Here is a 72,089-nt window from a genome sequence, read left to right as displayed (position 1 = left end):
TGAAGCAACTGTCCAGTCAGCACTGTGTTGATATCCAAAGTCGATATCCAAAGAGAGAGAATATCTTCGTAGTACAACATTGTTATACTATCTATCCACTTGATAACACAGTTGGGAAGATGGATACTGACATATACTAGAGCTTCACCAGCTCTGGTAATAGTGCACTTTTTAAATACACATACAGATGTTCAGTTGCTCTTCTTTAATCAACATTTTCTTGTAAAATAAAACACATTAAAACCACAAATAAAAAAAAACATAAACAAGGGTTAATAGACACTTGTAGTAAACTACAGAAAACTGAGACGAATGTTCATACATTTGGTATATGCTAATGAAAGCAGCTGAACAATCCATGCTCTCCCCTAGTCCTGCCTCTCCACTCTGTGATTCACCCTTCAATTACGACTTTTTCTTTAGGTAATACAATTTAGAAATAAAACATGGATAGTGTATGAGAGCCATAGAAACACCCCTTATAATTTGCTGCACCCTAAATCCTGCAGCCCTAAGCACAGGTCTAGTTGGCGTAGGCTGAAATATGCACCTGAATGTAATAAACAACCATCCTGATGTATCAGCAACAATATTAAATGGACTTTTGCCTCCTAATAGAGACATATCAGGACGAGTAAATATTAAACTTAACAATTGAGCCTTTTCTCATTTTTGGGCAGTAGGCAGCAGGATTTTAGGTTTCATGATGCCTTGCAGTTCTGCACTCCAAGGAGATAGAAATGGATTATAGCTGGTGCATGCTTTTCTGTGTGTCTTGCAGGAATAAAGGAATAGTTGACTGTGCAGTACATTTTTGAGAAACATACAGGGCTCAAACACAAGTGGTACGCGAAATATCGCTTGCGCACAAGCAATATTAGCGCTCCACTTTGTAATACCAGTGCATGCTAATATGTGCTGGTATTACAAGTTAAGCGCAATGGGAACGCAACCTCGCGTTCACATTGCTAGGAAGCATTGAGATCACAAGAGCACACTTCCATAGGCTCCAATGGGAACCTCGTTCTGATGCCGTCGGACGGCACACAACCTAAGTGCAGCGAAGGGGGGTAAATTATGCAGCGATTGCAGCATTTTTAATTATATATGTATATGATTACATACATATATATTTACTTGGAACACACAGTTCCCATAGACCACAATGTATAGACACTTTTCAGTGCCGTTTTTTTTCTAACACCCCACACCCGCCAACTTTATAGCAACAAAAATGCTTAGTGCAGTTGTTTTTTATTTTTAAAAAAATTCTACTTTTTTTAATAAAACTATAATGCCCTCTATTTTGAGGGCATTTGGGGCACTTTTAGAAAATTAACCAGAGATCTAATCTCTGGCTAATTTTCTGAGCACTAATTGCTAGCACAAGCTTGCAGTAGCAATAACCATCCACTTGTAATGTGGTGTAATGGTTATTTATCGCTCGCCCGCAAACGGGCAAATAATTTAGTGCTCCACTTGTAATCTAGCCCACATAGATAAATATAAGATTAAATGGGTGAATCAAGATGACCAGGGGGTTGTAGATTTTTTAGTCCCTATGACAGCACGAAACCTAAATATACCCCTGAATCTTGTGCAAATAATGTATGCATACAATTTGGCACAAGATATATACTTTTCTAAATATAATTTCTCCTGCTCCTACAAATATAAGAAAATGGTTACTTGTCAGAACCAGTAGTGCTATGATTTCTTTAATACTGCTCTCTGCTTGACAAGGAATTTGCAGTTGTCTCCATGTGCAGCATATTATTGGAAACCTTCTCTTTCTTCCAGCTGGTTAACAGAGCAAGACACATAGCAGGTGCTGTGCATGCTTTCTACTTAAACAGATCACCATCTGTCATCCGCAGCCTCACTGCATTTTATTAACAAATTAAATTGTGGTTTATATTCCAGAAGCTCAGCAAGTCACACTAGAAATACAGATTTACTGTATATAGCAGAATGGCTCCAAACAGAATGTTTCTTCCACTGATGTAATATCAAATGATGCAAATGTTTATCAGTATTGATGTTTAACTGTCCGGAGACATGCTTCTATTAAAGTATTTTTTATTTACCCTACACTTTCTGCAGTTGGAACATTATATTGCTTCATATAAGATCTTGTATGTGGTAAGCAAAGCATATCCATAAGGCTACAAGACAGCCTGTATCTTGCTCAGTAGGTTCTACTCCTGCAGATTTGTGATTTGGTATTATGTTGTTAAAGGAACAATGTATTCAGGCAAGTAGCTAAAAACATGTTAAAGGTACAGTGCTTAGTCAAATTGTTTTTATCTTAATGTGTTTCCAAGGACTTGTTATACCAGCTTCTTTAGGTTTATTTTATTTTTTGTATATAAAAAAGGATGTTTTTGTTGTTTGAATCCATAGCCCATTAAAATGGGTTGAGCTTGCTGAGGAATCAGTTCTCTTTATTTAACCTTTTAAAGCCGTTATGCCGTTCCATTCCGTCATAATTAGACTGGGCTTTAAAGCCGTTATGACGGAATGGAACGTCATAACTAACGGCTGTCCTGAAGCCTTCTGTGCTTCAGGGATTTAATCGCGGTCTGGAGGGCGTTCCTAGGATTGTAGGGACGCCCCCCAGATGCGATCCAATAATTGAAATCTCGCGATCGTATGCACGATCGCGTAGTTTCAATTTGTCTACATCGGAACAGTTGTTCCGATGTAGGCACTTTAACCCTGTCACGAAAGGGTTAATCACTTAATCACTTTATGTAAACACATATGTTTTTTTATATTAGCTCTGTCTATAAACCAAAGCCCAACACTTAGAGTAACAAATTAAATGTAATATTTTATAGCTTATCTCTCCTACCTCCCACTGGGTGTGTAATGCATTCTGCTGACCATGTTTTCACAGCTTTTCTATAGCCCATACTTAAGTGTAGAAACTTTCAGAATAGTTAGGGATGTCATAGGCAAAATCATCTTTTTCAAATACTGATATAAATGCAATGGAACTGTTCGTAAACACTTTAATACATTCCAGCTAGTAACATAGACAATTGGGAACAAATTAAAGGGGAGAAAAATTAAGCTAAAACTGTCCCTTTAATTATATTTTAAAGCTGGTGCAGGAACACCCTATAAATTGGGCTGAGTTCTATCTCTCTCCTACCTTCCAATGGAAGGAACATTTTGCAGCTATCTCTTGTCTAGAAAGCTTTTTATTTTTTTTAGCCATTACTGCACTACAGATATTTTCAATGTATGTGGCTGTTTCAACAAATGACAAAATAAAGGTAAAGTAGCTATTTTGTAAACAATTTAATATACTCCAGTAGGTGAAATGGATCATTTGAAATACATTAAAGAGAAGAATATAGATTCCTCCGCCCTTAAAGGTACAGTCTATATTAAAATAGTTATTGTTTAAAAATATAGATAATGCCTTTACTACCCATTCCCCAGCTTTGCACAACCAACATTGTTAGATTAATATACTTTATAACATTTAAACCTCTACATTTCTGCTGTTTCAAAGGCTCTATTGACAGTCTCTTAATCACATGCTTTTGTATTTGCTTTTCACAACAGGAGACTGCTAGTTCATGTGGGCCATATAGATCAAATTGTGTTCACGCCCAGGGAGTTATTTAAGAGTTAGCGCAACACAATGCTGAATGCAAGTCAATAGATAATAAATACAAAGTCATGTGATCAGGGGGCTGTCAGAGGATGCTTAGATACAAGGTAATCAAAGAGGTAAAAAGTATATTAATATGACTGTGTTGGTTGTGCAAAACTGGGGAATGGGTAATAAAGGGATTATTTATCTTTTAAAACAATAACAATTCTACTGTAGACTGCCCCATTAAGAATCCATTACATTGAATTAGTTTATAACTGTTTAAATGAAAATCCTTCTGCTTTTTAACATTTTGCACCCAGTTTATGTATATATTTGTGTGTGTACATATGTATTTATCAATTTATATGTGTATTTATGTATTTACAGAGAAATATATGCATATAAACACATAAATGCATATGTATATATATATATATATATATATATATATATATATATATATATATATATATATATATGTGTGTGTGTGCGTGTGTACATTGGAGCCCGTTGCAGTTTTAGTGCCTGGTTTTTAATAAACCTATTAAAAACAAGGGCACTTTAATTCATCAAAATTGACATTTCACTCCTTTTCTTCAAAAACTTTCCTTTTAACCCTGAAAGCCGCTCCAGTGATTCCCCCGGCTGTCGGAGGCCTCTTCTTACATCAGATATGACGAATCCGGCTTCCTCCAATCACAGCTTTCCCCCGGGGGATCATGGCCTGATGCAACGCCATGATTGGAGGAAGCCTGGATTTGTAATTTTGGCCCCACAAAGAGGACTTGCGACGGGGGCGGAGGAAGCGTTGAAGCGGCTGTCAGGATTAAAAGGTAAGTTTTTGAAGAAAAGGAGTGAAATGTCAATTTTGATGAATTAAAGTGTCCTTGTTTTTAATAGGATTATTAAAAACCGGGCACTAAAACTGCAACTGCAAAATTGACCTTCACTTTAAGTAAATAAAAACATGTAAAAACATATTTATGCAATATTTATTTTTAATAAAGTTTTTAACTATGTATTTATTGCAAATATTTTACATTCCTATGTTCTCCACATAGCAGAATATTTTTACCAAAAAAACATCAGATATATATATATCTAGAAATATTTATTTATGAAAAAATAGAACATATTGGAATGTGAAATATTCATATTTTCATGTCGGGTTAGCGCTCATGAGAATATGCAATCGGGTTTGCTCTTGAGTTGAGTATTAGGTTTTCTTCTCGATTGACTTCTATGGAGGAATAGGTTATCATTCTCTCGAGATACTAAGTTCAGCTTTTGCGCAAGTCAGTTAACATGCGTGCGAAAACAGTTTACTTTCAACTCATAATACGAGCATAACCCGGCGCTTGCAAACAGCTTACTTCTAGAGCAGTTAACACTTGAGCAGGAGAGTTAAATAGCACTCCACTTGTAATCTGGCCCATAATGATTATTATTATTATTAATAATAATGAAATACACAGATATATATTGAATCTGGCAGTGTTTGAAAAACTAACAAATCCTTTCTGAAACCCAAACGTCATAAGCATTTTCTACTGTATTCAGGGGCGTATTATGGCCTAGGCCAACACGGCCGGTACCTAGGGCAGCAGATTTGTGAGGGGCAGTACATCTGCCCTATACTCTCTCTAAAAGCAAGCACACAGTGAGCGATAAAGTACAGGCTTTTACAGAGAAGACAAGGCACGTGCACTGATTAAGGTCGCTCTTCACAGGCAGTGCTCCTTTAAACCGTTGCTTCATTTAGAGCTGCCAGCATTTTTGCAGTGTAAGCATTCTTGGTGAGAAACCTGCCCGGGGATATGCTTTCAAGGTGAGGCTGGGGGAGAAGACCTTGTGCTGATATGCTGCCTCCTCTTGTCAGCTGTGGTGGGTCTGCGAGCGCAGTGCTTATTGCGGGTCTTAGTAACTAACAGACTAGATGTGTCTGTGCACTGCTTAGATCAGCTTGTGTTGTCTAATCATAAACTCTCCGCTTTCTCTGCATTCATGAACCCACGGAGTAAATAGAAAAATGGACACTTAAAAAGTTTCATTACTTGAATGATGGTAATTACTGTATGTTGTTGCATGTAAAGGGCAGTGATTGTTTCAAAGTGTATTCTTCTTTCCCTCCCTTCTTCTCTTCCTTCTGTCCCTTTCTCCCTCCCTCAACTCCCTCCCTTGCTCCCTTCTTTCACTCCTTTCTTTCTCTACCTTCTTTCCCTCCACTCTTTTCTCATCTCCCTCCCTTCTTTCCTTTCTCTCTCTTTTCTCCCCTCCCCTTCTTTTCTCTCCCTTATCTCAGTGAGAAAATTGTATGAGATGCACGAAAACCTCAGGATTTAGCTAAGAAGGGGTTAATTCTGTGTAGCTTGAACTCAAAACAGTTATTTGTTTTTCAAGAAGAATTGTGACTTGTGTTTTCTTTGAAGTGCCAGGAGCCTCCTAAATAGCTCCACCAAATGTTATTGTGTATGCATTGAGTCATAAAGCCACTCAAGCTCTTAGTTTCAGAAATACACAGGATAGAGTTTATGGCTTAGGCTGTCAGTAGAATGCATGATGCAAAACAGGACCTCAGTCACAAAAAACTGACCAGGTTACTGAAAGGACATTGGTATATTATGTACATATGTGTGTGAAACTATTATGACATTAAATGAAGGGAAATCTGTCATATCTGGTGTCGAATTGATTCTCCCAATGAAACTAGGAGATTCCTGATAGGTTTATATGGAAGTGGAGTTACTTAGAAGAAATTATAATGGATTGTATAATTTCAGGCAAGAACTTAGTCTATTGAAGGTCATAAAGACAGGGGGTTTCTTAGCCCGCCCAGGAGGGTGTGGTCAGGCAATCTGATCTATGGAAAAGAGGTATTAGAATCTTTTTTCAGCTATAAGATTGTCATTCTTACAAGGGGAGCTGTTTTACAAGAGTAAGAATCCATCGCTTTCTGCCATTCCCCTGGCGCAGATCTTGAGACTAGGAAAGTATTCAATCTGTTTTTCTCCTCTTTTTATTTTAACCTGTTTGCGTGTGTAATTTTATTTGTAACAACTTTTTATTAATAATGCATTGTGCATAATATTTTTGGCATAATAAATAATTCCTTTATTAAGTTTGGCCTTTGTCTAATAATTGAACCACGTTACTGAAAGAGACTGGAATATTAGAACTGTATAAATTAGGTTATTTTCTGCTAAATTGTATTTAGAGAGTTAATGTGTAAAGTCTGGGTTTTTTCTTAGGATTTTCCCTTTAATAAATTTTAAGTTGTGGCAGTATTGGAGCTATAGGATTGTTGGTTTAGTGTGGGTGGCATTAAAAGGGAGTTTTGGGCATTTCTCTTACGTCTAGTACAGACTAGGGAGTATGGTTAACCCTTGCACCCACTAAACTGAATCACAAGCTTGCCTGGTGTGGCTAGATTGTGACCTATTGGTGACAGTAAAAGGGGGCTGATAACCCTTTCTGTGCCAAATAAGTGACTGGCGCAGGGTTGGATAACCTTGGTTCATCCCATTAACCCATTTTCTTTTGAATTGTTATGAAAAAAAAAAAAAAACATTTTACACACTGACCCAAAAAAAATTAAGGGGAAAAATGCCTAAAACATTTGGGTGGGGGGCAGAAGAAATTTGAGTGCCTAGGGCAGCACAAAACCTAAATACGCCACTGACTGTATTGCATACGGTTTATATTCAAGCATAAGGTTTAGCAGCACAGTACTGTTGCACCAATAAATGTTTTGCATATTATGTTTTGAAATAATACCGTGCAAGTGTCATTCCAAGGGACCAATTGATAATTAAATTTGCTTTTGTATGAAGTAGCAATCTGTGTTATATGCCCGTAAGGACTCATGCATGAAAGATGCCAAGAGAGCTAAATATTGATTGGTCTTGTTCAGATTTTCTTACTTGCCTCACAACATATTTTCATAGGGTTTCCTCAATTTAATGTCTATTCCAATTTACCCAAAAGTATATTTATTTTTCCATCAAAATGCTATGTTCAAATGTATTGCAGCTAGATTGACTATCAATATAAGCAGCTTGACTTCATATGCTTTTGTGCAAAATATTTTTTTATGTATTTGTTTCCCTTTAATATGAGTAATAAAAAATAGTTTCATGTTAATTTTATGGGAGGATACCTCATGATTAAAGACATATTAAAGCCATTACTCATTTTTTTGTGTTAATATGTGCATAGAACATATCAGCAATTAAACACTAAATTACAAAAGAACTGCATAAAAATAAATGTTTTATAAGCATTTCAATTGTTATTGTGCTAGCAAAATGTATACTGTTGCTGTTTAGGGACATATGCTTAAATAGCCTGAGTATCTTTATTTATTTGCTTTGCATTGGTCAATTAAAAGCAGATTTAACTTGATTAAACAATGAGGGATAGATTACAAGTGTAGCGTTAAATATCGCATGCGCGCAAGTGATATTAGCGCTCCACTTTGTAATACCAGTGCACGCAAATGTGCGCTGGTATTACAAGTGAGGTGCAATGCGAACGTAACCTCACAGAAGCATTGCAAGGAAGCATTGCACTCACGAGAGTGGGCTTCCATAGGCTCCAATGGGAGCCTTGTTCTAATGCCGTCAGACACGGAATGAGAACTAGCGCAACGAAGGGTGTAAGTCACACAGCAATAGGCAGCTATTTTAAATATATATATATATGTGTATGATTATATACATATATATTTATATGTTTATATGTGTATATGCACATATTCACAGCAAGTAGAAGAAGTGACAGATCCCAATGTAGATAGATAAAATTATGCTTTATTTAAACAAAATGTTTAAAAGTTGCGTTCAGGGGCAACAGTGAAGAAATACAAAAGTAAGACAGGCGAGACACCAAATGGCTTACATGTTTCGGCGCTTAGCCGTAATCATAGCCTGCACATATTAACACGTAAATATATATGTATATAAACATATACATATATATTTACTGGGAACACACAGTTCCCATAGTGCGTTTTTTTTCCAAACACCCCACAGCCGCCAACTTAAGCCCCTTTGTGCAGTTACTTTTTAAAAAAAAAAAAAAAAAATACTAATATATTTATTTTTAAATAAAGAATAACACACTTGTTTGGGGGCAATTGAGGGTCATTTAGAAAATTAACCAGAGATAGCAATAAACAACCACTTCTAAATTTGCCTGTTTGCGGGCGCGCAATAAATTAGTGCTCCACTTGTAATCTAGCCCTTAATTTGCAGAAAGTTGCAGTGTTTTGAAATCTGTAGGATGCACTCCAGCCTCTTGGGGGCAGTGTAAAAATAAAGGAAATTATTATTTACTATGCACGATTAACAATTTTATGGGACATTTCGAGGGACAATAAAGTAAACTAATCCTAAATATTGATCTTTTTAAAGGGCTAAATTGAATAGTATAGTAGGTGGTTCATCCAATTGCAAGCCATCGTGCCTATTCCATTGCCAGAAAGGGGAGATCAATTCCAGCAAACATTATTCTAGTAAATGTTATTACTGTGCTAGTGGGGCTTGTATCATGTCAACAATTAACAAATGTAGTCATTACAAGATGGAACAAGCACCTTAGGCTCTCTCAGCAAATTCTATATTTAAAATGCTGGTGCACAGTGCATATTTAAATACACTTTTGAAAAAGCTATAGCTTTTATTAGAAGTATTTTTGCTAATACATGTATATTACAAAAATGCTTCTATTCAAAACTGAAATGCATCCATGTGTATTCCAATTTTGGCTGGAATGTCCGTGTAATGTCCCTTTAATGTCCCAGTAAGGTGTCCTCCTTGTCCACCTGTTTATCTGGCTTTATTTTGTGTTTTTTACAATTTTTGCTTTCCTGGCATAGTTGAGTGTTTTTTTTTCTTTTGTTTCAGTGGTTCCTTTCTATTGCAAACTATTTTTCTCATATGAAAAATGTACATCATTTACTTTGTCAGGCAAAAATAAAATCCTTACGTCTTTATTTCAAGGACTTCAGTTAACAACCTGTATTTCTATACAGTATCTCCATATTATACAAAAAAGGATATATTTCAGAATGAGGAACTAGAGATCTTGATTGTTTATTTACAATAATTCCCATTCCAAAAATCTGTTACTATTTTTTATATATTTTCTTTGTATTACATACAACTGTTTCTAAAAGCAACACAAAATTTAAAAGAATGGCACATTATAGGCTAGTAAATAGAAATAATTTAGACACAGTTGACCATGTAAAGAATTAATAAAAACTGTGATATTGTTAAACAAAAACAAAAAACAAACAAAAATAAACAACCCTTTAATTCTTTTCCAAGAGTGGTTAAAAATATAAGTGTCAAATATGATCAGGGCAATAGCAAGCTGCTTATTAAAAAGTATTTTGACTCCAGTAGAAAGCTGAAAGAATGTTCATTTATTAAACATTTTGATTTAAATCTAATTATTCAGTTTATTTCAAGGCATCTGGGTCTACATTTAAAAATGAATTGAAAAAAACAAATATTTAAAAGGAAATTACCAATGAAAAGAAATTGGTATTATGATATAAATTATGCAGCAATTATTGAAAGGGACATAAACATTCAAAAATAATAGTATCTAATAATGTTTAGATCATTTTATTATTGCCCTATTGCATTTATATAACTGTGTTTTACCTTTGCAGGGGTTAAACACATAGTTAAAGTCAGCACCAAAGCTGCAATGCTCTGCAGAAAGCTCACTGAACACAGCTGGTGAGCCAATAACAAGTTACATGTGTATGTATCCACCACTCAACCCTAGCTTTCACTAGTGCATTACTTTTCCTGGCCTACCTAGGTATGCTTTTCTACAAAGGATTCCAAGAGAATGAAGTACATTTATTTATAAAAGTAAACTGAAACATCTCTTAAAATTGCAAACACTTCCTGAATCCTGAAAGTTTATTTTCCCTTTTGAGATACAGAAAAATTTGAAAACAAGAACCCTCTTTCATTTAATTAATGCCTGATAATCATTTTCCTTTATGCCAGACATTTATTTTTTTACACAGTAAGGGCTTAGATTACAAGTGGAGCGCTAATTTATCAGACATCAGATCTCTGGTTAATTTTCTAAAAGTGCCCCAAAATAGAGGGTCTTTTACTTTTTTTATGAAAAAAAATACTGCACTAGGCAGTTTTAAGGGGTTAAAGATTGGGGGGTGTGGGATGTTAGAAAAAAAACAGCACTAAAAAGTGCCTTTACATTGCGGTCTATACATATATATATTTATGTATTAATATGTTTATATATAAATATATATGGATATCAGTATATACATATATATTTATATTTGCTGTGCTTAGGTTCTGTGCCGTGTTTGACGGCATCAGAATGAGACTCCCATTGGAGCCTATGGCAGCGTGCTCTCGTGAGCGCAAAGCTTCTGTGCAATTATCACTTTAATGTAAGCAATATTTTGCGCTCAACTCGTAAACTGGTTCTAAATGTTTTTGAAAGGACATCTTTGATGGCTCATCCACTTCTACTATTTCTGTGTTCTAAATGGTCCGTACAGCCTATTAAAATCAGTATCGGTAGCACAATAAGTTTAGGAGCGCTGGTAATTCCCTGATGGGCTGCATCTGAAAGTCTTTAATGGGACATGCAACTCAATGTTTTCCTTTCATGAATTAGACAGAGCGTGTGATTTTAAACAACTTTCCAGTTTACTTCTATTAACTAATTTGTGTTATTCTACTCTTGGTATCCTTTATTAAAAAAGAATATATAGGTGGGCTCAGGAGCTGCTGATTGGTCGCAGCAAATATATGCCTCATGTTATTAGCTCACCAGGTGTGTTCAGCTGACTCCCAGTAGTGCATTGTTGCTTCTTCAACAAATGATACTACCAAGAGAATAAAGCAAATTTGATAACAGAAGTAAATTGGAAAGCGGTTTAAAATTGTATTCTGTAGCTGAATCATGAAAGAAAATGTTTGGGCTGGGTTTTCAATGGCAAAAAAATGTTCTTGTTTTCAATGTTTGCTGTCCATTTAAAGTATTTTTTTTTTTAATTTCTTAACAGGGTACAGAGCCTGCCATTTAGCCCTTAAAGGGACATTAAACCCAAAATGTTTCTTTTATGATTTAGAAAGAGCATACAATTTTAAACAACTTTCTAATTTACTTCTATTATCTAATTTGCTTCATTCTCTTGATATACTTTGCTTAAAAGCATATCTAGATAGGCTCAGTAGCTGCTGATTGGTTGCTGCACATAGATGCCTCGTGTGATTCGCTCACCCATGTGCATTGCTATGTCTTCAATAAAGGATATCTAAAGAATTAAACACATTAGATAATAGAAGTAAATTGGAATGTTGTTTAAAATTGTATTCTCTACTTGGATCATGAAAGAATTTGTTTGGGTTTAGTATCCCTTTAAGGACATGTGCTGTACCCTGTACGATGGCTGTGTCCTGGGCTGTTATTGTGCCGGTCTATCAGCAAGACCTCAGGAGTGATGCATGCTGGTATCAGGCTCTCTGGGCAGTCACTGGATGCCTCAGTAGTGAGGCAATCAGTGATGCCCAAAAAATCTGCTGCATATTCATGTGATTACTGTGCCAGTCACAATGATCACCTGTCAAAAAGGACAAGACATTGCTTGCTAACAATGGCTTGTCTTGGCCCCTCCCCTTCTTTCCCAGCAAACACATACAGTAAAAAAAAATGTTAAATGTATTTTACTAAAGTATTTTTTTGTATTTTTTAATAAATTTTATTTTAATACATATTATTTTAATACATATTATTTTCAGCCCTTGGCAATAAAAGGGTTTAACATAAGGTGTCAAAATACCTCTAGATAAATACCCTGTGGTCTAAATTCTACAAATACTGTCTATACTTTTGTATAGCGGTTTTGAATTGGGTATTGCAAATTTTAGCATTAAACCAATAATTCTATCTTTGTAGTGTTCGGCCTATATTTCTTGAATATTACTTGGAAACCTAGACATATGGGTTATTTCAGGACAGAATAATTAATCTATTGTGAGGTATTTTTCTTTAGCTACACTAGTCTTGTAGAAAAAGATATAAAGAAAATTGCAACAACAAAAAATTGCTTTTTTTAATTTTCTCAATTTTTCAGTATTAAATTCCTATTTATTTTTATTTCATATAGGATACCACTAGAAAGGCCCGTTTGTCTGTTAAAAAATGGTATATAATATGTATGTGGGCACTTAACAAAAGAGCTTATGATTGAGGTGAAACCAATAGTGAGCAAAATTCCCAAAATTGATCATGTCAAGCACAAAACCTAGGAAAAACCTTGGTCATTAAGGGGTTAAATATGTCAGCAATTAAACACTGAACTGCAAAGATTTGTATACATCATTTAATACTGTTATTTTGCATATAAAGACCAATTCAGGGAATCAAAACATGTCCCTGCTCTCCATTGTAAATGAGCTTGTTCTTTGATCCAAATATTCATATTCTACCTAACCATGAAAGGTTCATTTTGACTTGCATGGCCCTTTAAGCATAAATAGTTGACACCTGTGTTGATTATACTCATCAGTCTAGCTATCTGTCTGTTATGTATTTATAGAAATACATACACATTAGTCTTCATTGTTTCTCTTTCTGTAATTAAATTAATTCCGATCACAATAGGGTACAATTTTATTCAGTTTGCAAGATTTTGTTTTTTGTTTTTTTTTTTCTTTAGCATAGGTGGAATATATTTTCTCATTTTAAAACAATATCTACAGAGTCCACAGTATTTTAAAAGTGTGTTTACAAAAATCTAAATTGTTACAATAATTCCAGATAATCAAATACTGATAATCGATCAGTTCTTCTCTGTCTGAGTTAAGGGGTAATTCACAACGTTGACATGAAACATTAAAAAAAATTACTTAGAAATTAGTTCTCTAAATTTTGAACATTTCTGTAGCTGTAGGTTTTGTATAACCATAACCAGGATAATTTGCAAATATAATGTTCTGTTGATGAGTGGAATATGAAAAAAATTAGGTTCCTATTGTAGAAATGGGATTGAGCAAGTAGTCTTATTGGGAATTGACAGAATGTAGAGCTACCTAAAGGTCCATTATTTGATAAATGATTGTCCTGAGGAACGCAAATATGTGTGAATCAAACTCTAGTATGTCTACAGGTTCGTGATGGCCCAGATGCGGCTGCCGCAGAGGTAGATGGAGAGTCTTCATCTGTAGTATCTCCCTGATCTTCTCTTTGGAGGCCAAGGGTGATGTGACTTTGTAGGGCAGCTGGTGTCAGCCATTCCTTGGGAAGGCAGCTCTGAAGGAATGGAATACAAGAACTGAAATAAGCCAGACGATTCACCCATCGTGGGATTTCTCTCCCACACAGCATCTGTAAAGAAAATGTTAGGTGATGAGCACAATTTTTAAAGTAAGAATCTTGTCCACTTTGCTCAAAGCATTTAATAACATATCATTTTGTTAATATATTACCATATACAACTATTGAATGAATTAAAAGGACATGAAACCCCAATTTTGAAGAACTTTCCAATGTACTTCTCTTATCTAATTTGCTTTCTTCTCTTGGTATTCTTTTTTTGAAAAGTATACCTTAGTAGACTTAGAAGCAGCAATGCTATCAGGCCTAAAAGCCTGACAGCAGTCGCCCCCTGGATGAATGACAACCGGCTCAAACTGAACACAGACAAAACTGAAGTCCTCCTCCTCGGACCCAATAAATCCGCATGGGATGACTCCTGGTGGCCCACAGCCCTCGGTCACCCTCCAACCCCAACCGACCACGCACAAAATCTAGGCTTCATCCTGGATTCATCACTCTCCATGAACCGACAAATCAATGCCATCACCTCAACATGCTTTCACATCCTCCACCTGCTACGAAAAATCTTCAAGTGGATCCCTACCGAAACCAGGAAAACAGTCACCCACGCCCTTGTTAGCAGCCGGTTGGACTACGGCAACGCACTCTATGCCGGCTCCACCATCAAACTCCAAAAGACACTCCAACGTATCCAGAATGCCTCAGCCAGACTCATCCTCGACATCCCTCTCCAATGCCACATCACCGAACACCTAAGGAACTTTCACTGGCTCCCCATTAACAAGAGAATCACCTTCAAGCTCCTTACCCATGCATTCAAGGCCCTACACAACATCGGACCCAAATACATAAACCACTGCATACATTTCTACACCCCCGCCAGACAACTACGATCGCCCAACCAAGCACTCGCAGTCATCCCCCGCATCAGCAAATCTACAGTGGGCGGAAGATCCTTCTCCCACATAGCAGCAAAGACATGGAACACCCTCCCGCTGCACCTCAGACAATCCACCTCCCTTACAAAGTTCAGAAAGGACCTCAAAACCTGGCTCTTCGACTGAACGCCCATCCCCTCCCCCCCCCCTCCTATCTGCTTTCCCTTAGCGCCTTGAGACCCTCATGGGTGATTAGTTCGCGCTCTATAAGTACCCAATCGATAGAGATAGATAGAAAGGAAGATCATCAATCCAAATCCTGGCCAGTAGTATTCTTATCCTAGCGTTAGGGGGAAATATAGGCAGAAAATCCTACAGCTGCAAAAAACACTAGGACCCAGATAAGGAGATTGAAGGATGGAAACTAACAGTCTCAGTCAATGGGGTCTTTTTATTATGGTGCGAGCGGACATGATCCAATATAGCGGATCATGTCCACTGCACATTGATAAATGCAGACAGCATACGTTCTCAGCATTTATCATTGCACCAGCAGTTCTTGTAAACTGCTGGTGCAATTCCGCCCCCTGCAGATTTGCGGCCAATCGGCCGCTAGCAGGGGGTGTCAATCAACCAGATCGTATTTGATCGGGTTGATTTCTGTCGATTTCTGTCCGCTGCCTCAGAGCAGGCGGACAGGTTATGGAGCAGCGGTCTTTAGACCGCTGCTTCCTAACTTCTGTTTCCGGTGAGCCTTCCACAGGGCATTAAGCTCCATACGGGGCTTACTAAATATGCCCCTACGCCTTAGGTAGTAAACAAGTAGACAGAAGCTACTCAGTACCAGGGGTTAAAACAACGCCCACGCCAAAAATCAACAGCACATCTATGCTAATGAAAAAACAGAGCACCCTCATAACTATGTATCACAGTGCACCCATGCTAAGTAACATAGCACGCCCACACCGAAAATCAACAGCACATCTGTGCTAATGAAACAACAGTGCACCCGCATAACTATGTATTACCGTGCACCCACAATAAATATCATAGCACACCCACTCTGAAAATCAACAGCACATCTGTGCTAATGAAACAACAGTGCACCCGCATAATTATGTATTACCGTGCACCCACGCTAAGTAACATAGCACGCCCACACCGAAAATCAATAGCACATCTGTGCTAATGAAACAACAATGCACCCACATAACTATGTATTACCGTGCACCCAAACTAAGTAACATAGCACGCCCACACTGAAAATCTACAGCACATCTGTGCTAATGAAACAACAATGAACCCACATAACTATGTATTACTGTGCACCCACGCTAAGTAACATAGCACACCCACTCTGAAAATCAACAGCACATCTGTGCTAATGAAACAACAATGCACCCACATAACTATGTATTACTGTGCACCCACGCTAAGTAACATAGCACACCCACTTTGAAAATCAACAGCACATCTGTGCTAATGAAACAACAATGCACCCACATAACTATGTATTACCGTGCACCCAAACTAAGTATCATAGCACGCCCACACCGAAAATCAATAGCACATCTGTGCTAATGAAACAACAGTGCACCCGCATAACTATGTATTACTGTGCACCCACGCTAAGTAACATAGCACGCCCACACCGAAAATCAATAGCACATCTGTGCTAATGAAACAACAGTGCACCCGCATAACTATGTATTACTGTGCACCCACGCTAAGTAACATAGCACGCCCACACCGAAAATCAATAGCACATCTGTGCTAATGAAACAACAATGCACCCACATAACTATGTATTACTGTGCACCCACGCTAAGTAACATAGCACGCCCACACCGAAAATCAATAGCACATCTGTGCTAATGAAACAACAGTGCACCCGCATAACTATGTATTACCGTGCACCCAAACTAAGTATCATAGCACGCCCACACCGAAAATCAACAGCACATCTGTGCTAATGAAACAACAATGCACCCACATAACTATGTATTACTGTGCACCCACGCTAAGTAACATAGCACACCCACTCTGAAAATCAACAGCACATCTGTGCTAATGAAACAACAATGCACCCACATAACTATGTATCACAGTGCACCCACACTAAATATCATAGCACGCCCACACTGAAAATCAATAGCACATCTGTGCTAATGAAACAACAGTGCACCCACATAACTATGTATAGTGTGACTGTTCTAAAACAGTAGCGCACTCTCACTCAGGTAAAAATATAAGATACACCACTGGGAGCTAGCTGCTGATTGGTGCTGCATAAATATGCCTACTGTCATTGGCTAACCAAATGTGTTCACTTAACTTCCAGTAGGGCATTGCTGCTCCTTCAACAAAGGATACCAATAGAATGAAGCAAATTTGCTAACAGACTGAAATTGGAAAGTTGTTTATAATTTTATGCTTTATCTGACCATCTAAGAAATAATTTGGGTTTCCTGTCCCTTTAACCTGTATTACAAATTACCTATATCCTATATCAACCTTGGCTTAAATAATCTTGGCTTATTCTTTAGTATTTCATGTATTTATGCATTATATATATGTAAACATATGGTTCATTTTAGCTGTCTGAAAACCCTCTATTTCATTCCTCCTTTTAAATGCTAAAAGGAGGACCCCAAAACAGCTAATTACTACAATTAATTACATGTCATGTTTCTCTCAGTGGGCAGTAATTTCAATACAAATTATATTTTACTTGGCAATATAAAAATAACTTAATATGTAAAAATATGTTGATTAAAATAAAATATATAGCATCAACACCATATGGAAGACTCACTTATAACCTTGTGTAAAGAATAATGCACAATATGGTATTACAAGTAGAAGGTTAAACAATTTAAGCAAAGCATCTTAGCATAGCTGAAACTTTTTAATGAGCCCTATACTTTTAATGTAAAGTGCACAGAGAGCTGTTAGAACACTTAATACTCATATACAAGAGTTACGTTTGAGAGCAATCCAATTCAATCCAATACTACTATAAAATGTGGTGCTTTTTAAGATCTGAAACAAACCATTAATATTATTAATAGTATAGCACAGAACTTCATGAAGAACTCCCTTACTTGTTCACCAACAATTTAGCACATCTTCTGCTTAAATCACCTTTAGCTTAGCACTCAATCAATATCCAACATGAATTTTACTGCTCACCCCCATATAAGTCTATTATGTGAGGGATTTAGAGCACCCCCATCATCCAACATGCAGATGATAGTGTGCCCTAGATCAGTTAATTTCCCATGATGCTCAACTAAACTGTGCCTAATCATCATAGGAAATGTAATTTCAAAACATATGGAGTTCCAAGGCTAGCCATCACTGTCCTAGACCAGGGGGTCATTAATTGTGAAGGGGGTCATCAATTGTGGCCCTCCAGAGGTTTTGTAACTACATTTCCCATGATGCTAAGCCAGCTCAAATGCTGGCTGAGCATCATGGGAAATGTATTTCCAAAATCTCTGGAGATCCACAATTGATGACCCCTGCCCTAGACTATTGCTCAAGTTATAAAAATAAAATTAGACTCTTAATACAATCACAAATAGAAGCTTTATTGATTGACTGAAGGGATGGTAAACCACAATAGTCTCAATTTGTAATCTAGCCCAGTGAGTTTTCCTATGTGCAGTCCCACCATATAGTAAGCAAATAAATTAAATAAAGTACATATCTGTACTCAATGCATCCAAGAAAGTTGTTCAAAATGCCTAATGGCCATTTAGCCAATGACTTTCTTAAGGGGCAAAAATTTGCAGTTTGTCTAATAAGACACACATATATATGAAGAAAATATACATAGTAGATCAATTCATTCCTACATCCATAATATTCACATGACACAGAGGAACGTTATAAACCAAACCGCATTCCTAGCACACGTGTGTAAGTCACCCATTTGACTCTCACATGTAACACATACAGCTCACATACAAACAAGCCCCACAGCTTGGTCACACATTTTTATATGACCCTCAAGTAATGCTGGCACACTCACGACATTGCTTACATAAACACACACAAAGCAGGTGCACGCTTGGCAAATACGCACAACCCACAAATGCTCCTTAAACACATTTCAACAACACCTAGATAAACCTGAATACTTGTGCATACATATAATATAGACAATACTTACAATGCAATACTTATGCCAGAGACACAATACTACACAGTGCTTTATTTGTCTGCGTAAAAGTGTTGGTCTTGTTGGCATCAGGAACACCCACACACATGTACATATCATAAAAAAGAAAATGTAACACACCTCAAAACACTTTGTTCAAACTCCAGCTTCATATTTCTGTAGCCCTGGTTTGCTGCCTTGAAACTGCATATTGCCAGGGAGAAAGGTTTTTTTGTTTGTTTTTTTGCCATTTAATTATTATAACACATACAGCCAATACATAAAAAAACAAAGAACAGAGTTTAAGTTCTTGCTCAAACAGGAATAAGCAGGGACATTTCACTGGTCTCACTGAAAACTGAAAAACTAAACTCCTCTCCTCTCAAGATTCTATATGCACGCACAAATCTGTTTTAAATAAAACAAAAGCTTCCCAGTTTAGATGGGTGCTGTTCAGAGATAAGTTTAAAACTTCCAGTAAGTGAGTGCCAAAATTAGTACTTCCCTTGCTTTTTCCCCATTTGAGTGAGAACTTTAGCATTGTTACCTTTTTGCCACTTTTTTTATTAAGATATATAAGTTGATCATTTTTATAGGGGTTAAGGACTTCTCAGTCAAACTCTGATATATAACTATTTAAAAGAAGAATATATATATATATATATATATATATATATATATATATATATATATATATATATATATATATATATGGAGCTGATCAGGGTAGATGGAAAATACACTATTATGACACTTTTCTGAAGTTCTTATGTACAGGGCATTGGTCTTTTATAACACCACACTCACATTATAACTGGCAACACTCATTGCTTTCCAACTAATATGCTATCCATTAGACTTTTTATATTATTATAAAACTCTTACCCTACCTGCTATCAAAGTATAGCTCATGGAATCTAGGCATTAAAATTTGCCTAGAGCAAAGAGGACTCTTTCTGTTGTTCATAGGACTATGGATCATCTATTTCACATAGGATTTAGTGCCTGCATAGCTCTTAACTTAGCAAATCTAAAGTAAGGTAATATCTATACTTGTCCTTTGCTTTAATAAACTAGGTGGTCCCCAACATCAGAGATACTTTCCCTGTCTGTAGTATCCCATTCTAGATAATGTCATTTTTTAGCTTGATATTACTACAAGGACTCTCCTCTATACCACCGTAGTAACCCCATTAACTACATATAACAGATCCTGAACAGCAGAGTGTAGAACAACTATTAAGGCAATGGGCAGACCAGGAGGTGAAAGTGTGGTTGAGAAAGACCATAAAACAAGTTTCTCTAATTAAGTTGCCATCTTGTTTGTATGCAGTTTTATTCTAGGAAGACATCTCCATACTGAGGCACATAAGTTGCAGAATGACATTGGTAAAGAATAATGTGGCATTTTACTTTATTTGAACTATTTAATGCAAGCAATAAACTCTTCCTGGCAGTCTGGTAAATTCCATTATCCACCAACTCCAGAAGACTACTTCGCTACTTCATTAATTTAACCCTCTTTGCCTTTGACGTATGTTGCTTTCAATAGTAAAGATTGATATCTGATGCTTTTACATTACACTAGCTAACAAATCTATTCCAGTTATTTTATGCATCTCATTATGTGTGATATTTTTAGCTTCATACAGCTGTTAATTTGTTCTATTACCCTCTCTGTAGAAAAGTCAAGTATGGCAAATAATCATTCTTAGAAATAAAAACTTGATCTGCTAAAGTCTAATTTCTTGAATCCTACAAGATGCTTAACAAGAAAATGATTTACTCCTCCTAAATACATTTCTTTTTTTCAACATACTGATACTGTCTACGGGATAGATTTATCAAGCAGCGGATGCTGCAATCTACCCCCGAAGTTTCAGGTCCGCCTGAAACTTAAGTTAAGAAGCAGTGGTCGTAAGATTGGCCGCAAATGTGCAGGGGGCGGCATTGCACAAGCATTTTACAAGAAATTCTATATAAAGTTATAACGGAATCAGGCTCACACAATCTATAAAATATATAGTTGACCCAGGTTTAAATTTTGTCTTGGGTCTTTTAACCTTATATGAAGGAAAAAATGTGCAGACCCTTGATAAATAAATTAAAAAGGAAGAACGGTAGAAACTATATAAGTTGCTACACAAAAGACAGAGATTTCAGCACATTATTTTTATTTAATTAAACAGAATACATCATTCAAAAAACCACCATATAAAGTGGTATATTTCAGTGCTTTTCCAAAAGTGCAAACATGTTAAGGCAGAGCATCTACATAGACATATTGTAGACAAATGAACCATCTAAAATACTCAAGAGCAACGGTTGCTATATAGACCTAAATACCAAAAAAGGCAAAGAACAAGAATAACAAGTGAATATAGAATTGACTTAACACAGCAACACCTCCACTAGAGGGCGGCTTCGCATATGTAGTGAAAATTGGCCACCATAGTGATCCATGAGGATCTATGCTTGTTATGACACTCGCTCCTAATGATGTTTAAATACATTGCAAACATAGTACGTCGCAACCAGATTAAACAGCAGAGTTACAGAGCAAAGGTGACCCATTGGTCAAATAGGGGTAATGTAGACTATGGGGTATGTACAACACCTATTTCAGCTGCTTGAGCTGCTTGTGCAATGTTAAATGCGGAGAGCGTATTGCTCTCTGCATTCAGCGTTGTCTTGCCGACCTGATCCGCACTGTCGGATCAGGTCCGCAAAACATTTCTTAAATATGCCTCAAAGTCTAAAAATACCACACTAATATATACACAGTGTTTTTAACCAGCAAACATCACAGAACAACTCAAAGGAAAGTGTATGGACATATAACATGAATCGTTATTATGAAGGCAGAGTTTTCTGTCAAACATATTGCAGTTCAATGCAGTTACGCTTTCAGTTCTTTTGTGAAGCAAATATAAATAAAGGTTATCTTAGTGTGCTCCCTTTATAGCATTCACTTTAGCGTCCATTTAATCCTGCCGTAGAGCCAGTAAAAGTCTGTGACTTTCCAGAGTAAAAAGGAAGACAAAGTTACCATGCCATTATGCAAGCTGTAAATTACTCATTGTCCTCCTTATTACCAGCTTGTGGCTCCAAAAGGTCGTCATCGTGAGGGCATCGCTACAGATAGCAAGCGTGTAGCAAAAGACAGACCAATTTCTGTTTGCACTGAGGAAACCCCTATGATGATGTAGTCACGTGGGGGGTTAAACGTGCATCGGCAGTAACGGCAGTTACGTACTCTGAGCGGGTTGCTCTGCTTTAGACCTAACCGAAGGCTACACTGTTTCCAGCAAACCAGCATCTAAGGAGAAATTGGTCTGTCTTTTGCTACACGCTTGCTATCTGTAGCGATGCCCTCCCGATGACGACCTTTTGGAGCCACAAGCTGGTAATATGGAGGACAATGAGTAACTTACAGCTTGCATAATGGCATGGTAACTTTGTCTTACTTTTTACTCTGGAAAGTCACAGACTTTTACTGGCTCTACGGCAGGATTAAATGGACGCTAAAGTGAATGCTATAAAGGGAGCACACTAAGACAACCTTTATTTATATTTGCTTCACAAAAGAACTGAAAGCGTACCTGCATTGAACTGCAATATTTATGACAGAAAACTCTGCCTTTATAATAACGATTCATGTTATATGTCCATACACTTTCCTTTGAGTTGTTCTGTGGTTTTTGCTGGTTAAAAACACTGTATATATTAGTGTGGTATTTTTAGACTTTGTGTGGGGCTGTACATAGATCCTAAACAGCATTTTATTTTAATGGTACCAAGTACTAATCAATATTAGTGGTACCCGCTGAAATAGGTGTTGTACATACCCCATAGTCTACATTACCCCTATTTGACCAATGGGTCACCTTTGCTCTGTATTAAAATATATCGAGGGAGAGAGAGAGCGCTGAAAAGAGTCACCTCAAAGTACACAGGTTGATATAAAAAATCCCCAGATGAAATTGATGAGTTAAAATCTATGTTAATTGTCTTCCTGCGCTAAAGGCCAGGCTAAGTGGTCCTAAAGCTAAAACTATTGAGGTGAAACGGGATAGATGGAAATAATCACTCTGGACATAAAATATATTATATATAAGCTAATATTTATTATTTAATAAAAAATGATGATTAAAATTATTCTTTGAAAATTTATTCTTTGAAAAAAAATTTAAAATTTTATTCTTTGAAATTTTTTTAAAAACAGTTAAATTTGTGTTAAAAAGCTGATATAATAAAGTTTTCTTTTTTTTAGCAAAAATGACAGAGGCAAAAAGATAAATAGATAAGAAGTAGGTGTAGTGAGTATACTGAGCAGAGGATATAGTTAGTATACACAGCACATATAGTTAATATAGTTAGTATAGTTAATGTGGTTAATATAACAACAGATACAGTTAGTATATACAGCAAGTGTGATTGGTGCAGTGGATTAGAGAATCATGGAAAATTAATAGGAAAAAATTGGGGTTAAAGTGTCAACTAAAATGGTGTCAGCTAAAAGTGTGTAAACTAAAAAATGGTGTAAGTTAAATAGCTATTAAATGAATAACACCTTATTTCATGTATTAGACAGTTATCTGCATGTTGTGCAAAAAAGCAATGTTAATAGAGCTAAGTTAATGAAGCTAAAAATAATAAAGCTAAGTTAATAAAGCTAAAATTTTAGAGATTGGTAGCAAGCCTTAGTATAAGAAATAGCCATATATATATTCCAACATAATTATGATTGAACTGAAAAATGGAACAAAAGTTCGTTAAAAGTTATTTTCTGTGCACAGGTAAAGAGTTTTGGCATATGCAAAATGTTAGGCAGATGTAAATTTTAGTGCCGTCTCCTTTTTATATTAAAAGTACCTTGTGAGATCAGACTCAAAGTCCGTTATGTTATCCAATCTTATAGTAAACGGAAATGAAGTAATCCGAAGTGCAGGTAATAACAGGTTACCTTAAACTGCTTTTTCCCAAGGAAGCATCTGTCAGGTTGTAAATATAATACCTTATTTCTTTCCTTGTCCTTTATGGTAAAGCCAGGTTACCATTAGGAATTTCGAGCAGCATACAGGACTGCTGTGGCGTTAATGTAGCGCTTTTGTCCCGCGTCTGGAAGCAGGGTAATTCTCGTCCGGTCTTTTTCCTGATGGTGGTAGTCTGACGTCACAGACTACGGTGGCTCAAATTGGCCAAAAAGAAGTAACGCGTTTCGGTCGTGGACCTTTCTCAAACTTCTGATTTGCTCAGTGTTCGTCTTGCTCTTTATATAGCAGAGCTTATGGCTTGACATGTGTAAGCACCTCCTTATTTAGTTTGCTGTCAAAACGCTACATCTGTAGGAAATGGGCAGTTATCGTTCTATCATATATGGTTTATAACACAAAAAACGAATGTTAGAGGAATACATTTGAACTAAAAGACTGAGTGTTTGCAATTATTTGCACTGACATGTATGTTACATTTTACGAGTGGGGGAAAGTCACATATAAAAAAGTATACTTTTTGCCTTCAAAGTTTTCGCTGTTTTGAGGGCGACATTGCTTGTAAGCCCAATATAATCTTGGCTTTTTTCATTTAGACTAGAGAATTTAAAAACTTACATAGATAGTGATAAAAGGGTAAAAATCATTACATGCTGCTATTGTATTGGTGTATATAAAACAGATGGTTATACATAATGGTTTATAGAGGGGGTATTTTTGTATGTGTAAATTTAATTATGAATCGTTGAAAATTTATAAAAAAAAATTAAAAATTGATTAAAAGATCGGTTCATTGAGCCTATATCTACATCAGAATATAGAGGTATATAGACGATATTCTGATAGTGTGGAAAGGGGAAATAGAAGAACTAGACTGGTTTATATCTCGCATGAATAACAATTTAAACAATCTAAAATTCACCTATACTAGCAGCTACTCAAATATCCAATTTCTAGATTTGGATATCAGAATAGAAGCAAATAAAATCTTTACTAAAACCTATTTTAAACCTGTTGACACAAATAACTATATACATGCGACCAGTTGCCATCTAGAAAGATGGAAGGACAATATTCCCAAAAGTCAATTTACTAGGATTCGTAACAATTGTAATAACGAGGAAGATTATTTACAACAGTCAAATATTTTAATAAATAGGTTTAAAGAGCGGGGATACAAAAAAGAAGTAATAGAAGCAGAAATGCTTATGTGTAAAGATAAACCAAGAGAACAACTGCTCAATACACACAAAAAAGATAGGTTGAAAAATGGAGAAATTTTTCTTCCATTTATAACACAGTATAATTGCAACAAAGAGATCATAGAAAGAATAATGAAAAAGCACTGGCCCATCCTGAAAAAAGATACAGTTTTGGGTTCATCTCTACCTGAATATCCAAAAATAATATATAAAAAATAAAAAAATCTAAAGAACATGTTAGTACCTACAGATCTAAAAAAGAAATCAAATATAAAAGACCAAAAAGACCTATGGGGAAGGGACGTGCAAGGATTTTTTCCATGCTGTACTTGCAAGGCCTGCAAATATGCCACAAAAAGAAAGTCTATTAGATCTACAACAACAGGCAAAGAGTTTCACATAAAAGGGACCCATAGATGTACTGACAAACATATTATATATCTACTAGAATGTAGCTGTGGAACCCAGTATGTGGGTGAGTCGGATAGAACAGCTCGGGATCGTATTAGGGAACACATCTCATCCATTGAACACATGAATGATGATAGAAATAAAGAACTCCCAGTACCAAAACATTTTAAAACATGCAATAATGGCAATCTGAAACATTTCAGCTATACTATCATAGACAAACTGAAGAGAAATTGGAGAGGAGGGAATCCAACTCATGCCCTCCTAAGATTAGAGGCCAAATGGATCTTTGATCTAGATACCCTAACCCCTAAAGGCATGAATTTAGAGTTCAATCTAGGGAGTTTTTTGCATGAATAAAGTATTTATATTATTTTCTATGTAATAAATAAGACATAGTTTGAACTTCTAGTCCTCTGATGGACGTCTAGGGATTGAATTTGTTCTACACTAACTGTCATTTGAAGACAATATATAATACAGTTCAATATAATGAGTTATATATTTCGAATTTTAAATTTTAAATTATAGATTTTTAATATGTAGATATAGGCTCAATGAACCGATCTTTTAATCAATTTTTAAATTTTTTTTATAAATTTTCAACGATTCATAATTAAATTTACACATACAAAAATACCCCCTCTATAAACCATTATGTATAACCATCTGTTTTATATACACCAATAGAATAGCAGCATGTAATGATTGTTTAAATTGTTATTCATGCGAGATATAAACCAGTCTAGTTCTTCTATTTCCCCTTTCCACACTATCAGAATATAGAGGTATATAGACGATATTCTGATAGTGTGGAAAGGGGAAATAGAAGAACTAGACTGGTTTATATCTCGCATGAATAACAATTTAAACAATCTAAAATTCACCTATACTAGCAGCTACTCAAATATCCAATTTCTAGATTTGGATATCAGAATAGAAGCAAATAAAATCTTTACTAAAACCTATTTTAAACCTGTTGACACAAATAACTATATACATGCGACCAGTTGCCATCTAGAAAGATGGAAGGACAATATTCCCAAAAGTCAATTTACTAGGATTCGTAAGAATTGTAATAACGAGGAAGATTATTTACAACAGTCAAATATTTTAATAAATAGGTTTAAAGAGCGGGGATACAAAAAAGAAGTAATAGAAGCAGAAATGCTTATGTGTAAAGATAAACCAAGAGAACAACTGCTCAATACACACAAAAAAGATAGGTTGAAAAATGGAGAAATTTTTCTTCCATTTATAACACAGTATAATTGCAACAAAGAGATCATAGAAAGAATAATGAAAAAGCACTGGCCCATCCTGAAAAAAGATACAGTTTTGGGTTCATCTCTACCTGAATATCCAAAAATAATATATAAAAAAATCAAAAAATCTAAAGAACATGTTAGTACCTACAGATCTAAAAAAGAAATCAAATATAAAAGACCAAAAAGACCTATGGGGAAGGGACGTGCAAGGATTTTTTCCATGCTGTACTTGCAAGGCCTGCAAATATGCCACAAAAAGAAAGTCTATTAGATCTACAACAACAGGCAAAGAGTTTCACATAAAAGGGACCCATAGATGTACTGACAAACATATTATATATCTACTAGAATGTAGCTGTGGAACCCAGTATGTGGGTGAGTCGAATAGAACAGCTCGGGATCGTATTAGGGAACACATCTCATCCATTGAACACATGAATGATGATAGAAATAAAGAACTCCCAGTACCAAAACATTTTAAAACATGCAATAATGGCAATCTGAAACATTTCAGCTATACTATCATAGACAAACTGAAGAGAAATTGGAGAGGAGGGAATCCAACTCATGCCCTCCTAAGATTAGAGGCCAAATGGATCTTTGATCTAGATACCCTAACCCCTAAAGGCATGAATTTAGAGTTCAATCTAGGGAGTTTTTTGCATGAATAAAGTATTTATATTATTTTCTATATAATAAATAAGACATAGTTTGAACTTCTAGTCCTCTGATGGACGTCTAGGGATTGAATTTGTTCTACACTAACTGTTATTTGAAGACAATATATAATACAGTTCAATATAATGAGTTATATATTTCGAATTTTAAATTTTAAATTATAGATTTTTAATATGTAGATATAGGCTCAATTAACCGATCTTTTAATCAATTTTTAAATTTTTTTTATAAATTTTCAACGATTCATAATTAAATTTACACATACAAAAATACCCCCTCTATAAACCATTATGTATAACCATCTGTTTTATATACACCAATACAATAGCAGCATGTAATGATTTTTACCCTTTTATCACTATCTATGTAAGTTTTTAAATTCTCTAGTCTAAATGAAAAAAGCCAAGATTATATTGGGCTTACAAGCAATGTCGCCCTCAAAACAGCGAAAACTTTGAAGGCAAAAAGTATACTTTTTTATATGTGACTTTCCCCCACTCGTAAAATGTAACATACATGTCAGTGCAAATAATTGCAAACACTCAGTCTTTTAGTTCAAATGTATTCCTCTAACATTCGTTTTTTGTGTTATAAACCATATATGATAGAACGATAACTGCCCATTTCCTACAGATGTAGCGTTTTGACAGCAAACTAAATAAGGAGGTGCTTACACATGTCAAGCCATAAGCTCTGCTATATAAAGAGCAAGACGAACACTGAGCAAATCAGAAGTTTGAGAAAGGTCCACGACCGAAACGCGTTACTTCTTTTTGGCCAATTTGAGCCACCGTAGTCTGTGACGTCAGACTACCACCATCAGGAAAAAGACCGGACGAGAATTACCCTGCTTCCAGACGCGGGACAAAAGCGCTACATTAACGCCACAGCAGTCCTGTATGCTGCTTGAAATTCCTAATGGTAACCTGGCTTTACCATAAAGGACAAGGAAAGAAATAAGGTATTATATTTACAACCTGACAGATGCTTCCTTGGGAAAAAGCAGTTTAAGGTAACCTGTTATTACCTGCACTTCAGATTACTTCATTTCCGTTTACTATAAGATTGGATAACATAACGGACTTTGAGTCTGATCTCACAAGGTACTTTTACTATAAAAAGGAGACGGCACTAAAATTTACATCTGCCTAACATTTTGCATATGCCAAAACTCTTTACCTGTGCACAGAAAAGAACTTTTAACGAACTTTTGTTCCATTTTTCAGTTCAATCATAATTATGTTGGAATATATATATATATGGCTATTTCTTATACTAAGGCTTGCTACCAATCTCTAAAATTTTAGCTTTATTAACTTAGCTTTATTATTTTTAGCTTCATTAACTTAGCTCTATTAACATTGCTTTTTTGCACAACATGCAGATAACTGTCTAATACATGAAATAAGGTGTTATTCATTTAATAGCTATTTAACTTACACAATTTTTTAGTTTACACACTTTTAGCTGACACCATTTTAGTTGACACTTTAACCCCAATTTTTTCCTATTAATTTTCCATGATTCTCTAATCCACTGCACCAATCACACTTGCTGTATATACTAACTGTATCTGTTGTTATATTAACCACATTAACTATACTAACTATATTAACTATATGTGCTGTGTATACTAACTATATCCTCTGCTCAGTATACTCACTACACCTACTTCTTATCTTTTTATCTTTTTGCCTCTGTCATTTTTGCTGAAAAAAAGAAAACTTTATTATATCAGCTTTTTAACACAAATTTAACTGTTTTTAAAAAAATTTCAAAGAATAAAATTTTAAATTTTTTTTCAAAGAATAAATTTTCAAAGAATAATTTTAATCATCATTTTTTATTAAATAATAAATATTAGCTTATATATAATATATTTTATGTCCAGAGTGATTATTTCCATCTATCCCGTTTCACCTCAATAGTTTTAGCTTTAGGACCACTTAGCCTGGCCTTTAGCGCAGGAAGACAATTAACATACACCTTTGCTCTGTAACTCTGCTGTTTAATCTGGTTGCGACGTACTATGTTTGCAATGTATTTAAACATCATTAGGAGCGAGTGTCATAACAAGCATAGATCCTCATGGATCACTATGGTGGCCAATTTTCCCTACATATGCGAAGCCGCCCTCTAGTGGAGGTGTTGCTGTGTTAAGTCAATTCTATATTCACTTGTTATTCTTGTTCTTTGTCTTTTTTGGTATTTAGGTCTATATAGCAACCGCTCTTGAGTATTTTAGATGGTTAATTTGTCTACAATATGTCTATGTAGATGCTCTGCCTTAACATGTTTGCACTTTTGGAAAAGCACTGAAATATACCACTTTTTATGGTGTTTTTTTGAATGATGTATTCTGTTTAATTAAATAAAAATAATGTGCTGAAATCTCTGTCTTTTGTGTAGCAACTTATTTAGTTTCTACCGTTCTTCCTTTTTAATTTATTTATCATTTTACAAGAAATGCTTGTGCAATGATAAATGCTGACAGCGTATGCTGTCGTCATTTATCGATGTCAGGCGGACATGATCCGCTACAGTGGATCATGTTCGCTCGACAGTTGATAAATCTACCCCTATAGCTTCAGATATATTATAGATTAGATCAAAATATAATTTTTTTTTACTATATTCTTGTCTTTTTTTTATATATTGCTTGGCAGCTACTTTAACACATACATTAAGGTGAATAAAATTGATAATCTTCCAAACCTAATAATATCGGTACTATGAGAAATTTGTTATGATAATCAATATATAATGATCATCTGTATTTATTTTTCAGGTCTCGTTATTAAAATACAAACAGAGAATACAGGAAATATGTTCACAAAATATAAAAAACTGAATTTTCAGAACAAAATGGCTTCTTCAAGCAAAAGTCAGTTTTTAGTGTGACCTCCCTTTGGCACTAAGCACATCTTGAACTCTTTTGGGGAGACTATCCTAAAGTGTTTTCTGAAGTAATCTTCTGGTATATTATACCAGGCTTCTTTTAGCACTTCCCAGAGTTCTTCTTTAGATTTAGGTTGTCTTTTATTTATTTCTCTGTCCAGGTGATCCCATAGTGCCTCCATAATATTCAGGTCTGGACACTGTGGAGGCTAGTCAATGACTGTCAGTGTTTTATTAGCTGTTTTTATCTCCAAGTATGATTTCACTGCATTAGCAGTGTGCTTGGGATCGTTATCATGTTAAAAAATAAAATCATTCCCAATCAGGCACTATCCAGAAGGAATGGCATGATGAACTAAAACCTGTCTGTACTTTTTAGCATTCAGGATCCCATCAATTTAGACAATATTGCCAACAGCACTGGCAGAAATGCAGCTCCAATCCAGGACAGACCCTCCACCATGTTTCACTAAAGGCCGCAAGCACTTATTCTTCCATCTCTCTCCAATTCTTCTTCTCACATATTGTCGACGATTGGACCCAAAAATGTAAAACTTGGATTCTTCACTCCATAATACTCTTTTACATTAATCTTCATTCCAATCTTTGTGAGCTTTAGCATATCTTAGCCTTTTCACCCTGTTCCCCTTCCAAAAAAAGTGGTTTCTTGGCTGCTACCCTTCCACAAAGACTATTCCTGATCAAGCTTCTTCAGACTTTAGAAGGGTCAACTTGGCATCCTGATGAAGCTGCCAGATGTTGAGCCAGTTCCTTGCTGGACTTCTTACGGTCTCTCAAAGAAGAAAATGAAAAACTTCTCATCAGATTTTGAAAGTTTTCTTGGCCTTCCAATCCTTTTTTTGTTCTTGACCTCTCCTGATTCTTCAAATTTCTTTATAACAGCTTGAATACCACATCTTGAGTATCCAGTTTGTTTGCTGATTTCCCTTTGAAAGTGGCCTTGCTGATGCAAAAATATGATTTTATGTCTGTTAAATTCTGTGATCTTTGGCATTTTGAATGGAATGATGTGATTGAAAGTTGGTCTTATAAGCAAGCTTCCAATGAATTAAACTCATACCACATGTGTATGTAATGCTCAAGCATGTCATGCACAAACCTTGTGTAATAGTCATTTTTCACAGCAGTCATTTTGACATGAAATAGTAGGTAAAATACATGTGTTAGCAATGATATTAATTACATTAATTAGGATTTCATTCCATGTAGGTTTACTAGAGCCAGGTTCCTGCTATTGCTCAAGTATAAGGGGAGATCACACTAAATACTTGCCACTTTAGCCTATAGAAGCAGTTTTTTTTTCAGATTTTTTTTCCCTTTTTATTTATTACTGCATACAAATATCCTGTATTTTCTGGTTGTGTTCTAATAAAGAGACTGAGAAATAATTATATATGGTCATTATACCATTGCTAAAACAACAAATCTAATGGTGGCCTAAGACTTTTTCACAGTACTGTGTATATATATATATATATATACACACACATATAATTTAATTTGTATTTATTTTATTTTTTTTAATGATATCCGACATACTTAATAAAATTGAATCATTAAATAAGTGGAGTGATGAACGATTGAAGAATTTATGTCGGTCAGCTACAATTCTGGCCCTGATAATGGTAACAAGGCCACTGAAACGATTTCTAAAGCCAGAATTCTAAATTCAGAAAAAATAGAGAAACAATGGAACCCTTTTGATAATGGTTTAATTAGGTGCGTTTAATAAGAGCATTTCGATGCAGAAGTAAAAAAATAAAAACTATGGATAATGTAGAAGATATTTAGAGCCTGAAAATATGTTAAGCTCTACACATCTGTAAAGGGTGATTTTGACTGGAAATAAGTAAAAAAAATAATTGCCAGCTGTCCCTTATTTTTATGCACATTTATTTCACATATGACAGCAACACAAACTGTATGTGAATATTTTTATTCCTATTTTGTGAATTCGTTTTATTTATGGCTTTGCTCCAACACCAGCTGTTTATGAGTTGCTATAATAACATAGAACTAACGCCTCCAGATTTATTTTGACACAGTCATCAACTAGAACATTATAGATTAACATTCCTTAAATAAAGATTTAAAAGACATGTAGAATTTTCATGTTTTTGCAAAATTTGCATTGTTTTGTGGTTCATGGACATAACACTTATCTTTTCTGCTGTGACAGAATATGGTCAAATATAACTATGCCCCTCTGACAATCAATCAATCAATTATTTTGTAGAATGCTAGTGTCAAGGTACTGTCACAGTATGTATACTTTCCTGGATTTCCCTGATGCCTTCTGGGATTTGAACACTTAGGAAGACTTGTAGAGAGAACCTCAGGTGTTTTGTGGGCAGAGCCTGAGTTGTACTTCAACAAGCTATGGAAGTACCATAAGTACTTACCTCAGCCAGCACTGCAGAGAAGTGATTGCAGTTCTTGTGCATTAAATGGTAGGCATTGCCCTTATATTCCTTCCCCAACTCTTCCATGATATTATCAATATCCTCCTCTGTGAAATCTGTGGTACCAAGGACTATAGCTTCCCTGTAAAAAGCAATACACAGTGTGGTAGCTCTACTTATCAGCATTCTCAATCATATGCCGTATTATCCAGTGTATTCTTTATGAAGCGTTAAACTTTAGATGTAGATACAGACTTCTTGAAGTATCATTGAAAAATCGTTAAAGGGACCCATGTTTCTTTCATTTTTCAGACAGAGCATATAATTTGAAACAAATTTCCAATTTACTTCTGTTATCAAATTGCTTAAAGGGACACTAAACCCAACATTTTTCTTTCATGTTTCAGATAGAGAATACAATTTTAAACAGCATTCCAATTTACTTCTATTTTCTAATTTGCTTCATTCTTTAGATATGCTTTGTTGAAGAAATAGCAATGCATATGGGTGAGCCAATCACACGAGGCATCTATGTGCAGCAACCAATCAACAGCTACTGAGCCTATCTAGATATGCTTTTCAGCAATGTATATCAAGAGAATGAAGCAAATTGGATAATAGAAGTAAATTAGAAAGTTGTTTAAAATCGCATGCTCTTTCTAAATCATGAAAGAAAAAATATGGCTTTCATGTCCCTTTAATTCATTTGGTATCCTTTGTTGCAGGAGCCATAATGCACTACTGGGAGCTAGCTGAACACATCAGGTGTGCCAGTGCCAAGAAGCATGTAAGTACATCCACCAATCAGCAGCTAGTTCTTAAGCTTACCTAAGTATGCTCTTCAACAAGGGACACCAAAGGAACAAAATTAGATAATATAATTCTATTGGGAAGTTGTTTAAAATGATGTGTTCTATCAGTATAATGAAAGTTAACTGTCCCTTTAATCATACATTGCATAACCAAGTAGTATTAATACAAAGAACTGTATAAGAGTTGAATAAGGGAGTTTAAATAAACAGATCTTTAAAAAATATACATTGTAATTAGTTAGTGATTTAATTAATGGTGGATTTTGGGTTCTGAAAAAATATAACAAATTGCACAAGTGATAGATATTAAAATTAGCAAACACAGGGGCATCGGAGTTTCAGTGAAATGATGTGGAATTCTCTTTAAAATGTTTCCAAACATACTTGAATTTAAATGTTTCTCCAAGCTCCACAGCACTGCCTGGTGTAATCTCAAAAATCCCACTGAATGGGTACGGATGTCCTCCATAGGCAAACTCTAAATGGAAAGAGTAATCGATAAAAAAAATCATTAGAACACATTCTGTAGATTACTTATCACACAATGGGCCAAATTACAAGTGGAGCACTATTTAACGCTTCAGTTTGAGCATTAACTGTGCTAGAAGTAAGCTTTTTGCGTGTGTCCGGATGTGCTCGTATTATAAGTTGAAAGTAAACTGTTTTTGCTTGCGCGCTAACCAGAGGCATATTTTGGCCTAGGCAAACTAGGCACTTGCCTAGAGTGACAGAATTGGGGGGGCAGCACTTTTTGAGACTTGCTACACACACTCACTTCACCCACACTGCACTACACAGGCAAACGCTTCAGTTTGAGCATTAACTGTGCTAGAAGTAAGCTTTTTGCGTGTGTCCGGATGTGCTCGTATTATAAGTTGAAAGTAAACTGTTTTTGCTTGCGCGCTAACCAGAGGCATATTTTGGCCTAGGCAAACTAGGCACTTGCCTAGGGTGACAGAATTGGGGGGGCAGCACTTTTTGAGACTTGCTACACACACTCACTTCACCCACACTGCACTACACAGGCAAACTGCACTATACACACTCACCATATACAAACCCACACACGTGCACTTTGGAAATGCCATAAATAGAGCCACGTTATACCCTTGCCAAAAAAGGCTTAAAACCTGGGGGGGCAGCAGAATGTTGAGTGCCTAGGGCAGTACAAAACCTAAATACGCCACTGGCGCTAACCCAACGCACGGAAAAAGCCAAACTTACAATATTGCACGCACGATAACATATTCCCCCCAAGTCAATGGAGCAAAAAAAGTGTGAAAAAACCCTACTCGTGTGCTAACACAACATGAAAATATGAATATTTTGCATTCCAATGTTCTTCACGTAGAAGTATATGTTCTTTTTATTCATAAATAAATTTATATATATATATATATATAAACAGAGGTGGAACTACTATTGGTGAAGAAGGTGCAGTGGCACCAGAGCCCAAGTGCTGGGGGGCCCATAGCAGCCAGTCTATACATAGGTTTGAGCAGAATGTGTACAATCCTAATGCAGGGCAGCCTTTTATTAGTGCCGGTTGCAGGTCTATCTTATCTATCTATCCTCCAAATCATTACACAGAGCAGAATGTATATAACTACTATTGCTTACTACTGAGTTATTTTTGAGGGCCCTAAAAAAAGCTTGGCATCAGGGCCCTATGTTGAGTATGGCCACTACTGTATAGGAATATCTTTTTATAAATTCATAGAACATATTCTGCTTTGTGCAGAACATTGAAATGTGAAATATTTATAGTAAATACACAGTAAAACACTTTCGGCCAGATTACGAGTTTTGCGTTATGAGGGGTGCAGTGCTAATTTGCACGTTATTGTCACCGCTCACTTTCCTACAGCGCTGGTATTACAGGTTTTTATAAACCCGGCGTTAAATGGCAAGAAGTGAGCGTAGAGCAAAATTGTGCTCCATACCGCACTCCAATACCAGCGCTGCTTAAGTCAGCGGTGAGCTGGTTGTACTTGCTTGTGTACAATTTCCCCATAGACATCAATGGGGAGAGCAGGCTGAAAAAGCCTAACACCTGCAATAAAGCAGCGTAAAGCTCAGTAACGCAGCCCCATTGATTCCTATGCGGAAACGAAATTTATGTTTACACCTAACACCCTAACATGAACCCCGAGTCGAAACACCCCTAATCTTACACTTATTAACCCCTAAACTGCCGCCCCCGACATCGCTGACATCTACATTATACTTATTAACCCCTAATCTGCCGCTCCGGACATCGCCGACACTTACATTATATTTATTAACCCCTAATCTTCGGCCCCAACGTCGCCCCACTATAATAAACATATTAACCCCTAAACCGCCGTACTCCCGCCTCACAAACACTAGTTAAATATTATTAATCCCTAATCTGCCATCCCTAACATCGCCGCCACCTACCTACATTTATTAACCCCTAATCTGCTGCCCCCAACGTCGCCACCACTATATTAAATTTATTAACCCCTAAACCTAAGTCTAACCCTAACACCCCCTAACTTAAATATAATTAAAATAAATCTAAATAAAAATTCCTATCATTAACTAAATTATTCCTATTTAAAACAAAATACTTACCTATAAAATATACCCTAAGCTAGCTACAATATAACAGTTAATAATAGTTACATTGTAGCTAGCTTAGGGTTTATTTTTATTTTACAGGTAAGTTTGTATTTATTTTAACTAGGTAGACTAGTTAGTAAATAGTTATTAACTATTTACTAACTACCTAGTTAAAATAAAAATAAAACCTAACCTTAGTTACACTAACACCTAACCTTACAGTACAATTAAATACATTACCTAAATTAAATACAATTAACAAAATTAAATACAATTACCTAAATTAAAAAAAAACACACTAAATTACACAAAATAAAAAACAAATTACAAGATATTTAAACTAATTACACCTAATCTAATAGCCCTATCAAAATAAAAAAGCCCCCCCAAAATAAAAAAAACCCTAGCCTAAACTAAACTGCCAATAGCCCTTAAAAGGGTCTTTTGCGGGGCATTGCCCCAAAGAAATCAGCTCTTTTATCTGTACAAAATATACAAATAACCCCCCCACCAGTAAAACCCACCACCCACACAACCAACCCCCCAAATAAAACCCCAACTAAAAAAACCTAAGCTCCCCATTGTCCTGAAAAGGGTATTTGTATAGGCATTGTCCTTAAAAGGGCATTTAGCTCTATTGCTGCCCAAACCCTAATCTAAAAATAAAACCCACCCAATAAACACTTAAAAAAACCTAACACTAACCCCTGAAGATCCACTTACAGTTTTGAAGAGCTAACATCCATCCTCAACGATGCCAGCAGAAGTCCTCAATGAAGCGGCAAGAAGGCCTCAACGAAGCCGGGAGAAGTCTTCATCCAAGCCGGGAGAAGTGGTCCTCCAGATGGGCAGAAGTCTTCATCCAGATGGCATCTTCTATCTTCATCCATCTGGCGCGGAGCGGGTCCATCTTCAAGACATCCGACGCGGATCATTCTCTTCGTTCAACGTCTTCTTGAACAATGAATGTTCCTTTAAATGACATCATCCAAGATGGCGTCCCTTAGATTCTGATTGGCTGATAGAATTCTGTCAGCCAATCGGAATTAAGGTTGAAATAATCCTATTGGCTGATGCAATCAGCCAATAGGATTGAACTTCAATCCTATTGGCTGATCCAATCGGCCAATAGGATTGAGCTCACATTCTATTGGCTGTTCCAATCAGAATGCGAGCTCAATCTTATTGGCTGATTGGATCAGCTAATAGGATTGAAGTTCAATCCTTTTGGCTGATTGCATCAGCTAATAGGATTTTTTTAATCTTAATTCCGATTGGCTGATAGAATTCTATCAGCCAATCGGAATCTAAGGGACGCCATCTTGGAAAACGTCACTTAAAGGAACCTTCATTCGTCGGGTAGTCGTCGGAAGAAGAGGATGCTCCGTGTCGGATGTCTTGAAGATGGACCCGCTCCGCGCCAGATGGATGAAGATAGAAGATGCCGTCTGGATGAAGACTTCTGCCCGTCTGGAGGACCACTTCTCCCGGCTTGGATGAAGACTTCTCCCGGCTTCGTTGAGGACTTCTTGCCGCTTCGATGAGGACTACTCCCGGCTTCGTTGAGGATGGATGTCGGCTCTTCAAAACTGTAAGTGGATCTTCAGGGGTTAGTGTTTTTTTAAGGGTTTATTGGGTGGGTTTTATTTTTAGGTTAGGGCTTTGGGCTGCAATAGAGCTAAATGCCCATACAAATGCCCTTTTCAGGGCAATGGGGAGCTTAGTTTTTGTTAGCTAGGGTTTTATTTGGGGGGTTAGTTGTTTGGGTGTTGGGTTTAACTGTTGGGGGGGTGTTTGTATTTTGTTTTACAGGTAAAAGAGCTGATTTCTTTGGGGAAATGCCCCGCAAAAGGCTCTTTTAAGGGCTATTGGTAGTTTAGTTTAGGCTAGGGTTTTTTTTTATTTTGGGGGGGCTTTTTTTATTTTGATAGGGCTATTAGATTAGGTGTAATTAGTATAAATATTTTGTAATTTGTTTTTTATTTTGTGCAATTTAGTGGGGGGGTTTTGTAATTTAGGTATTGTATTTAATTTAGGTAATTTATTTAATTGTAGTGTAAGGTTAGATGTTAGTGTAACTCAGGTTAGGTTTTATTTTACAGGTAAATTTGTATTTATTTTAGCTAGGTAGTTAGTAAATAGTTAATAACTATTTAGTAACTATTCTACCTAGTTAAAATAAATACAAACTTGCCTGTGAAATAAAAATAAAACCTAAGCTAGATACCATGTAACTAATAGTTATATTGTAGCTAGCTTAGGGTTTATTTTATAGGTAAGTATTTAGTTTTAAATAGGAATTATTTAGTTATTATTAGTAGGTTTTATTTAGATTTGTTTTAATTATATTAAAGTTAGTGGGTGTTAGGGTTAGGGTTAGACTTAGGTTTAGGGTTTAATAACATTAGTATAGTGGCGGCGACTTTGGGGGTGGCAGATTAGGGGTTAATAAATGTAGGTAGGTTGCAGCGATGTTAGGGGCAGCAGATTAGAGGTTAATAATATTTAACTAGTGTTTGCGATGCGGGAGTACAATGTTTAAGGGGTTAATATGTTTATTATAGTGGCAGCGATGTCGGGAGCGGCAGATTAGGGGTTAATAATTTTATTTTAGTGTTTGCGATGCGGGAGGGCCTCGGTTTAGGGGTTAATAGGTAGTTTATGGGTGTTAGTGTACTTTTAAGCACTTTAGTTATGAGTTTTATGCTACAGCTTTGTATTGTAAAACTCATAACTACTGACTTTAGAATGCATTATGAATCTTGCGGGATAGGCTGTACCGCTCACTTTTTGGCCTAAAAAAAAAAGCTTGTAATAGCGGCGCTATGGAAGTCCCATTGAAAAAAGACTTTACGAAAAGTGCGTAAGTTAATTTGCAGTATGGCCAAAAAAGGTGTGCGGTACAGCTGTACCTACAAGACTCGTCATAGCAGCGGTAGTAAAAAAGCAGCGTTATGAGCCTTAACGCTGCTTTTTTACTCATAACTCAAAACTCGTAATCTAGCCGTTTATTAATAATGAATATTGCATTTATATGATTTTTCATGCTTTCCCCTACTCAACTGCAAAGGGCTCCAATGCACTTTTATATATGTCTGTATCTGTACACACATATATATATATATATATATATATAAATATATATATAAACATATACATTTTTTTATAACACCTGAGACCTTAAATCTTTCAGCCCTTATTACTTTTTTGTGCAATATTTTTTTTTAAATAATTTTATTATATGGATGTTATTATAAATGTAACTGTGCTTTGTAAGGTATTATTTATGTGTTTTGTGAGACTTTTTGTTTCCCTAAACAGTTAGCCAGAGCTCCTAAGACGTGCTAACCCAATGCACGTTAAATTAAATTGCCCTTAAGCGATCACATTTATTCAACTTGTAACACGATCTGAAAACCTGATGAGCACAAACAGCTGAGAAAAACCCTTATTGCTTGCGCATAACTGTTAACATGCCACTCATAATCTGGCCCAATATAATTCCAATCTATACATCTATAGTATTATATCTAAACACACAATTTATACTTACCTGATAAATTAATTTATTTCATGGTGATGAGAGGCCACGATCCATTACTCATGGGAATTACCCTTCTCTACCACTAGGAGGAAGCAAAGAGTCCCAAACCCCAAGAGCTCTATAAACCCCTCACACATAACTCAGTCTAATGTATAGCCAAGCAAGTGAGGTAAGATAAAGAAATAAGAGCCATAAAAGGAGCAGGGGAAGATGTGCTGAACAAAAAAACTAACCCCAGTAAAAACACAAAGGTGGGGTATTGTGGACTCTCACCACCATGAAAGAAATTAATTTATCAGTTAAGTATAAATTATTTTTTCTTTCATACAGGTGGTTAAAGTCCATGATCCATTACTCACGGTAAGTTATACGCAAGCTCTGGCATCCATGAGTAATAACAGGGAGGGATTTAAAAAAACATATTTTTTCACTGAGAAATAAATTCCACAACTTCAAATAAATATATTCTTCCTTAATAGAAATGGAACAATTTTTTATAGTACAAACAACAGTGGGGACAGTTTTTGTTCCATAATACAGTGTAAAAACAGTAATGAGACCAGATATACACAGATAAGGAAAAAACAAGTAAAGAGCTCTGTACAAATGCTCTGAGTCTCTTTAAGCTTAGTGTCAATACACTAAAAAAACAGACTTCAGATTGAAAATGCCAAATAAATCCCCCCTGGCAGCACCTTGCATGAGTACTTACCCCTTACTAGCAACTAATGTACGATTAGATGTATCGAACTGGATGAATTACAGACCCAGAACACTGTACTGCTTATCTACACTTCTCAGGCTTCAGGAAATTTGAGAAAGGCCGGGGAAGTTGTGGGGGCTGGGGGGCTAACGGCAGGAGGGCAAAGAAGAAAATGGCAAAAAAAATCACAAACAAAACTAGAGAGTGTCAACTTAACTGTTAACTGCCAGCAGATATCTTAAGGGGCAAAGTACCTATTACAGAAAGGTGCTGAAAAAAGTCTCCACAGAGCTGCCAGAGGGTTAATAAAGCCATTCAGTATAGTAGTCTGTTGTGTTTTAAAAAATAGTATAAAGAATACAGGAACCTGCAAATTAGGCAAAACAAGTGTGTCAGGAGCAGAAACAGAGTGAGTGCCCAGGCTATGTTGTACCTGACTGAGGTACCTACAAATAGCCTCTGGCAGTGTGTGTGCTAAGGTAAAGCATTTACCTGCAAAAACACCCCTCCACTGGCTTACCAAGCATGCAGCTGCAGCAGTATCCAATTAAGAGTCCATCCACTGCAGATACGAGTATCGCAGAGGAAATATTGTAGGAAATACCAGAATCCCACAGTAGAAGGCTGCAAGACAAGTCCCTGTGACATCTGAGGGTAGCCATGGCAGAAATCTCATATAAAATACCATTATCACTTGTTTGAAAGTGAGAGAGCAGCCAAACGCTTAAAAAACGGCAGCCTTGAAAAAAACAGCACTATTTAATAGACACTCGTCCATTATCAAACAAACAGCAAAAAGCCAAATCAGTACTGAAACATATCAGCAGAGGTTATGGGAATAGGAGTATATGTAGATCTATAAATGGAGGCAAAAGACAAGTCCCTGCGACTTATTATAGAGGGTTTATGAAAATTTTCCCATGAGGTGAAACAAAGAATAATAAACCATACCCCAAATACATCCCTCTGACAAGCACTGTACTCTTAGGGGAAACCAGGCCTTAATAGAGACTGAAAACCCCTTTCTCTGAAGAATCAAATGCACATCTTCATTCTTCAACCACATCCAGCAGAGGCAATGTAAAGACTGAGGTATGTGTGAGGTGGGAGGGGTTTTATAGAGCTCTTGGGGTTTGGGACTATTTGCCTCCTCCTAGTGGTAGAGAAGAATAATGGAGTGTGAACTCTCACCACCTGTATGAAAGAAACTGTATTAACTGTTAACGTTTTCACTGCTGAAAATGTATAGCAATTTAGCTAATTTGCATTTGCTTAGCCACATTACAATCTGTCCTCATTTGGAATTTTAAACCATTCAGATTGATACTAATATGTCCATTCTTATGCATGATTTTATTAAATGCCTCCAAGACATTTTTCAAACTTGGCTGGGTTAATTTTAATATTACAAATTAGATAATAATAATAGTGCCAAACAAAGGACAGTTTTAATAACTATATACAATGTGGTATATTCCAATAATTTAGGAAAGATTTTCTTATGATTGTTTTGTCTACAAAAATCACCATTGAAGTTCATGTGACTTGTGTATAAATCATGTGATAAGTTTCTCTAAATGATTAGAATATACAGATTTAATTGTTTTTGAAATTGAATATAAACTAAAACCAAAATGGGATTATGTAAACTAGGGTGTGCTATAATGGTTTTATATTATGGAACCCATTTAGCTAATTGTAGGCAGACAAGTCTCCCAGTCATGAAAACCTAATCACTTTTGGAAAAAAGCTGAAAATGCATTGTCTTCTGTGTTTTTCTTTTGAATTACTATAATTGTTTCATTAGGGTCTCTGTGCTCCTAAAATAAGCATTTAATTCTAAATGTTGTTGTTCAAAACCCTTTAACTAGAATGGCTTAAAGGACCAGTCAATACAGTAGATTTGCATAATCAACAAATGCATGATAACAAGACAATGCAATAGCACTTAGGGGCCAATTTATTAAGTGCCGGGCGGAAATGATTCTCTGTAGCGAATCATGTCCGCCCAGTATTGCTAAATGCCGACCGCATACGCAGTCAGCATTTAACATTGCACAAGCACTTCTGGTGAAATGCTTGTGCAATGCCGACCCTTGCACATTCACGGCCCATCGGCCACTAGCAGGGGGTGTCAATCATCCTGATCGGATCGGGATGATTGTAGTCTGCCACCTAAAAGGTGGCAGAGACGTTAAGGAGCAGCAGTTTTATGACTACTGCTTCTTAACTTAAGTTTCCGAAGAGCAGGAAACTAAGGAGGTAGATTGCAGCATCTGCTACTTGGTAACAAATGTCAAAGTTATGTCTATTTCCACTCCCCCTGTATCATGTGACAGCCGTCAGCCAATCAAAAAAACGAATATATATATAGTCTGTGAATTCTTGCACATGCTCAATAGGAGCTGGGGGCTGAAAAAAAGTAAATATAAAAATACTGTGCACATTTTGTTAATGGAAGTAAATTGGAAAGCTGTTTAAAATTGATGCTCTATCTAAATCATGAGAGCTTAATTTTAACTTGAGTGTCCCTTTAACATATTGACTATTAAGTTTTGGCAGTTTACCTCAGATTGGGAGCTACAAAACCTTATAACGTGAAGTAACTTGCTTCAGTATATTTTGGAAAAAAAATTGTCAGGATGTGGAAAATACATTTTAGAGAATCCTACAGCAACGGTTGTTAGGTTTTCATAGTTTCATTTGATGAAAAATGAAGCAGTACATCTGCAGACATTACATTTCAAAGTGGTGGTGTTTTGATGTTGCTCGTGCATAGGCAGTAGAATAAAACAGACAAAATACATTTTGTACATTAAATATATGCATAAAAAACATATGCAGATAATTATATAAGTTCAACATTACTTTTATACTAAGTTTAGGTGTTTAGGCTTTTTGATTTCACTAAATATACAGTAATCAGTGTTGTGTTTGAGATTTAGCAAATGCATAATTTTGGAAGTTGGTCTGGTCAGACAAGACAGATAGATAGGGGCATATGTATCAAGGTCTGGCAGACCTGATCCGACACTGCGGATCAGGTCCGCCAGACCTCGATGAATTTGGCGAGCAATACGCTCGCCGTATTCAGCATTGCACAAGAGCTGCTGGTGCAACGCTGCCCCCTGCAGACTCGCGGCCAATGGGCCGCCAGTAGGGGGTGTCAATCAACCCGATCGTACTCGATCGGGTTGATTTCCGGCGATGTCTGTCCGCCTGCTCAGAGCAGGCGGACAGGTTATGGAGCAGCGGTGTTTGTGACCGCTGCTTCATAACTGCTGTCTCTGGCGAGCCTGCAGGCTCGCCAGAAACACGGGGCATCAAGCTCCATTTGGAGCTTGATAAATATGCCCCATAGACTGATTGTCATGTGTTAAAAGTCAGCAAAAGGCTTATGAGCATTTTTAGTCTATGGCCACTGGCCAGGAAAAGCCAAAACAGGATATTTGTCCCATCTGGCCATCCATCAACAATGAATGTTCATGCTTTTGTAGTATATGGTCATGTGAAATTTTGTTCTATATTAGATATGTGATCATTTTGTCAAATAAAAATGTGCATTGTTTTGCAGGCAGGGACACACCCCTTGAAAAGTCACTTTAAGGTTGTTTAACACAAACACTTTCTCCGGACACAGTCTAAAGTCAAGAGTCTATAAAATGACATGGATAAAACTAGAAATTTGTTATAAATTCATTAAAAGCGTGGAATCCAATGAAAGAACAAGTTTATTGCCATAGGCAAAGGGTAGAGGCGTAGCTGTACGCATTTCAGGCTACTTCCAGGAGAGCTGGTGAGCAAGGACAGGGAGCAGCCCAAAATGCGTACAGCGATGCATATACCCTTTGCCTATAGCAATGAACTTGTTCTTACATTGGATCCCATGCTTGTATTGGTTTTACAACACATTTCTATTTTTATGCATGTAGCCTTATGGACTCTTGACTTTAGACTGAGAAAGTGTTTGTGCTGTTACATTGTATTCTGCTTCAACGGAGGCCGATCTTCAAGCACCGGTAACATGGTGCGCCTCCTCATTGTGCTGACGCCGAAGAATGCCGGAAGGGGAGCGGATAAGAAAAACCAAGCGCCAGTTTGCATTTACCTTCTAATGTTGTTTATCTTACTACTTTTGCTGTGGCCAATTAGGGACAAATATATATTAGCTTCTGCACATATCAACCAATCACTATGCAACATGAAGGAGTGTCTGGGTTTTGCATTCCACAGAATACACTCAGGCTTTTCTGGGGGGTGTGGAAATACTAAAATTTTCAGCGTTAAATTACAGCAAAAATGGGCAAAATAAATAATGAAAGTACATTTTTTTTTCTTTTCTTTTCAATTCCACCTAATCAAATGTTTTATAAGAAACCCAATTTCTTTCTGTAATGATTCAGATAGAACATACAATTTTAAACAAAAGAGGAGTGTGCACGTGTCTGGAGCACTATACGGCAGCAGTTTTGCAATAATGTTCTTTCAATAGCACTAGATGGCAGTACTACTCCCTGAAATGAAGTGCTCCAGACTCTAGACACCTAGCTACGTATCTCTTCAACAAACAATACCATGGGAACAAAGCAAATTTGATAATAGAAGTAAATTGGAAGCTTTTTTAACATTGTATGCTCTGTCTGAATCACAAACTAATGTTATTTTGGTTTCATATCCCTTTAAAATGGTCTTAAAACTTAGACATCTGTTAGGTACCTTACTTTAAAGGCCTCTCATGTGAATCGAAACCTTAACTTAAGTTGTTTTTTCTTTCGCTCATTCTCTAACATTTACTCACAGTACCTTATATTGCCTCTCTCTACTACAGTACTTAAAGGGATATGAAACCCAAATATTTTTCTATCATGGTTCAGACACAGCATCAGATTTTAAACAACTTTCCAATTTACTACTATTATCAATTTTTCTTCATTCTCTTGATATCTTTTGTTGAAAAGCAGGGACATATGCTCAGGAGACATATGCTCAAAATTATTAACACAATGTATCTACTCATAAATTCAATTTAATTGACATTTACAGCCTTACTTACTCATATTTATTGCCATTGTTGTTTGGGAATTGCTTTATACACATTGGCATAAAACTATGTAAATTATGACAAGTGGATAGTTCAATTTAAATCACATTTAATATGTCTTGCAAATTTGAAAACAACTGCAGATAAAAACCAAAATGTGTATTTATATAAAGTTGTGGGCCTTAGGGCATAAACAACTGAATTGATACTGTGACTAAATGTCTTTCACAGCAAATCATTTTATTAAACTAAACAGAATATTTATAACAGCCTTATTTTCAAGGACCAATCTTAAAGGTAATTTTGAACAAAAGTCAAATTCATTACAACACAAAATTCTTTAATTTACATATCTCTAATTTGTAGAAGTGAAGCCTTGAATTTGATTCCCTCTGCATTCATCAAATTGTTATCAAGCAAAATTCAACATGATGTGTTGTAATTGTACAGCAGCAAATATGTAAAATCTATCATGTGAAGGATATGACGGCTACCCCGACTAGGTAGCTCAGCCAAACGGGTCCTGCTTCCTCCCTGGCGACTGCAGCTATGTAGCTGGCAAGTGACCACAGCCTGTAGCCACCCTTGATGCCCGACAGCACCAGTATTCAGGGTCCCACCCTGTGGCAGACTCCAGCTACCCAGACTAGGTAGCCCAGGAAAGTGATTTTAGCAGGAGCTCACCCAAATAACTAGACATACTAGCACTCAGGTGAAACAGGAACTGATTTTATTGGAAAAGACACACTCTTTTATAAACAAAGCTCATCTTGATTAGACACTGGACAATCCCACAATTTTCCCGCCATTCCCGCCCCTCCAGACAGACCGGCGCCTCCATAGCAGCCATAGTCCCACAGAATTCCAGGACCCAGGGGTGACGGTTTCGAGGTGATCCTGGGGGAGCGGTGGCACTTCCAGGGTGTCATTTGAAAGCTCTCGGTGGACTAAAGATGCCACAGTCCAAAAGCGGCATGATTCATTACTGGGAACCGGAGTTACACTCCAGTAAAGATTGGGGGGTAGGGGTGTCCGAGACCCCCAGTTCCCAAAGTAGCTCCCCTCCGGCAATTTCACCACCTCTTGTCCTCCCTAGGAGCTACCAATCCCCAAAAGAGCAGAGCTCTGGGACAAAGGGCCGCTGGAGCAACCAGGGTTAAAGGTAGCTGGTGTAGTGCTGTTCTGTGGCCGACCGGGAGTTCCAGGAGCCCGGCCGGCCTGAGAGGGGTGAGGCAGGTGTCCGTGGTGAGCTAGCCGACCAGGAGTTCTAGGAGCCCGGCCAGCCTAGGAGGGTTTTTCCGGTCAGAGGCCAGCTCTTCTCTGACAAAGTAATGGTGACAAAACAAGCAACCAAAAGCTTCCAGAGACCGCGGTTGCTTTGAGGAGCACAAAACCGCTGAGAAACAACAGGGGTGAGGTAGTAAGGGGGTGGGGGTTAGCCTTGGGGGTCTGGTATCCGTGACATCTCCCCCCCCTTCAGTTTGGCAGACCCGGCTAGACAGTTAGTGGGTTGGCCTGGGGCTGTCCGGCGGTTGCCCTCCAATTCTCGGTTGCTGGAGAAGGTTATCCCATCTGTCCTGGGCTTGGGGCATCCTGGGGGGTTCCTGTCAGTGTTTATTCCCTGCGCCTAGGCACACAATGCAAAGTCCCAAACAAGTTTGCCAAGGCCAGCTCCCAAATAATTGCTCTCCCACAAGTTCTAGTGTCTTTAGGTTCCATGGCCACACTGCCTCCCTCTGTGACACTTGGTTGAGTACCGTCTGACCCACTCACAAACAAACCCAGTGCCGGTTTCCCAGCTGAATTCCCACCCCAGACTGGAGGGTGAGGTTTTGTCAGGGTTTTTTCCCTGATCTGTTTGCCATGTGCTGCTGGCAGCCATTTTACTCACCTCTCTTTCTGACTCTGGTGCATACTGTGTGATGCTGCTCATTTCCTGGACTTCCTTTTATGGCTAGACTGGTGTACATCATCCGTGTGAGACAGGATGCAGTCTCAGAATTGTGATGTCATCACTTATTATTTAAAGGGCCTCTGTTCAGTATGCTTTGCCCTTGCGTTGTCTCAGACCTGTTTGTGAGAGCTCCTGTGTATTACCTGGCTGTCTGACGTCCCTCCTGATTACTGATCCCAGGCTTGTTCCTGACTCTGCTGTTCTCCTTGATCTTGATTCCGGCTCGTCTGACTATTTTTTTTGGCTCCTGACTCGGCTCGTCTGACTACCAGTTCTGGTTTTGATTCCTGGCTTGACTGTCTCCTCCCCTGGGAAGGGGTTCTGCTGCTGGGGTAGAGTTATCGACATCTGTCTCTCCCTGCCAGGTGTTCTGTGTAAGGGGAGGGAGGACGACTTCCTCTGCTCCCAGGGGATGGCTCTGCCACTGGGGAGAGAGACCGACTGTCTCCTCTCCCTGCCTGGGAAGAGAGACCGACTGTCTCCTCTCCCAGGAAGGGGTTCTGTGTAAGGGGAGTGAGGACGACTACCTCCGCTCCCAGAGGATGGCTCTGCCACTGGGGAGAGAGACCAACTGTCTTCTCTCCCAGCTCCTGGCTCTGCTGCTGGGGAGAGAGACCGACTGTCTCCTTTCTCAGGAAGGGGTTCTGCGTAAGGGGAGGGAGGACGACTAACTCTGCTCCCAGGGAATGGCTCTGCTGCTGGGGAGAGAGACTGACTGTCTCCTCTCCCTGTACCTGGCTCTGCCACTGGGGAGAGAGATCGACTGTCTCCTCTCCCAGGAAGGGGTTCTGCGTAAGGGGAGGGAGGACGACTACCTCCGCTCCCAGGGGATGGCTCTGCCGCTGGGGAGAGAGACCAACTTTCTCCTCTCCCTGCTCCTGGCTCTGCTGCTGGGGAGAGAGACCGACTGTCTCCTCTCCCAGGAAGGGGTTCTGCATAAGGGGAGGGAGGACAACTACCTCCGCTTCCAGGGGATGGCTCTGCCGCTGGGGAGAGAGACCGACTGTCTCCTCTCCCGACTCCTGGCTCTGCCGCTGGGGAGAGAGACCGACTGTCTCCTCTCCCAGGAAGGGGTTCTACTTACAGGGAGGGAGGACGACTACCTCTGCTCCCAGGGGATGGCTCTGCTGCTGGGGAGAGAGACTGATTGTCTCTTCTCCCAGGAAGGGGTTCTGCGTAAGGGGAGGGAGGAGGACTACCTCCACTCCCAGGGGATGTCTCTGCCACTGGGGAGAGAGACCGACTGTCTCCTCTCTTGGCTAATGGCTCTGCCACTGGGGAGAGAGACCGACTGTCTCCTCACCCAGGAAGGGGTTCTGCTTACGGGGAGGGAGGACAACTTCCTCTGCTCCAAGGGGATGGCTCTGCCGCTGGGGAGAGAGACTGACTGTCTCCTCTCCCAGGAAGGGGTTCTGCGCAAGGGGAGGGAGGACGACTACCTCCACTCCCAGGGGATGGCTCTGCCGCTGGGGAGAGAGACCAACTGTCTCCTCTCCCAGGAAAGGGTTCTGCGTAAGGGGAGGGAGGCCAACTACCTCTGCTCCCAGGGGATGGTTCTGCTGCTGGGGAGAGAGAACGACTGTCTCATCTCCCAGTTCCTGGCTCTGCCGCTGGGGAGATAGACCGATTGTCTCCTCTCCCGGGAAGGGGTTCTGTGTAAGGGGAGGGAGGATGCCTACCTTTTCTCCCTGGTTTACTGGAGCTGTTGCAGGTGCTGGGCAGAGGCCGGCGGCTCTCTGCCATGTTGCCAGCACTTCTGCTAGGGTGGCCCCCTGGTCCAAGACGATAAGCTCAGAGCCAGACTGTTGATCGGGATCCAGCAACTCTGGTTCCCTGTTTCTTTGTTGCCACTCCTTCACGGTCGAGCTTAATGAATCCCAGAGGGCTGCACCCCAGATCTGTATAGCCGTGGCATGCTGCTTAACGAGATCTAGCAGCCTCTTGTATTCCTCGACCAGTGCCTTATAAAATCCAGATCGTCTAGTAGCCAGGATTCCTCCAAGAGATCCAGCATTTCCTCTTGGAGCCCAGAGATATCCTCCAGAACCGGGTCCATCTCGCTCCCAAACTGTGGGTCCTCTGTCCTTTTTGTAAATAGCAATCCAGGGCCGCCAAAGCCAAAGCTGTCTGTGGGGGAGCCATCCCCTAGCCATGGCTGCGCTTGCATAGCGAGCCATTGGAGGATCCGATAGCCATCCTCCACCCACATCTCTTGCTGGACCAGTATAGCCTTGGCACGCTGCTTAACAAGATCTAGCAGCCTCTTGTATTCCTCGACCAGTGCCTTATAAAATCCAGATCATCTAGTAGCCAGGATTCCTCCAAGAGATCCAGCAGTTCCTCTTGGAGCCCAGAGATATCCTCCAGAACCTGGTCCATCTCGCTCCCAAACTGTAGGTCATCTGTTTTTTTTGTAAATAGCAATCCAGGGCCGCCAAAGCCAAAGCTGTCTGTGGGGGAGCCATCCCCTAGCCATGGCTGCACTTGCATAGCGATACATTGGAGGGCCCGATAGCCGTCCTCCACCCACATCTCTTGCTGGACCAGTCTATGTAGAACAAATAGCTATTCCTTCTTTGGGTGTTTTCCCGGGAAAGGCACTCTCACGGTCCGCCAAACCCGGAACCTCGTGTCATTCATGGGGAGGACCTTTCCATTGTCCTGCTCCTGTTGAAGAGCCTCCCACCAGAGGTCCCGGCGGATCAGGTCCCTCTGTTCCAGCTCATCCTGTAGGTAAGTAGAACCGTCCAGCTGGGCCAGCACCTCCTGTACTCTCCTTAGAAATTCGACTTCCATAGTTACCGGCTACTGTGGCCCTTCTCCTCTGTCAGCAGGAATCGTGTGGAAGAAGCAGATCCCACCGCTGCCAGCCAATGTAACGGATACCCCGGCTACCCTGACTGGGTAACTCCACCAAACAGGTCCTGCTTCCTCCCTGCTGACTGCGGCTATGTAGCTGGCAAGTGACCACAGCCTGTAGCCACCCCTGATGCCCGACAGCATCACAGCACCAGTATTCAGGGTCCCACCCTGTGGCAGACTCCAGCTACCCAGACTAGGTAGCTCTGCTAGAGTGTCCTTCCTCTGCCTGGAACAGGCTGCTATGTAGCCCAAGAAAGTGATTTTAGCAGGAGCTCAAATAACTAGACATACTAGCATTCAGGTGAAACAGGAACTGATTTTATTGGAAAATACACACACTTTTATACACAAAGCTCATCTTGATTAGACACTGGAGTTTCGGGATTGGCTGCACTTTCAGTGTGTCATTTGAAAGCTCTTGGTCCCCAGATGCCACAGTCCAAAAAGCGGTGTGATTTGTTACTGGGGACCGGAGTTACAGCCCGGTAAAGATTTGGTGGGATAGGGGTGTCCGAAACCCTCAGTTCCCCAAGTAGCTCCCCTCCGGCAATTTCACCACCTCTTGTCCTCCCTAGGAGCTACCAATCTCCAAAAGAGCGGAGCTCTGGGACAAAGGGCCGCTGGAGCGACCAGGGTTAAAGGTAGCAGGTGTAGTGCTGTTCTGTGGCCGACCCGGGAGTTCCAGGAGCCCGGCCGGCCTGAGAGGGGTGAGGCGGGTGTCCATTGTGAGGCGGCCGACCGGGAGTTCCAGGAGCCCGGCCAGCCTAGAAGGGTTTTTCCGGTCAGAGTCCAGCTCTTTTCTGACAAAGTACTGGTGACAAAACAAGCAACCAAAAGCTTCCAGAGACCGCGGTTGCTCTGGGGAGCCCAAAACCGCTGAGAAACAACAGGGATGAGGTAGTAAGGGGGTGGGGGTTAGCCTTGGGGGTCTGGTATTCATGACTATCATAAGTAAAAGAAGTGTATCAGGCTGACTGGAAATATGAGAGGAATATAGGTTGTTGAAATGCGCACATACATGCGGCAGAAACAGTGCAGATCTTGCCAATGTGTGAAGATGCACTAGTAAAACCCTTAATGACTGTGGACCTACAGGGTACGCTGGTTGTTAAGGGGTTAAAGGGATCTTAAACCCATTTTGTTTTCATGATTTAGCTAGAGCATGGAATTTTCAAACAACTTTCCAATGTACTTCAATTATCTAATTTGTTTTGTTCTCTTGGTATCCTTTGTTGAAAAGTATACATAAGTAGGCTCAGAAGCTGCTGATTGGTGGCTGCACATGTATGCCTCATGTTATTGGCTCACCCATATGCATTGCTGTTTCTTCAACAAAGGCTACCAAGAAAATGAAGAAAATAAACTAATAGAAGTAAATTGGAAAGTTGTTTCAAATTGTATGTTATATCGGAAGCATGAAAGAATTTTTTTTTTTTTTTGTCTCTTTAACCCCTTCAGCCAAATGGACGTAGATCTTCGTCATGTGGTACATAGCCCTTAGTAAAGCATAACTAACAGCTGGAAGCCCAGCAGTCTCGGTTGCCAAGCTAAGAGCTACTGTTCCTGGATTTCCAGCATCTGCCTTCATATGGTAACGGAGCATGATCGGTGCTCCATTACCATATGAAGGCAGATTGACAGATCATTATAGACAGTGATACAGTCTTTGTCAACACTGATACAGTCTTTGTCACTGTCTGTAAAAATCTACATTGGTGCCGGTGGGAGGTGTGAGAGGAAAGGCAGGATGTGGGTGGGTTGGCACAGAGGCAGAGAGAGGGGGAAGGAGTGGGAGGGGCCATACCCTGCAGAAAATATTTTTGCCCATTTGCGTGTGCAAGATAAATTAGCGTTCCCCTTATAATCTAGCCCAAAATCTTTTGTTGTGGGTAGTATGACAATGTTGTAATAGATTTTCATTATTTATTTTGACCTTTTCATGTAACTTAGCTCTGAAAATTATGATTTTTCTAATTCTTAGAACTGGAAATTCATACTGCAGATATCCCAAGGCTAACCCTGCTACGTACCTGTCCCTAATTGCCTTTAACTGATAACAACTGCAAAACATTGAAGTGACTGCTAACATAATCACCGTGGCTAACCTTGTTTTCTGCAGACAGAAGCAAAGATTGGCTCCCCCAAATAATAAGTGGTGGGTAGAGTTTGGCTATTGAAACACAATGTGGCAAACAAGATGTTAATTTCTTTTAAAAAGTTTAGACTAATATGTTACACTATTGTAAGACAACAGGACAAAGGGATTACTGCCCCTTTAACAAGCAGATAGATATTCTGAGGACCGAATCATCCAGAAGAGATGCATTAGTATCTACAGCAGAAGTGCTAAGGGAGGGGTGTAAATGCTACCACACTGATCCAACAGTCTGTTAAAAAAAAGGGCCACTGGATAGAGAGTTGGGTATGTTTAGCTCAATGCACATAATAAATATAGAAATAAGGGCCCTGTCATGCTGAATCTTCTAAGTGTGTTGGAATCTAGTTTTAAACAAAGGGTTCTTGCAAAATCTGTTGTTTCAGCTTTAGTTTATGCTGATAATTTATTTTATAAGATGTATGGGAACTGGAACACAGGGAAAGTACCTGGTTTTACTTCATAAGGAATCAGATACCTAGTGGTATTTGTACTGGAAGCTAATGTGTATAGCCTGTTAATGTGTCTTCCTAGCCTATACTTACCCTTGTACCTGCTGGCTGTTACACAATGCTGTGGTCTATAGCTGTCATTGTACCTACTGGCTATTACACACTGCTGTGTCCTGTGGCATATACCTGTCATTGTACCTACTGGCTATTACACACTGCTGTGTCCTATAGTCTATACCTGTCATTGTTCCTACTGGCTATTACACACTGTTGTGTCCTGTGGCCTATACCTGTCATTGTACCTACTGGCTATTACACACTGCTTTGTCCTGTGGTCTATACCTGTCATTGTGCCTACTGTCTATTACACACTGCTGTGTCCTGTGGTCTATACCTGTCATTGTGCCTACTGTCTATTACACACTGCTGTGTCCTATAGTCTATACCTGTCATTGTACCTACTGGCTATTACACACTGCTGTGTCCTGTGGCCTATACCTGTCATTGTACCTTCTGGCTATTACACACTGCTGTGTCCTGTGGCCTATACCTATCATTGTGCCTACTGTCTATTACACACTGCTGTGTCCTGTGGAATATACCTATCATTGTGCCTACTGTCTATTACACACTGCTGTGTCCTGTGGCCTATACCTGTCATTGTGCCTACTGTCTATTACACACTGCTGTGTCCTGTGGCCTATACCTGTCATTGTGCCTACTGTCTATTACACACTGCTGTGTCCTGTGGTCTATACCTATCATTGTGCCTACTGTCTATTACACACTGCTGTGTCCTGTGGCCTATACCTGTCACTGTACCTTCTGGCTATTACACTGCTGTGTCCTGTGTCCTATACCTGTCATTGTACATACTGTCTATTACACACTGCTGTGTCCTGTGTCCTATACCTGTCATTGTACCTACTGGCTATTGCACACTGCTGTGTCCTGTGGCCTATACCTGTCATTGTACCTGTGATGATAGCAGGATGTGATGTCACTAGCATGTGGGCGGGGCTTAGGTCCGGTGTCTGTGTCGCAGTTAGTTTAGTACAATCAACCTGTCTGGATGTGTATTGCTATGCTCTGTAATAAAATAGAGTTGTACCATCATTGCTGTGTCCTGCATATGTCCTGCATCTCATGACATGGTGTCAGAAGTTCTGGACTACGCTTCTGTTTCTGATGATGACGATGTCAAAGTTTACCCCACCTGAGCCTTTTGACTTTTCTCAGCCTGCAGCTTGGCCCACATGGCGTCAGCGGTTTCAGCGCTTCAGGATTGCTTCCAAACTGAACAAGGAGAGTGGTGAAGTACAAGTTAATTCTCTTTTATACTCTATGGGGAAAGATGTAGAGCCAGTGTTCAATGCTTTTACTTTCCAAGAAGGGGAAGAAGTTAACTTTGATATAGTTATGGATAAACTCAGTGCCCACTTTGTGCCCAAAAGAAATGTGATTCACGAGAGAGCTTGTTTTCACAAACGTAATCAGCGTGTGGGAGAATCTGTGGAGTCATTTGTGCGCAGCCTGTATGAATTAGCTGAATTCTGTGAGTTTGGTGTTGCTAAAGAAGAGCAAATCAGAGACAGAATAGTTATTGGAATTGCAGATGCTGAAGTCTCCCTGAAGCTGCAGTTAGAGCCTGATTTAACATTAGACGGGGCTATTAGGATGGCCCGCCAGAGTGAACTGGTGAAAAAGCAAAGTGCTGATCTGAGGTCTGAGAGTATTGTGGATGAAGTGCAACAGTCTAGGAAAATTACTAGTGAAAGGCACAGTGTGAGCGGTAGATCTAAAGTACTGGAAAGGCCTAGAAGTGGATGGGCGCAACATGGCCGATGCACACGGTGCTACCGGGCTCATGATCAGAGTGCTATATGCCCGGCCAGAGATAAAAGATGCAGAAAATGTAACAGAATAGGCCATTTTGAAGTGGTGTGTAAAACTGAATACATTAAGGAGATGCAGGTGGACAGTGACCAGGAGGGTCAGGAAGTGTCTTTTGTGGGGTCTGTTGTGGAACGGACAAGCTCAGAGGAAGATTGGAAAGTTACCTTTACTGTAATGGGAGCCAATGTTGATTTTAAGATTGACACAGGAGCTGATATCACTGTAATGTCTTTTGCTGAATTTATGAAACTGCCTCGACAGCCCCAGCTGGCGAAGGTTACTACAAATGTTCATAGTCCTGGTGGCCGCATTGATTGTGTGGGGAAATTTCTTGCCAGCTGTGAGTACAAACAAAGGAAGTTCACCATGTGGGTGCATGTGATCCGAGGTCAGTGTGTTAACAGTTTATTGAGCAGAAAAGCAGCCTGTGACTTGGGCCTCGTGGCCAGAGTGAATGAGATCTCTGAAGATATGTTTGGCGAGTTGGGCCTACTGAGCTGCAAACCTGTCCGTATAGCACTTAAAAGTGACGCAGTCCCGTACAGTATTTCTACTCCTCGTAGAATTCCGTTCCCGCTCATGCCTCAAGTGGAGAAAGAGCTCATGCGCATGAAGTCTATGGGGGTTATTGAAGAGGTTGTTGAAGCAACTGATTGGTGTGCCCCCATTGTTCCAGTTGCAAAGAAAAACGGAAAGGTGCGCATCTGTGTGGACCTGAAAAGGTTGAATGAGGCAGTAAAGAGGGAGAGATTTGTGCTGCCGACACTGGAAGATATAGCCCCGAAGTTGGCTGGGGCGAAGTTCTTTTCCACATTAGACGCTTCTAGCGGCTTTTGGCAGATCCCCCTGGATCCAAAGTGCCGCAAACTGACTACCTTTATCACTCCGGTAGGTCGGTTCTGTTTCTGCAGACTTCCCTTTGGGATATCCTCCGCTCCTGAGATCTTTCAGAGGGAAATGAGTTCTCTCCTGAGTGGCCACGTGGGCACAGCAGTCGTCATGGACGACATTCTAGTGTATGGGTCTACAGTGGAGGAGCATGATCAGCGTTTGAGTTGTGTGCTGCAGGCTATCAAAGAGTCTGGGCTGAAGCTGAATAAAGAAAAATGTCATTTTAGGAAAACTGAATTATGCTACTTTGGGCATATCATCAACGGGGATGGCATCAAGCCGGACCCCGAGAAAATTCGGGCTATCGAACAGATGAAAAGCCCTTCTGATGTACATGAGCTGAGACAGATATTGGGCCTTGTAAATTACGTGGGCAAGTTTCTTCCAGATTTATCTACAGTTTTGCACCCTATCACAGAGTTGCTTAAGAAAGATGTTGCCTGGGTCTGGGGACCCTCACAAGAGAAAGCGTTCCTGCATGCTAAGTCCCTGCTGGGGTCTGCCCCAGTGCTGGGGTTCTACGACCCTTCAAAAAAGACTGTGGTTAGTGCTGATGCAAGCAGTTATGGGTTGGGGGCTGCACTCCTGCAGCTGAATGACAACAAACTACAGCCCATCGCCTACTGTTCCCGCACACTGACGGCTGCGGAGTCGAAATACGCTCAAATTGAGAAAGAGTGCCTGGCTGCAGTTTGGGCTTGTGAGCGCTTTCAGCGTTATCTAGTGGGTTTGGAGAAATTTAGTCTGGAAACTGACCACAAACCGCTAGTCCCTCTTATCAATTCTTATGACATTGACAAAACACCCTTGAGATGCCAGAGACTTTTAATGAGACTACTCAGGTTCAATGTTCAGGCAGTGCATGTGCCGGGGAAGCAGCTGGTTGTGGCAGATACACTGTCCAGGCTCCCGCTGGCTGCTGCTGAAGAATCCTCCACAGAGTCGGATGTAAAAGTGTATGTTGATTCAGTTCTGGCCTCTAAGTCCATTTCTTCAAGGAAACTGGAAGAGATAAAGAAAGAGACATATTTGGACACAGATCTGCAAGAAGTTATAAGGTACATAAGAGATGGCTGGCCCGAGAGCCGGGCAGCCTGGATGTCTTTAAATGCTTACCAGCCAGAGAGGTCGCAGCTCACGGAGCTGGAGGGGTTGGTGCTGTTCCAAGACCGTATTGTAATTCCTGTCAGCATGAGGAAGGAGATGTTAAACAGGATTCATGATGGCCACTTAGGCATTACAAAGTGCAGAGAAAGAGCAGCTACAGCTGTGTGGTGGCCTGGGATCAGCTCCGACATTGCAAATCATGTGTCTAAATGTGCCTTTTGCCGGGAACGCCGGCCTACTCAGAGAAGGGAGCCCTTAATGTCTACTCCGCTGCCTGCGGGGCCGTGGCAGAAAATAGCTGCTGATTTGTGCGAACTGCACGGGAAAAAGTTTCTTGTTGTTATCGACTACTATTCCAGGTATTTGGAAATAGCACCCCTGAATGATATCACAAGTCAGGCCGTTATCATTCGCCTGAAGAGCTTGTTCGCCCGCTGGGGCATTCCAATGGAGCTGGTGAGTGATAATGGCATGCAGTTCGCTTCTACAGAGTTCAGTGCTTTCAGCAGGGAATATGATTTTGTACATTCCACGTCAAGTCCACATTATCCGCAGGCCAACGGAATGGCTGAAAGGGCAGTTCAAACAACAAAATTCATCCTAAAGCAATCTGAACCGTACCTAGCCCTCTTGTCATACAGGGCGACGCCCATTCAAGCCACCGGGTTTAGCCCGGCACAGCTGATGCTAGGACGCCAGATTCGCACCACTTTACCCTCAGTGGGTGTCTTCAAGCCGCCTGGCCCTGTTCCTCGGGACGAAGTCCTTAGGAGGGATGAAGAGGCCAAAAAGGGTTATCGTTTCTTCTACGACAGGAGACATTCTGTCAGGCCTTTACAGGAACTGAAAGCGGGCCAAAGTGTCAGAATCAAACTGGATGATGAGAAGAAATGGAAGACGCCTGCTACGGTAGTGGGCCGCTCTCCAGAACCAAGGTCTTACACAGTCCTTACAGAGGGAGGGACGGTTACACGCCGTAACCGAAGACATCTTCAGCCTGTACCTGAGAGTCTGGAACCGGATACCTCAGTACCACCGCCGGTGGGATCTCCTGTTCTAAGAGAGGTGCCTTCCCCTCAGCAAGATCATAGCGGGGATATATCTTTGCCTCCAGCAGACTCTTGTTCACCATCTTCTGTATCAGAGGACAGTTCATGCAAAGTTACATCAAGCGGAAGAGTGGTGAGGCTTCCGGCCCGATACAGGGACTGACTTTAGCTAGAACAGTGACCGGAAGTATGGGCAGAATAATCCCATGGTCACTGTGGACTAGGGTAGTCTACCCCGATGTCCAAGTCAGGATGTAATTTATTTGTTCATGTTTTCTAATCTATCTGTTTTTATAATGTTCTAAAACAAAATGTTGTTGTATACCCTGTTGGTGTACCTTGTTATTTAATATATGCAAATGTATGCTTTGCCTTTGAAAAAGGGGAAGATGTGATGATAGCAGGATGTGATGTCACTAGCATGTGGGCGGGGCTTAGGTCCGGTGTCTGTGTCGCAGTTAGTTTAGTACAATCAACCTGTCTGGATGTGTATTGCTATGCTCTGTAATAAAATAGAGTTGTACCATCATTGCTGTGTCCTGCATATGTCCTGCATCTCATGACAGTACCTACTGGCTATTACACACTGTTGTGTCCTGTGGCCTATACCTGTCACTGTACCTTCTGGCTATTACACACTGCTGTGTCCTGTGGTCTATACCTGTCATTGTGCCTACTGTCTATTACACACTGCTGTGTCCTGTGTCCTATACCTGTCATTGTACCTACTGGCTATTGCACACTGCTGTGTCCTGTGGCCTATACCTATCATTGTGCCTACTGTCTATTACACACTGCTGTGTCCTGTGTCCTATACCTGTCATTGTACCTACTGGCTATTGCACACTGCTGTGTCCTGTGGTCTATACCTGTCATTGTACCTACTGGCTATTACACACTGCTGTGTCCTGTGGCCTATACCTATCATTGTACATACTGTCTATTACACACTGCTGTGTCCTGTGTCCTATACCTGTCATTGTACCTACTGGCTATTGCACACTGCTGTGTCCTGTGGCCTATACCTGTCATTGTGCCTACTGTCTATTACACACTGCTGTGTCCTGTGGCCTATACCTATCATTGTGCCTACTGGCTATTACACACTGCTGTGTCCTGTGGCCTATACCTGTCATTGTACCTACTGTCTATTACACACTGCTGTGTCCTGTGGCCTATACCTATCATTGTGCCTACTGTCTATTACACACTGCTGTGTCCTGTGGTCTATACCTGTCATTGTACCTACTGTCTATTATACACTGCTGTGTCCTGTGGTCTATACCTGTCATTGTACATACTGTCTATTACACACTGTTGTGTCCTGTGGTCTATACCTATCATTGTACCTACTGTCTATTATACACTGCTGTGTCCTGTGGTCTATACCTGTCATTGTACCTACTGTCTATTACACACTGTTGTGTCCTGTGGTCTATACCTGTCATTGTACATACTGTCTATTACACACTGCTGTGTCCTGTGGCCTATACCTATCATTGTACCTACTGGCTATTACACACTGCTGTGTCCTGTGGCCTATACCTATCATTGTGCCTACTGTCTATTACACACTACTGTGTCCTGTGGCCTATACCTATCATTGTGCCTACTGTCTATTACACACTGCTGTGTCCTGTGGCCTATACCTATCATTGTGCCTACTGGCTATTACACACTGCTGTGTCCTGTGGCCTATACCTATCATTGTGCCTACTGTCTATTACACACTACTGTGTCCTGTGGCCTATACCTATCATTGTGCCTACTGGCTATTGCACACTGCTGTGTCCTGTGGTCTATACCTGTCATTGTACCTTCTGGCTATTACACACTGCTGTGTCCTGTGGCCTATACCTATCATTGTACATACTGTCTATTACACACTGCTGTGTCCTGTGTCCTATACCTGTCATTGTACCTACTGGCTATTACACACTGCTGTGTCCTGTGGCCTATACCTATCATTGTGCCTACTGTCTATTACACACTGCTGTGTCCCGTGGCCTATACCTGTCACTGTACCTACTGGCTATTACACACTGCTGTGTCCTGTGTCCTATACCTGTCACTGTACCTTCTGGCTATTACACTACTGTGTCCTGTGTCCTATACCTGTCATTGTGCCTACTGTCTATTACACACTGTTGTGTCCTGTGTCCTATACCTATCATTGTACTTACTGTCTATTACACACTGTTGTGTCCTGTGGCCTATACCTATCATTGTACATACTGGCTATTACACACTGCTTTGTCCTGTGGCCTATACCTGTCTTATCCACTCAAATATTGCACCCAAATAGAAAGCAAGCACTTACCTCTGCCATATATTTCTATCCCTGAATGAAATACACCAATTCCCAAGGTAGATGTGTACTCATTTATCCAGTACTAAAAAACAGAAACAAGAACATTATATTACTAACATCTTAGAAATAATTACAAATGAAACAGCAAATATTTGATATACTTTGACAGTGACTGTGACACTGTCACACATAGTTACAAATAAAGTTTTTCAATATCTGACTTTATATAGCTTTTGTTAAATATTGTTAATTAATATGATAATATAGTTTATTTACTTTTAAACTCCTGTTAACCTAAAAAGTCAAGAAAAAATTACTACAAATGTGTTAAAATAAATAAATGTTTAAATAGCCTGAGGTAATATGACTAAAGTTCCAAAAGTTTTTGTAGATAGTATATTTTATTTATCTTCCATGTGTGGAAATATGCTACCTTAAAAAGACAGTAAAGTCAAAATGACAATGCAATTTTAAACAGCGTTCCAGTGTATTATTAGTATCTCATTTGTGTTGTTCTCTTGGTATCCTTTATTGAAAAGCATACATAGGTAGACTCAGGCGCAGCAAAACACTATTGGGAGCTAGCTGCTGATTGTTGGCTGCAAATACATGTCTCCTGTCATTTTCTCAACTGATGTGTTCAGCTAGCTCCCAGTAATGAATTGCTGCATCTTCAACAAACAATAGCAAGAGAATGAAGCAAGCTTGATTATAAAAGTAAAAAGGAAAGTTTTTTTAAAAGTCTGTGGTCTATCATAATAATTAATAATAATAAATTGGGTGTCATGTCTTTTTCATAAACCTCATCAACAAGCTAGCATGTTAGCCCATCTGTAATTTATTTTTTATTTTTTCTCAAACTATATTATGATAAAAAATACGACAGTAAAAGGGAAATGAAAGTCAAAATGAAAAAATCATAATTCATATAGAATGCAATTTTAAAAGATTTTGTTCGCTTAGTATCTTTTGCTGAAAAGCATAACTAGATAGGCCCTAATAGAAGTTTATTATGTGAGGGATTTAGTGCACTGCACTATCAGACATGCAGATGTTAGCACACAATAGACTTTTGCTAGAGTGATAAAAAAGAAATCCTTTGAATTTATGACCACATAAATAGAAGCTCTAAGATTGCACACATAATTATGCGTTCCACTTGTAATCTAAGCCAATATCTTTTCATTTTTAGAAAAAAACTAGCTCACAGCTAAGGAGATCTAAATAATCAGTTTGGTGATTACAATTAGCACATTGCTCAACAGATCCAGGAACCCTGACCAGACCTCCCAACTGTTCCAATTTGTGCAGGACAGTCCCAATTTCTGAGGTCTGTCCCACTGAGACAGCATACAGTCCAGCGAGGTGCACACTCCTTTTTATCCAGATCAGAATTTAGGGGCGCGATCCGATATAGATCGCAGTTTGCGGCGCAAGTGAGGGAACCGGCGTCGCCCGCAGTTTCAGCTCGCAACTCGAGCTATCCCATATAGGTCGCCGTCAGATGCTAACGTGCCGTAAGTCTGACAAACCAGCGATGTCCAGAAATCTGCGTAAGTACAAATTTCTGGCGTCGCCAGTGACTTGCGGCACGTTAGAAACTGCCGGCGCCTATAAAACCTGACTAAAGTCTAAAACACCCGCACTGTCTAACATGCCTCCCTAACATAGCCCGCACTGTCTAACACGCCTCCCTAACATAGCCCGCACTGTCTAACACGCCTCCCTAACATAGCCCGCACTGTCTAACACGCCTCCCTAACATAGCCCGACACGTCTAACCCTCTATCCGCTATCCCCCCTCACTATCCTAACAATAAAAAAGCTATTAACCCCTAAACCGCCGCTCCCGTACCCCGCCGCAACCTAATAAAGTTATTAACCCCTAAACCGCCGCTCCCGTACCCCGCCGCCAGCTATATTATATCTATAACCCCCTAAAGTGAGCCCCTAACACCGCCGCCATCTATATTAAAATTATTAACCCCTAATGTAAGCCCCTTACACCGCCGCCATCTCTATTAAAATGATTAACCCCTAATTTAATCTACCTACCCCGCCGCCAGCTATATTATCTATATTAACCCTAAGTATATTATAGTTAATATAGGTATTACATTATATATATTAACTATATTAACCCTAATTATATTAGGGTTAATATAGTTAATATAGTTACTATAGTATTTATATTAACTATATTAACTCTATCTAACCCTAACACCCCTAACTAAATTTATATTAAATTAATCTAATTCATTTATAAACTAAAATATTCCTATTTAAATCTAAATACTTACCTATAAAACAAACCCTAAGATAGCTACAATATAATTAATAATTACATTGTAGCTATGTTAGGGTTAATATTTATTTTACAGGTAAATTGTTAATTATTTTAACTAGGTATAATAGATATTAAATAGTTATTAACTATTTAATATCTACCTAGTTAAAATAATTACCCAATTACCTGTAAAATAAATCCTAACCTAAGTTACAAATACACCTACACTATCAATAAATTTAATAAACTACAAACATCTATCTAAAAATACAATTAAATTAACTAAACTAAATTACAAAAAAAAAACACTAAATTACAAAAAATAAAAAAAAGATTACAAGATATTTAAGCTAATTACACCTATTCTAAGCCCCCTAATAAAATAATAAACCCCCAAAATAAAAAAAATTCCCTGCCCTATTCTAAATTAAACAAATTTCAAAGCTCTTTACCTTACCAGCCCTTAAAAGGGCCTTTTGTGGGGCATGCCCCAAAGAATTCAGCTCTTTTGCATACAACAAATACAATCCCCCCCCCCCCATTACAACCCACCACCCACATACCCCTATTCTAAAACCACCCAAACCCCCCTTAAAAAAGCCTAACACTACCCCCCCTGAAGATCTCCCTACCTTGTCTTCACCACACCGGGCCGAACTCCTGATCCGATCCGGGCGATGTCTTCCTCCAAGCGGCAAAGAAGAATTCTTCCTCCGGCGATGTCTTCCTCCAAGCGGCAAAGAAGAATTCTTCCTCCGGCGACGTCTTCCTCCAAGCGGCAGTAAAGTCTTCATTCTTCCGGCGGCATCTTCAATCTTCTTTCTTCGCTCCGCCGCCGCGGAGCATCCATCCTGGCCGACTGCTGTACTTGGAATGAGGTACCTTTAAATGATGTCATCCAAGATGGCGTCCGCCGAATTCCGATTGGCTGATAGGATTCTATCAGCCAATCGGAATTAAGTTAGAAAAATCTGATTGGCTGATTGAATCAGCCAATCAGATTCAAGTTCAATCCGATTGGCTGATCCGAACAGCCAATCAGATTGAGCTCGCATTCTATTGGCTGATCGGAACAGCCAATAGAATGCAAGCTCAATCTGATTGGCTGATTGGATCAGCCAATCGGATTGAACTTAAATCTGATTGGCTGATTCAATCAGCCAATCAGATTTTTCTAACTTAATTCCGATTGGCTGATAGAATCCTATCAGCCAATCGGAATTCGGCGGACGCCATCTTGGATGACGTCATTTAAAGGTACCTCATTCCAAGTACAGCAGTCGGCCAGGATGGATGCTCCGCGGCGGCGGAGCGAAGAAAGAAGATTGAAGATGCCGCCGGAAGAATGAAGACTTTGCTGCCGCTTGGAGGAAGACGTCGCCGGAGGAAGAATTCTTCTTTGCCGCTTGGAGGAAGACATCGCCGGAGGAAGAATTCTTCTTTGCCGCTTGGAGGAAGACATCGCCCGGATCGGATCAGGAGTTCGGCCCGGTGTGGTGAAGACAAGGTAGGGAGATCTTCAGGGGGGTAGTGTTAGGCTTTTTTAAGGGGGGTTTGGGTGGTTTTAGAATAGGGGTATGTGGGTGGTGGGTTGTAATGGGGGGGGGGATTGTATTTGTTGTATGCAAAAGAGCTGAATTCTTTGGGGCATGCCCCACAAAAGGCCCTTTTAAGGGCTGGTAAGGTAAAGAGCTTTGAAATTTGTTTAATTTAGAATAGGGCGGGGAATTTTTTTTATTTTGGGGGTTTATTATTTTATTAGGGGGCTTAGAATAGGTGTAATTAGCTTAAATATCTTGTAATCTTTTTTTTATTTTTTGTAATTTAGTGTTTGTTTTTTTTTGTAATTTAGTTTAGTTAATTTAATTGTATTTTTAGATAGATGTTTGTAGTTTATTAAATTTATTGATAGTGTAGGTGTATTTGTAACTTAGGTTAGGATTTATTTTACAGGTAATTGGGTAATTATTTTAACTAGGTAGATATTAAATAGTTAATAACTATTTAATATCTATTATACCTAGTTAAAATAATTAACAATTTACCTGTAAAATAAATATTAACCCTAACATAGCTACAATGTAATTATTAATTATATTGTAGCTATCTTAGGGTTTATTTTATAGGTAAGTATTTAGATTTAAATAGGAATATTTTAGTTTATAAATGAATTAGATTAATTTAATATAAATTTAGTTAGGGGTGTTAGGGTTAGATAGAGTTAATATAGTTAATATAAATACTATAGTAACTATATTAACTATATTAACCCTAATATAATTAGGGTTAATATAGTTAATATATATAATGTAATACCTATATTAACTATAATATACTTAGGGTTAATATAGATAATATAGCTGGCGGCGGGGTAGGTAGATTAAATTAGGGGTTAATCATTTTAATAGAGATGGCGGCGGTGTAAGGGGCTTACATTAGGGGTTAATAATATTAATATAGCTGGCGGCGGTATAGGGGGATTAGATTAGGGGTTAATAATTTTTATATAGGTGGCGGCGGTGTAAGGGGTCAGATTAGGGGATAGATAAGGTAGATGGCGGCGGTTTTAGAGGCTCACAGTAGGGGGTTAGTTTATGTAGATGGCGGCGGGGTCCGGGAGCGGCGGTTTAGGGGGTAATAACTTTATTAGGGATTTCGGGGGGGGGGGGTCGCGGTTGACAGGGAGATAGACATTGAGCATGCGTTAGGTGTTAGGTTTATTTTAGCAGATCGCGGTTGACAGGGAGATAGACATTGCGCATGCGTTAGGTGTTAGGTTTATTTTAGCAGATCGCGGTTGACAGGGAGATAGACATTGCGCATGCGTTAGGTGTTAGGTTTATTTTAGCAGCCAGTTTAGGGAGTTACGGGGCTCCAATAGTCAGCGTAAGGCTTCTTACGGCTGCTTTTTGTGGCGAGGTGAAAATGGAGTAAGTTTTCTCCATTTTCGCCACGTAAGTCCTTACGCTGCATATTGGATACCAAACTGCGTGGGTTTGGTATACCTGCCTATGGCCCAAAAAACTGCGGGCAACGGCAGAAATATACGGGCGTAACTTCTAGGTTACGCCGTATATGTGATACCAAACCCGCGCAAATATTGGCGTCGCCGGCTTTTGCGGGCGACGATTTATATCGGATCGACCCCCAATTGTTTTTCTGTAGAGCACCACACAGAGGTGCTACTCTGGACTCGCTGCCCATAATTAATTCACATGATAATATATTTGTGTGGTGTACAGTATATTCATACAATTGCTGCCAAAACTTATTGCAAACATATATGAATCACCTAATTCAGTAATTTACCTTCACTGCAATGTTTATCATGGATCCAGTTGTACCATTTAAACTTGTTAGAGTTTGGCTTTTTCTTTGTTGACTTCATTACAAAAGTGTGTTTTGTTTAACGAGTAAAAAATAATATCACACATTTGCTCTAAAAGCTAAAAAGCAATATGTTTAAAGATAGTATCCTTTTTTTCTTTTTCTAAAATCCCTGCCAATTTTCCATCTCATGTTACGCAACCAGAAATAGAGAAATTAGAGGAGCCACTTGTCTGGTGTGGATATATTAATATCACACGTCTGCTCAGAATAAAAGACATCAGCATTACTAAGAGGATAGTAATTAATCTTGCTTGGCACATGGGATGTCTTTTATCATGCTCTCACGGGTACCAAAAAGCTGCACATGTTTTATTATTCAGAAAACTTTCCAGTTGCTATGGTGATGTTTATTGTCCAGTTCTGTAACTGTTAAAAAAATCTTCTGAAGCCAATATTTTTAGGCTATTTTACTTTTTCTTTTTTAACGTACTACTTTTATCGACTGTTAGTTATGTATTTTTTTTTTCAAAATAAAAGCACATTAATTAAACAGTTATTTTCTACATTAATCAATAGTTTACATGATTGTGCTTGAAAGTGAATATTTAACATGACTATGAGGCCGAATTATTAAATGTCTGTCGGACCTGATCCGACAGTGCGGATCAGGTCCGACAGACATCGCTGAATGCGGAGAGCCGCCCCCTGCAGACTCGCGGCCAATCAGCCGCCAGCAGGGGGTGTCAATCAACCCGATCGTACTCAATCGGGTTGAATTGTGGCAATTCCTGTCCACCTGCACACAGCAGGCGGACAGGGTTATGGAGCAGCGGTCTTTAGACCGCTGCTTCATAACTGCTGTTATGAAGTCCAAGTTTTACCTGCGGATTTGACTCAAATATAAATGTATTTATATATAAACAAAACACAGGTGTGAACTATTATTGAAGTACTATATATACATTACATAATGTAAGTCAATGGTAAGTTACGTTCTAGGCCCCTCTCAAAACTGACATAAATAATATTATTATAGTTAAAGGGATACTAAACCAAAGTTTTTTTCTTTCATGATTCAGATAGAGCATACAATTGTAAGTAACTTTCTAATTTACTCATATTATCACATTTTCTTTGTTCTCTTGCTGTCTTTATTTTAAAAATAGGAATGTAAAAGCTTAGGAGCCGGCCTCTTTTACGTCCAGCACCTTGGATAGAGCTTGCTTATTAGTGACTACATTCAGCCAACCAATAAGCAAGCATAACCCAGGTTCTGGACCACAATGGACAGGCTCCTAAGCTTTACATTGCTGCTTTTTAAATACAGATAGCAAGAGAACGAAGAAAAATTGATAATAGGGGTAAATTAGAAAGTTGCTTAAAATGTCATGCTCTGAATCATGAAATATTTTTTTGGGATTTAGTATCCCTTTACTGCTCTAAAATGCATGCTATAAATATACAAAATTATCTATGTGATAAAAATTTAAATTTATTAGCTATATACGTTTGTCCACTAAAAATAATATTTCAAATATTTTACCTCTCACAAAACACTGAGGCTAAATTTACTGCTGAGAACGATAACACCAACTGTCAGTTTCTAAAGCTGTTGGATGTTCATTTTGTGTTTAGGAAAGTACAGCAGCAGAATGTTGGTTTCTCTAGCCCATTAACGGCTTTTACCTTGCTGTATGCAGCTAATAATGCACTGAGCTGTATGTCTCACTCTCCTAGGCATAAAGGATAAAACGCCCTTTAAAACTAATATTTCAAAATATGAAACATATTTAAAACATGTTAAACACACATATAATCATATAAATAATTGCAAACTGATGTTTTACATATAACATACCTATCATTAATATTTAAATATTATATAATAAAACAATTCATAATTAGGTAAAAGACAGGTAGATTATGGGCGCAACGGGGTGCGAAACAAACGCAACAAAAGTTGCGTTATTTCACACTCCATTGAGCTGCCATTACAAGTTTTGAAACAGCCGGATTGTGCGTGCGATATGGTTGCGTTGAGCTCCATACCACACAAAATACAAGCGCTGATTTGACGTGCTCGTGCACGCTTTCCCCATAGACATCAATGGGGAGAGCGGGTTATAAAAAACACCTGCGATCGCGGAATGAAAAGCTCCGTAACGCAGCCCCATTGATGTCTATGGGGAAAAAAAAGAGTTACGTTTAAACCTAACACCCTAACATAAACCCCATGTCAAAATACCCCTAATCTGCCGCCCCTGACATCGCCGCCACCTACATAATGTTATTAACCCATAATCTACCGCTCCCTGACATCGCTGCCCCCAAAATAAATATATTAACCCCTAATCTGCCGCACCAGATATTGCTGCCACTAAAGTTATTAACTCCTATTCCCCTGCACCCCAACATCGCCCACACTATAATAAATTTATTAACCCCTATTCCGCTGCTCCCCGACATTGCCGCCACTAAATAAAGTTATTAAACCCTAAACCTCTGGCCTCCCACATCACTACTACTAAATAAAACTATTAACCCCTAAACCGCCAGCCCCCCAAATCCCAACAACCTAAATTAAACTATATTAACCCCTATACCTAACCGTAACCCTAACAGTAACCCTAACCCCCCCTAACTTTAACATAATTAAAATAGAGCTAAATTAAAGTTACAATTATTAACTAAATAGTACCTATTTAAAACTAAATACATACTGTACATACCTGTGAAATAAAACCTAAGCTAGCTACAAAATAACTAAAAGTTATATTGTTGCTAGCTTAGGTTTTATTTTTATTTCACAGGTAAGTTTGTATATATTTTAACTAGGTAGACTAGTTAGTATATAGTTATTAACTATTTACTAGCTACCTAGTTAAAATAAATAAAAACTTACCTGTGAAATAAAACCTAAGCTGCCTTACATTAAAACCTAACATTACAAAAAATAAAAAAACACTAAAATTAAAAAAAATAAAAAAAAACTACCATTACAAAAAATAACAAACAAAATTGTCCAAAACCATAAAACATATTCCTATTCTAATACCCTTTAAAAAAAAAAAACACCCCAAAATAAGAAAACCCGAATCTATAATAAATTACCAAGGGCCCTTAAAAGGGGCATTGCCCTAAAAAAAATCAGCTCTTTTTCTACAAAAGAAAAACAAACACTCCCTAACAGTATACAAACCCCCATCCCCCAAACACACAAAATAAAAATAAAGTAAAACCTAATCTACCCATTGCCCTGAAAAGGGCATTTGTATGGGCATTGCCCTTAAAAGGGCATACAGCTCTTTTGCTGCCCATGAAAAATAAAAAATGGCTTTTCTAAAAAGAAAAACCCACAACAAAAAAGAAAAAAAAAATACACAAAATAACAAATTAATTATCCAAAATAATAAAAAAATTTCCTATTCTAATACCCATTAAAAAAAAAAACCAAAATAAAAGAAACCTAATCTATAATAAACTACAAATTGCCCTTAAAAGGGCCTTTTGTAAGGCATTGCCCTAAAGAAATCAGCTCTTTTTCGAAACAAAAATACAAAGACCCACTAACATTACAAAACCCCACCCCCCCAAACCCACAAAATAAAAAAACTATCTAAAAAAACCTAAGCTACCCATTGCCCTGAAAAGGGCATAAGTATGGGCATTGCCCTTTAAAGGTCATTTAGCTCTTTTTCTTGCCCTTAAAAGGGAATTTAGCTCTTTTAAGAAATGCCCAACCTCTAATCTAAAAAAAGAAATCACCCAAAAAACATTAACACTAACCCTTCTTTAGGTACTCACAGTTGCTGAAGTCCCGCTTGAAGGATCTTCATCCCGGCGGCTCCATCTTCATCCAGGCGGCCCCATCTTCATCATGGCGGCATCTTCTATCTTCATCCCGGCGGCGCCTTCTATCTTCATCCCAGCGGCGCGGAGCGGGTCCATCCTGAAGACATCCAGCGCGGAGCATCCTTTTCATACGGTCGCCGCCATATACTGAAAGTTCAATGCAAGGGAGCCTTTTCAAAATGGCATCCCTTGCATTCCTATTGGCTGATTTGATTTTGGAAATTCAAATCAGCCAATAGGATAAGAGCTACTGAAATCCTATTGGCTGTTCAAAACAGCCAATAGGATGAGAACTTCTGAAATTCTTTTGGCTGTTCTAATCAGCCAATAGAATTTCAGTAGCTCTCATCCTATTGGCTGATTTGAACAGCCAATAGGAGTTCAGTAGCTCTCATCCTATCAAATCAACCAATAGGAATGCAAGGGACGCCATTTTGAAAAGGCATTGAAGATTCAGTGTACGGTGGCGACAGTATGAAGAGGATGCTCCGCGCCAAATATCTTTTGGATGGACCCGCTTCGTGCCGCTGAGATGAAGATAGAAGACGCCGCCGGGATGAAGATAGAAGATGCAGCCTGGATGAAGATAGAAGATGCCGCCTGGGTGGATGAAGAACTCGCCGCCTGGATGAAGACTTATCGCCGCCTGGATGTCCGGACTTCAGAAACTGTAAGTGGATCTTCGGGGGTTAGTGTTAGGATTTTTTTAAACTTTTTTTAGGGTGGGTTTTTGTTTGTTTAGGGTTTGGGCTTTTCTTAAAAGAGCTAAATGCCCTTTTAAGGGCAATGCCCATACAAATGCCCTTTTCAGAGCAATGGGTAGCTTAGGTTTTTGTTAGAGTTATTTTTATTTTTATTTTGGGGGGTTGGTTGGGTGGTGGGTTTTACTGTTGGGGGGGTCTTTTTATTTTTTTTACAGGTAAAAGAGCTGTTTAACTTAGGGTAATGCCCTACAAAAGGCCCTTTTAAGGGCTGTTAGTAGTTTATTGTAGGCTGGGGGGGTATTTTGGGTGGGCTTTTAATTTTTATAGGGCTATTAGATTAGGTGTAATTCTTTTTTATTTTTGATAATTTTGTTTGTTTGTTTTTGTAATTTAGTGTTTGTTATTTTTTGAAATTTAGTATTTTTTATTTTTTGTAATTAGATACTTTGTAATTTTTATAGTAGTGTTAGGATTTTTTTAATGTGTATTTTAGTTTTCTTTAATTGGTAGTTAGTTCAATTTTAGTTTAATAGTTATATTAGTTTAATTGTTAGTTTAAACTTTTTTTTTTTAATTTGACAGGTAAGTTTAAATTTAATTTAAGATAGGGAAATTGTAATTTTAATATAAACGTAGGGGGGCATTAGGTTTAGGGATTACTAGTTTAAATTAGTTTATTGCAATGTTGGGGCTTTCAGTTTAGGGATTAATAGTTTAATTTAGTATATTTCGTTGTGGAGGCTTGTGGTTTAGGGGGTTAATAGGTTTATTATAGTGGCAGTGGTGTCGGGGAGCGGTGGAATAGGGGTTAATAACTTTAGTATAGTGGTGATAATGTCGGAGAGCGGCGGAATAGGGGTTAATAAATTTTATTTGTGGCAGTGATGTTGGGAGCGGCAGATTAGGGTTTAATAACGTTAATATAGTATTTGGGATGCAGGAGGACCTCGGTTTAGGGGTTATTAGGTAGTTTATGGGTGTTAGTGTACTTTGTAACAGTTTAGTTATGGGTTTTCAGATGGCGGTACGGATCTTGTCGTTATAAGGTGTAACGCAAGGTTTTGAGCCTTACCGCAAAACTCATAATGGCAGCTCTATGGGAATCCCATGAAAAAACGTAATTTTTACGAGTGGCTGCGTTGCTGTTTTAACGCTGAAATTACCATTTTTTAAGCTTTAAAACACGAACGAACAACTCGTAATCTCCCTGATTATGTTTTGTTTAAAAGCATGAAGAAAAATTCATTAACATAGTCATAGATGTAAGTTAAGTAGTTTAGTATATATATATATATATATATATATATATATATATATATATATATATATATATATATATATATATATATATATGTGTGTGTGTGTGTGTATATATATGCACATGTCCAGTGTGGCTGAAACAGCTACACTGGACAAGTCAATCACAGATGAGAGTTGTAAATGCATAATAAAGTATTTTACAAAATTTTGTAAGAGTTGCTAAATAACAATTTTTTAGAAAAGCAATAATAAATCAAAATGGGGGTGGTTACGCCTAACACCTTTATAAAACTTTTTGTGCAGTTATAAAAAAGTAGAACAATGTAAACTGGGAGAAATACAAAATCCGAAAACACTTTTCAGCCAAATGGTTTAGCACTTTGCTTCTTATAAGCTTGCTCTAAATTTTGAAATATTGTCCTTTT

At 38.8% G+C, this 72,089-nt stretch overlaps 1 protein-coding gene across 1 annotated transcript; it reads right to left on the bottom strand.

Moving 5' to 3' along the window:
- Positions 1-12,981: 12,981 nt before the first annotated feature.
- DESI2 (desumoylating isopeptidase 2) lies at positions 12,982-71,488 on the bottom strand. Its single transcript, XM_053711285.1, has 5 exons — positions 71,477-71,488; positions 60,241-60,313; positions 34,065-34,158; positions 32,869-33,010; positions 12,982-13,999 (listed from the first exon to the last, which is right to left on the bottom strand). The coding sequence occupies exons 1-5, from the start codon at positions 71,486-71,488 to the stop codon at positions 13,760-13,762; spliced, it is 561 nt and encodes a 186-aa protein (XP_053567260.1). The 3' UTR covers positions 12,982-13,759.
- Positions 71,489-72,089: the final 601 nt, after the last annotated feature.

Source organism: Bombina bombina, chromosome 1 (assembly GCF_027579735.1).
Source record: "Bombina bombina isolate aBomBom1 chromosome 1, aBomBom1.pri, whole genome shotgun sequence".
Lineage (NCBI taxonomy): Eukaryota > Metazoa > Chordata > Amphibia > Anura > Bombinatoridae > Bombina > Bombina bombina.
Note: the sequence above shows the minus strand (reverse complement) of the source record. Positions and strands in the feature narration are given on the sequence as shown.

What these genes read in the sequence shown, in the direction of transcription:
- DESI2 (XM_053711285.1), bottom strand. An exon ending in GATAGAAATATATGGCAGAG is followed by an intron (nt 34,159 to 60,240) that starts GTAAGTGCTTGC and finishes CTTTCCATTTAG; the next exon opens with AGTTTGCCTATGGAGGACAT. An exon ending in GGAGAAACATTTAAATTCAA is followed by an intron (nt 33,011 to 34,064) that starts GTATGTTTGGAA and finishes TGCTTTTTACAG; the next exon opens with GGAAGCTATAGTCCTTGGTA.